The following is a 72,089-nucleotide window of genomic DNA, read 5'->3' on the forward strand; positions in this document are numbered from 1 at the left end:
GATGGTACAGAAGTAATGTAATTTGAGACATGAAAGCAAACTGTAGCCTGTAAGCAACACAGCCATGGGCCTAACCATTACTTTTCTTACATAACCATTCATAACCACTCCCTTTGATCATGTTACATTTTTTTTATTTTGGAAAAGTTGTATAATTACATTTCCTTTAAAACAGCTCATATATTTTTTTGTACATCATTTTATACACATAAAAACGTCATAAAAGCATAAAACACAGCATACGAATATTACATTTAAATGTGTTAAAAAGTACATGTTTAAACCAATAGAAACAACCGTAAATAAAATTAATTTTCTTTATAAATACATCAAATCTGTAAAAGCCATTTAAAATGTGTACAAATGATTTAACAAAAGTAAAACATTTTTAAGACACGAAAACATCTAAAAAAAGTAACTTTGTTAAAAAGCTGTCTTCGGTCCTTTGTAACGTAACAGGGTCCTTAACAAACTCGCCTCCTCCTGCTCTTCCGAATCAATCACTGTCCCGTCCTTCGGGGCCCAGAGGATATCCCTCCCCTAGATGCATCGTCCTAGGCGCCGCGGCACTGTCTGGACGTGAACGCCGTGTTGTGAGGGACTCTGGGGGGTTTGATCATGTTAATACTTAACTTCAACGGTTAGTTTTGAGTAACATTTGGTTGAGATGTCAAATGACGTTAAATCAACGTGTCACCATGTCATCAGATATATATTTGTTGTTTAAATGACGCGGAAACAACGCTGATGTAACCACGTGTTGCCCACTGGGAGGCGACACAGGCAATTTCTATTTCCGTGGGTTTCTCGGCTGGGGAACTCAGTCAAAAAGAAACAAACGGTAGTGTGTTTGGTGAAACTGCATTGTCAAATACCCCCTTGTCAAATACCCCCTGTGCTCCCATGTTCTCTATTTGCAAACAATATGTGCCCGCGAGTTGGCTACAGCTTCCGCGCTACCCACTAACGTTAATTACAGCGACACACACTCTCCCTTCCTCAATATCTCACCCCCCCCCCTGCTCATGAAAACTTGTTGCAATTCTGAATGTACTTTTTCTCACTGACACCAGGGCACATTTTGGGATAGGATTTAGGAGAGTTCTCATTTGTCATAAAAAGGATTATCAAAGAAGTCTTCGAATTGGATTCTTGGGAGTGTTTCACAATGGGTCGCAGTGGAGTTGGAGCTAAACTTCACTGGACAGTTGGTTTTACTTGGTGAGACGCCAGCGATGGAGCGAGGACAGCGGCGAGGCGCCGGGACACTCTACGGACATTATTACCGGGAAGTTAGCTACTCCGTCAGGTTCGTCTGCATACGTTATCTTTCTGTTTCGTCTTCTCTCTGTTAATAAATTGATCCTTTATTATCGAGAGACGGAATCATAGACCATAACACCGAAACTAGTTGCTAATATGTGTGATTGTGCTATTGCAAAAATACCCACCCGATGTATCTATTTTTTTATCAAATAAAGTTTGAAGATGTGCGTTAGAATCATAGCTTTTGAAATGGAATGTGATTTTAAATGAGATTTTCATGAAAACCTATATGATAAACCAGTGCAGGAAAGTATGCCATTCATTGAGTTGGTGGTAGACTTTTGAGGTTGAAAATTAGGATTTGAACCCTGTACGTTTTTTTAAAAATTAAAGGCCCAGTGCAGTAAAAACGTGAAATTCTGTGTTTTATATATATTTCCACTCTATTCGGGTTGGAATAATACTGTGAAATTCCAGTAATGCCTGTCCTACTAGATTCATTCATTTATATTAATTCAATTTTAAAAATGTATCAGCAAATTAAAAGAGAACAAATATCCAGGGAATGATGGCCTTGTTAGTGAATTCTATAAATATTTTCAGGAGGATATTGTTTAATTTGTATTTAATGTTTTTAAGGAGGCAATTGATTTTTATGACACAAGGACTCATTTCTGTAATACCCAAACCAAACAAAGATCCTATGATAGAAAATTGGAGACCAATCACATTAATGAACAATGATGGAAAGCTACTTGCATCCATCTTTACAGAAAGACTTAAAAAGGTCTTGGCCAAATCATTGATGATACCCAGTCTGGTTTTATGAAGGGGAGACATATATGTAATAATATTCAACTAGTACAGGACTTGATAGACTACAATGGAAGATAGCTTTATTTTATTTGTAGACTTTTGATACAGTTGAACATTATTTTATTTTTGAGACTCTTCAATTTTTTTGGTTTTGGTCAATATTGTAATTAAGACATTTTACAATAATAGTAACAGCTCTGTTAAATTATCCCATGGAACTTCGCATTAGACACGGAATTAAAGAAGGATGCCCAATTTCTCCTTTCTTATTTCTATTGTTTACACAAGTTATGGCACTTCATATAAATAAGGATTGTTTTAGGGGTAATCAGATACAAGATAAAGAGAGAAAATGTTCACAATTGTTTTTGAAAGATCATAATGAAGTCAGGAAAGCTATTGAGGGTATTACAATTTTTCTCAGTCGCTTTGGTGCATTTTTCACATCATCACTAACAAAATAATAAGTGCATTTCTCAGAACAATTTATACAAACTGCAATATACAATAGATATGCTTCTAAAGCTAGTCAGTCACTAAAAATCCTTAGTACATCTCTCAAAAGTAAATATTCATGCCAATGATCATGTCAGTGTCATCAGAATGATAAGTCATTGAGTCATTGTTCACTAACAAGGTCGTCAAAATGTTTAGGCATGTTGTCAATGTAACTGTACTTTGACAGTATTACCTGATGTAAACTTAGGCTACAGTTTGGATGACAGTCACTGTATTGAAAATGCACAAGGCTGCACTTCTATGGGCTACATGTGGGTGATTGGAAAGAGATGACAGTCACTGCTATTGAAAATGCACAAGGCTGCACTTCTATGGCATATATCAATTTCAACAGTACTATTTACATATGACTGTATGTGGGTTATTGATTGAAAGAGACTGGACAACCCAAGGGGCACAAAGGAAATAAAACAAAATTAGAAAGAAACACAGGAAACCACCCCCAAGGCACAACTTTGCCCGCTGCACTGTTGTGCTGTCTCTACACATCCAGACGTTCCTGTCTGTCGACCCACACATTCTCATCCATATCACACCAGATATTTTCCGTTCCAATGCAATGTGGAAAGAATATTTTGGAATCCCTTATCCATCCTCTGCATGCTCCATGCTGCATCCATTGCAGCCAGCAGGGTCATCTGTGTGTGTGGCTGACGATCGTACACCTTCCACCTCCATGCTGAAAATAACTCCTCAATTGGGTTAAGGAATGGTGAATAAGGTGGGAGGAATTCTATGAGCATCCTCGGGTGGGTCACAAACCATTGCCTTATGATGTTTGATCAATGGAAACTCACATTATCACAAATGAACACATACTTTGGCAAATCCTCTCTAAACAGACCCCTCTCATCATCAGGGATGAGAGTCTCTAAAAAGTTGAGTAGATGCTGGGTGTTGTATGGCCCTATAAGGGGGATATGAGTTAGGACACCATGCTCCGAAATAGCAGCACACATGGTGATATTTCCTCCCCGTTGGCCTGGCAAATCCACAGTAGCTCTGTGACCGATGATATTCCGACCCCGCCTTCTGCATTTGTTCAGGTTGAAGCCAGCCTCATCCACGTATACAAAGTTGTGAGAGGGTTAACTTGATTCCAACTCCATTATACGCTATATCCCAGAACACAGTTGAATTTGTTTTGGTAAGGAAGAGTGACATAAAATGTACATATATTACATGTTCCTTCCACAGCAATGGAAATGTGTGCAGTTTATGCTTACTGTACTATGTATCACTATAAAATGTTGCTGTAAAGTAGTTACATAGATATATGTTTTACCTGTACATACTGGTACCGTAGCTCCTTAACTCTGTCCTCATTCCTTTGGAATGGTACACGGTACAGCTGTTTCATACTCATCTGGTTTCTATGCAGCACCCTGTCGATGGTTGAGATGCTAACCGTATGGATGTTTTCAAAGACATCGTTGTCTTCTATAATGGTCCTTTGTATTTCCCTGAGTCTCATGGCATTGTTTGCTCGGACCATGGTGCAAATAGCCTCCTCCTGTTGAGGTGTGAAAAGGCGTCCTCTGCCACTGGTTTGAGGTAATCTTGCAGTCCTATGTGGGGAAAAATGCAGTGATGCATCGCACACTTTCACATAGACAAAAACTATGCAAACACACATTTTACTGTAAAACATACAGGTGGGTGCATGTAAGGTGCAGTATGTATCTGTATAGAGTATATTTCTGTATGCTGTGAAATACAAGTGGACTACTGTAATATGAAGCATTGTAGGAAGTATACAGTATACTGCTTATATACAGTAACAGTGCACTGTACATTGGTGGACATACCTGTTCTCTCTTCGAAACGTTTGAACTATTGAGGACACGGTTGATCTCCCAATATTCGGCTGCACCCTTCAACCCGCCTCAGCCATTGTAAGGCCAAGATTGATAACATGGTCTACAATAGTGGCCCTTATGTCCTCTTCTGCCTCTTCCTCTGTTTTGCTTTCCACCACACATCCTTGCTCCTCTTCTTCCTCCTCTTGGCTGTTGACCCTGTTCGTTTCCTGGTCCATCCATTATTGGAAAATTGCAACTCTGTGTTGTGGTCTGTCTATATATGCTTGCCAATTGATTATTCATGAGATGCACCTTTGAGCAATTTAGACAACTGGTTGATTGTTGGTTGAACTAACACTTTACATTCCTTCATGAGTGAGGGTCAATTTCACCTGCACGATTCATCAATTCACGTTTTTGTACAAAAGGTCTAATAGAAATGTGTAAAACTATGCTTGACACTTTATGACAAATAGTTCAACAATTTTGCATGTAATGGCTTATGCAAGGAACTAATGCCTAGATGTTTTGAGGGGTAAGACTATTCAACAGAGAACCATCTACTATATTTGGATCAACATGACATAAGCAATTGATAATGTGGAAAAAAGCTGACACTTGTACATTATCAATTGCAATTTGTTCAAAGGAATAAGAAATTGCTTTAATGATGTGCACAAGTGACTAGATGATTTGGAATTTGTACAAGTAGTATCAAGAATTGCACTTTTGATCTAAGAAATGCACCAAAGCGACTGAGAAAAACTGTAATGCCTCTTCATGTGTCTTGTTTATCTCTGTATATTAGGAAATGTGACTTAAACTCAGTATGTAATATCCCTGTAAAAAATGTGATCACATATCTTGCTATTAATGTACGCAAAGATCAGAAAGAAAGGGCCAACTTAAATGTCTCTCCTATTGTAGAGAAAATTGTAAAGAGATTTAACTCCTGGTTATTAAGAGATCTTCATCTGGACGTGTACTTATCACAATCTGAAGGTCCAGATTAGTTTTATACCTCCCTTGCCTTGGATGTTCCTCTGTCAGTAACTAAAATGGTTGATACCAAACCTCATTATTTAATAAAAGTGGTAATATGTAGCACCCAAAGTGAGGGAGGGTTGAATGCTCTGGATTTTAAAACCTCTAATATAATCTTTAAGATCAAATGGATAAAACACTATTTAAGAAATAAGGATTACATTTGGCATATAATCCCTAATTTAATATTCCAACAGTTTTGGGGTCTAGAATTCTTACTCAAATGCAACTTTGATGTGGGTAAAATCCCTATTAATCTTGCTAACTTTCATAAACAAGTACTTCTAACTTGGAACCTCATGTACAAACATAATTTTTTATCCACATAGATATACAATTTGGAATAATAAAGACATAAAATATAAAAACAAGTCTTTTTTTCCAGAACTGGTTTGACAACAGCATTATCTCGGTTAAACAATTATTGAATAATGGACAACTATATGATTATCCAGAATTCAGGAGAACACACAATGTTACATTCTCTCCTGAGGAGTATCAAGTTGTTGTTAGAGCTGTCCCTAAAGGTGCTATTCTTCTTTTAGGAGAATATAACATTACTCCAAGTGCAACTGTTGAGGATTTTGTAGCCTCAATACAGCTAGAAGGAATTGACATTTTAAACTATAAATGTAATAACATGTATATAAGAAACTATGTCAAGATTTTACTATTCCCTCTGCTAGAATATACTGGAATGCAGCCCTAGGATAAGTGAATTGGAACAAAGTGTCGTTGTTGTCTAGCAAATATTGTATATCTAATAACTTGAAAGAAGTATCATACAAACTCATTCATAGAATCCAATCCACCCTGTGAAGACCTTTATTATAAACAGATTCAAAATAGCTTTTGATAATAAATGTGTATTTTGTGGTTGTGACCCAGAAACTCTTGACCATTTATTTTGGGATTGTTATGTCATAAGATTTTGGAGTGAGTTAAACTATTTTATCTTAAAAGAAACAACTATTAATGTTAATCTGAGAGACTCTGATATTCTGTTTTATTTTGAACCAAATGATATGGACTCTGATTTAGCTTTTATAAATACAAAAATGATACAATTATACAATTATCTGCTGCAAAGGATACGTTAATTAGAGTTACCAGCCTCAGAAATTTCAACCAAAACAAATCCTTCACGGAGTTCAAGTAACAGACACATCTCAACATCAACTGTTCAGAGGAGACCTTCATGGTTAAATTGCTGCAAGGAAACCACTACTAAAGGACACCAATAATAAGAAAAAAATTGCTTTGGCCAAGAAACATGAGCAATGGACATTAAACTGGTGGAAATATGTCCTTTTGTCTGATAAGTCCAAATTTGAGATTTTTGGTTCACACCCCTATGTCTTTGTGAGACGCAGAGTAGGTGAACAGATGATTTCTGAATGTGTGGTTCCCACCGTGAAGCATGGAGGAGGAGGTGTGATGGTGTGGGGTTGCTTTGCTGGTGACATTGTCAGTGATTTATTTATTCAAGGCACACTTAACCAGCATGGCTACCACAGCATTCTGCAGCGATATGACACCCCATCTGGTTTGCGCTATATGGGACTATCTTTTGTTTTTCAACAGGACAATGACCCAAAACACACCTCCAGGCTGTGTAAGGGCTATTTGACCAAAGAGAGTGATGGAGTGCTGCATCAGATGACCTGGCTTCCATAATCACTTGACCTCAACCCAATTGAGATGGTTTGGGATGAGTTGGACCGCAGAGTAAAGGAAAAGCAGCCAACAAGTGCTCATCATATGTGGGAACTCCTTCAATACTGTTTGAAAAGCATTCCTCATGAAGCTGATTGAGAGATTGCCATGAGTGTGCAAAGCTGTCATCAAGGCAAAGGTTGGCTACTTTGAAGAATCTCAAATATAATTCTTATTTTTTTGGTTACTACATGATTCCATATGTGTTATTTCATAGTTTTAAAGTCTTCAATATTATTTTAGAATGTAGAAAATAGTAAAAATAAAGAAATACCCATGAATGAGTAGGTGTGTCCTAACTTTTGACTGGTACTACTGTACATATTATTCAATATTTTCATCCAAACTGCTCGCGGGGTCTGCATAGCTGTCACGCCTGCTGCCTCTCTCCCTCTCAGGTGCTTGAGGGCGCCAGGTTGCATTTCATTACGCACACCTGTCACCATCATTACGCACTTCTGCGCTCATTGGACTCAGCTGGACTCCTTCACGTTTTAATTGCCTTCCCTATCTGTCTGTTTCCTCTGTTTCATCCCCGTGTCAGCATTATTGTCGTTTCTGTTTCCCCTACCAGACACTGTCTATATTCTGTTCCTGTCCGTGGTGATTACATGTTCACTCCCTGTACCTGCTTCTCGTCTCCAGCGTCCATCCTTACAACAGCCAGGCGCTAAAATAGAACTTGGTTCTAGTTTAGATACTTAACTTGCTGAAAGTCTCATCCTCCCTTCTACTCATTGATTTTTACAAGCATATACCCACGTGGGTGATTACAAGATGTGAGAGCTGAGCGAGGTTAAAGTTGGTTGCCAACCACCATAGAAATCCACAGAAGAGAAGAAGAAGAAAGAAAGATGATTGAGGAGAGATTCATCAAGTTTATCATGTTTATCTCACAGGACAAATTAGCTAGCAACAGCAAGCTAGCTAAATGTCCAAGAATGCTTCATGTGTGTTTCGACCTGTCCCCAAATGAATATAGTTGGTTTTGGTATTTTAACCTGTGTGTCATGAACGCGTCTGGTGGGGATAAACTAAATCTAAATGCGCACAATGGCAGATTCATGCGCGGAGACTGTTCGATCAGCATGTAAGAGCTGTTTGAAAAGACTGCCTGTAATTTCAGCCTGTTTTGGTGACATCACCAGGCAGTAAATTAGTTAATAAACCAATAAGAGAGTTCCAAACCTCTCTGCCAATAACAGCTATTTTTCATTTTTCCCCTCCCAACTCAGACCACTCCCAGAGAGTTCTGCCAACATTTTTGCTTGCGAAATTGCTCTTTATTAAGAAGCCATTTGTGTTTATTTTTGACCATTTTATCACAGTAAGGTTACCCAGAAATGATTTTATATTGAGATAAAAAAAAAGGCTGCATTGAACATTTAATTGTTTTAATTTGAGATTTTCATATTATTCACTCATTTTATTTTCTCAAATATTTTTTATCAGAGGATTATAAGACAAAGCAGACTGTTTGAAACATGCTTATTTTCAAGCTGTTTAAAGTAAAACACATTCTGGAATTAATTTAATGTTTATGGGTATGGGAGACCAGGGATGAAGTTAACACTTTCAATATCTACAAGCAGAGATAAGCTAGACTAACTCTGCACCAGCTATGATCTAAGCCCACATCATGTAGAGAAGGTGCTAAACCAAGGTAGGATGATTTTATTAGAAAAAATGTGTTTTCGAAGAGGGAAAGCAGAAAACCTAAACAAAAATTATCATATCTATACATTTTCACCCCGTTGGCTTTAAGCAAGGGCAAGCAATGCCAATAACTGCATTCTTACACTTGATCATCTTTAGAATAAATTGCTAAATGGATTACAGCGGGAGGTGGATGGTTTCAATATTGCCCCTCAGAACACTGGTTGCGCTTTGTCCAGCCGTGCTGACCGCATGAAGTTCACCCGCTGCTCCCGCGCCACCCGTCTTAAATGGAGAGAGGGGATTGGGTCAGGCAAACTGACAGGGACAATAAATGGATTAAACATAATTTCTCTATTTAAAGGGTGGACAATAGTAGAAACATAGCCACCTATCACTGACAGTCCTACTGGCCATTGATCTCTGACTATACATCATCTAACAGGTGAACATAATGGATGTAGCCGAGTGAGGTGACTAGTGAAAGTTTTCACGAGGCTAACTATAAGCTCTTACAGTAAAGTTGTCTTCTCCGCCCGAGACCAGGACAAATGTAGACAGAAACACACCTTATAACCATTATGCAGTGTACTGTCAAAACATGTCCGTCACCTTGCAGCCGGGGCTGGAATCGGGTTTCATGTGCGTTGCTCATGCTGAACTCCGTGTTAGGTGTTAACTGACCTTTGTTGACCTCGTCAAGGTGGCATACTTTTCAACGTGGTTGAAACTGATGGAGAGGATTTTGAAAAACTGGTGGAAAGCCTCTTTGGCCCGGTTGTGTCTGCAGGAATGTCCAACGCTGTGATCTAAACTGGGAAAATTATGAAAGAATACAAGGAAGGAAACTACAGGCAATTCCCAGACCCCCAGAAAAGAAACGGAAGAAGTCATTATTCATTGGACAAGACAACTACAATTCATGTCATCTTAATCGGCCTAATTACGACTTATACCATATGCTGTCTGATATATGGCATGGTTGTTTGTATGCTTACAGGCTTTGGTGGCATTATAGTAACTTGTGTCTTTTAACTGGTAGTTGTTGAGGGTTGTTGGCCAGAGAGGAATCATGTACATTCTGATGATCCTTGTTTTAGTCGATAACTTATTTACCCACTGAAATTGAAAAACAATCCTGGCACTAGACCTCTGATTAGGCACTGAGCAGGCACTGAGCAGGCACTTTTAAAAAACCTCAATTTTAAATCATTTCTGAGTAACAATGAAGTACCTTATTGTGATTGTTTAGAATTAAAATGGTCAAAAATTAACAAAAATAGCTTCTTAGCAAAGAGCAATTTCTCAATCAAGAATTTTGCTAGGACTGTTTGGGAGGGGTCTGAGTGGGGGGAACTGAAAAGTAGCTGTTATTGGCAGAGAGGTTTGGAACTCTCTTTTGTATTGGTCTAGTAACCCCTATACTCGTGGGAATTGGCCTATATGGATCGGGATAAGTTGAAATGTTTTTTACAGAAGAAATATGGAAAGTATACAGTATGCATAACCATGGAAGCAATTAAAGGGAACAGTTTGGAGATTATGGGAATTTTTTAAAACTAAAGGTGAGAACACAACAGTTTACCTGACACACGACTGAATCCAAACGTTACACTGTTCATGTTATGTGCATTTTACATTTACTGTACTTTTTGACACATTTGTTGATAACGCAGTCTGAAAATACTCTGGAGACATTCACTAACATGAGAATATTCCTGGAGAATGTGGGGTAGGTACAACATAAGACAAACAAATAACAAAGGTTTGAGTAAGAGGCCTAGTTTCACGCTTTTAATGTCACATGCACAAAGTACAGTGAAATGCCTTTCTTGTAAACTCAAAATCCAACCATGCAGTAATCAATAACAATGTAATACTAAAAATAACAAGGTAGAACAAAAACACGAGAAATAAAAATAAGAAGAACATGATAAAGTAAGTAAGCATACTATCTATATACAGGGTCAGTCAGTTTCAGTATTTACAATGGTCAGGGATACTGGAGTGGTAGAGGTAGATATGTATATGGGAAACGTGACTAGGCATCAGGATATATAATAAACAGAGTAGCAGCAGCGTATATGATGATTGTATGTGAGTGGGCGTATAAATGTATGTGTAAGGAAATGATGTGAGTGAGTGTTTGTGTGTGTGTTGGATTGTCAGTGTGCTTGAGTGTATACAGCCCTCTGAGTGTGCATAGAGACCGTGCAAAAATGTATTACAAGGGTCAACTCAGATAGTCTGTGTAGCCATTTTGTTATCTATTTAGCAGTCTTATGGCTTGGGGGTAGAAGCTGTTCATGAGCCTGTTGGTGTCAGACTTGGTGCACCGGTACCGCTTTCCATGCAGAACGAGAGAGAACGGTCTATGTCTTGGGTGGCTGGAGTCTTTAATGATTTTTCCGGGCCGTCCTTTCACACCGCCTGATATAATGGGCTGCTTGCACCACCCTCTGTAGCGCCATGCGATAGAGGGCGGTGCTATTGCCATACCAAGCAGTGATGCAGCCAGTCAAGATGCTCTCATTGGTACAGTTGTAGAACTTTTTGAGGATTTCAGGGCCCATGTCAGATCTTCTCAACCTCCTGAGGGGGAAGAGGTGCAGTTCCACCTTCTTCATGACTGTTGATGTGTGTGGACCTTTAAGTCCTTTGTGATTTGGACACCGAGGAACTTGAAGCTCTCTACCCGCTCTACTGCAACACCGTTGATGTGGATGGGGGACTGGCCCGCCCCCCCGTTTCCTGTAGTCCACGAACAGCTACTTGGTCTCACTGACATTGAGGGAGAGGTTGTTGTTCCGGCATCACACTGCCGTCCTCCCTGTAGGCTGTCTCATAGTCGCCGGTGTCCAGGCCTACCTCCGTCGTGTCATCAGAGAACTTGATGATGGTGTTGGAGTCGTACGTGGCCATGCAGTCGTAGGTGAACAGGGAGTACAGGGGAGGACTAAGCACACCAGTCCAATGGGTCAGTGGCGGCCCTCACACCCATTATGATGTTGTTATTGTCGAAGCCTGCATAAAATGCATTGAGTTTCATCTGGTAGAGAGGCGTTGTTGGGCAGATCGTGTCTGGGTTTTCCTTTGTAATCCGTATTGGACTGTAGCCCCTGCCACATGCGGCGGGCGTATGATATGGGAATCTGAAGTGCACATTTGGACACACAGGTGTTTGGCTTGCTTGTATGAGATCAAAGCAGTATTTATTATAATCCTCAATGGCTTGTCTTTCAAAATACATAGAGTGCTCGTAATTTACAGCATTTCCCTCACTCAGACACCAAACATTTAGTAAAAGTTGCCCAGTGATGGGGACAACTTCTTGTCACACGCAATGCTCAAGTTCAGAACGGCTGTCAGTCAAAACCCATACAGAGCTATGAAGCGCAAACTCCATCACACCTAGACAGGCATAAATGTCATGCATCTTTTCAAACAGCTTTAAACTTAAAGGACATTATCATAATTTTCACAATTTCACAGTATTATTGCAACCTCATAATGTGGAAATGTACACTCAGTCGCCAGTTTATTAGTTACACCATCCTGTTCACGAAAATGGTTTGCTCCTACAGACAGTGAGTCACGTGGCCGTGAGCAGACTCACTGTCTGCTCAGTGCTCACTGTCTGCTCAGCTGGCTCGTCGGGCTCCTACACCTCAGCCGGCTCATCGGGCTCCCAGGCTCCCATGCCTCAGCTGGTTAGCCAGGCTCTCATGCCTCAACTGGTTAGCCAGGCTCCCATGCCTCACCAGGATTGTCAGGCTCCCATGCCTCAGCTGGTTAGCCAGGCTCCCATGCCTCAGCTTGTTAGCCAGGCTCCCATGCCTCACCAGGATCGTCAGGCTCTCATGCCTCAGCTGGTTAGCCAGGCTCCCATGCCTCAGCTGGTTAGCCAGGCTCCCATGCCTCAGCTGGTTAGCCAGGCTCCCATGCCTCACCATGATCATCAGGCTCCCATGCCTCAGCTGGTTAGCCAGGCTCCCATGCCTCAGCAGGTTAGCCAGGCTCCCATGCCTCAGCTGTTTAGCCAGGCTCCCATGCCTCAGCTGGTTAGCCAAGCTCCCATGCCTCAGCTGGTTAGCCAGGCTCCCACGTCTCTGCCGGTTCGTCGGGCTTCTACGCCTCAGCTAGCTTGTCCTGCGCCCATGCCTCAGCTAGCTTGTCCGGCGCCCATGCCTCAGCTAGCTTGTCCAGTGCCCATGCCTCAGCTAGCTTGTTCTGCGCCCATGCCTCAGCTAGCTTGTCCAGCGCCCATGCCTCAGCTAGCTTGTCCGGCACCCATGCCTCAGCTAGCTTGTCCAGTGCCCATGCCTCAGCTAGCTTGTCTAGCGCCCATGCCTCAGCTATCTTGTCCAGCGCCCATGCCTCAGCTAGCTTGTCCAGCGCCCATGCCTCAGCTAGCTTGTCCTGCGCCCATGCCTCGGCCGGCACGTCAGGCTTGCCCAGGTGGCATGCCAGGTGGCGCCCCTAGAGGGTGTGGTACTATCACGCCTGCTCCCGCTCCCCCTCCCCCTCTCTGGCGATCGAGGGTGCCAGGCTGCCCTTCATTACGCACACCTGTCTCCGTCATTACGCACAGCTGCGTAATATTGGTCTCACCGGGACTCGATTACTTTGTTAATTGCCCTTCTTTATCTGTCTGTTCCTCAGTTGGTTCCCCCGTGTCAGCATTATTTTTGTATTGTCGTTATATTCCCCGTCCAGACGCTGTTCTTGTTTTGGTTTGATGTCCGTTTTCCCAGTAAATGTTCACTCCCTGTACTTACTTCTTGTCTCCAGCGTTGATCCTTACAGCTTGCTGTATAAAAAGGCATTATTACTCTTCGACTGAACATTAGAATAGGCAAAACGAGTGACCTACTCTGCTTTGCGCATGGTATGATCGTCGGTGCCAGGCACGCCGGTTCCATTATCTCAGAAACAGCCAGCCTCCTGGGCTTTTCACGCACAACAGTCTCTAGGATTTGCCAAAATTGGTGCCAAAAACAAAAAACATCCAGTCAGCGGCAGTCCTGTGGGTGAAAACAACTCGTTGATGAGAGGTCGAAGGAGAAGGGCAAGAATCGTGCAAGTTAACAGGCAGACCACAAACAGGCATATAACAGCGCAGTACAACAGTGGTGTGCAGAAAGGCATCTCGGAAAGCACAATTTGTTGGTCCTTGTCACAAATGGGCTATTGCAGCAGACGACCACACCGGGTTCCACTCCTATCAGCTAAAAACAAGAAGAAGTGGCTCCAGTGGGCACGCGATCACCAACACTGGACAATTCAGGAGTGGAAAAACATTGCCTGGTCCGACAAATCACTTTTCCTGTTGCGTCATGCTGATAGCAGGCAGAATTTGGCATAAGCAGCATGAGTCAATGATCCCATCCTGCCTGGTGTCAATGGTACAGGCTGGTGGCGGTGGTGTAATGGTGTGGGGAATGCTTTCCTGTCACACGTTAGGTCCCTTGATACCAATTGAGCAACATTTGAACGCTACAGCATCTCTAAACATTGTTGCTGACCAGGTGCATCCCTTCAAGTCTACAAGGGGATCTGACCCGGTACTAGATGGGTGTACCTAAAAAAAACGGGCCACTGAGTGTATCTCATTTTTTGACTGCACTAGACCTGTGAGTAAAACAATGTAAGTCACACAGCATAGTGAGAGTAGCCTACCCTGTCATCAGCCTGCGACTCTATCGATACTGAGAGACAGTTACAGCCCTGGGGATGTCTTAGTCAGCACACAGACAGTGACACATAAAGCACACACACACAATTGTCAGTTAGGACACACATAAACACATTAATCTAGACTCAGTTACAGACAGATACACACACACACACACTCACGCATATATGCACATACACACAACTATAAACTATAAACATAAAGATAGATGTACACAAACGACATGTGGCCCATGAGTCAGTGTGGTTGTTGAAGGGGTACTGTAGAAGACAGATCGAAACATTGTATGATGTCATGTTCCATTGTACATAATTATATCAGTGACATGTCAGTGTAACCCAGGTGTAACCTCATAAAACACCTAAGATAATCCTATGGTTCTTCTAGCTGCTGCTTGTTCTGGTTTATGGATGGATCTGTTGTTTATTTGTCATGGACCAGAACACTCACTTATATGCGGGACCACTGTCTTGCATTGTAAGTTACCTGTCAAGCTCAATAACATCTGTGGTTTTTGGGTAATCACATAGAACAGTATGATATTACAGTGAAACTAGTGCACAATAAATACACTCTCACATACATGCATCTAACTGTGGTCATATATTATGTCATTCAGCTCTGTGTTGTTTTGTGGAGACTAAGGACAAGCAGAAGCATGCAATCTTCCTCTCCAATTGGCCAAATCCTGTGCTCTTAGTCGGGTTTGGTCAGACCTCGCTGTGGCCTTTTAAGCATTGCCTTTCCCAGTAGCTTTCCTGAAGTTTCTGTGGTAATTGTCTGTCCAATCTACCCTTATTCACAAAGCTGTGTAATTTTTACTGTCACATTAATTTAACATTTACATTTGAGTAATTTAGTAGACACTCTTATCCAGAGTGACAGGAGCAATTAGGGTTAAGTGCCTTGCTCAAGGGGCAGAGGCAGATTTTTAATCTAGTCGGCTCAGGGATTCAACCAGAGACCTTTCAGTTACTAGCTCAATGCCCTTAACCGCTAGGCTACCTTCCGCACACTCCATTCTGCCTACCTACCACACACTCCTATATGAATCTAGTGTTTCAAAGTTCACTGTCAGTGTGTTTCCCCTTAGACTACTCTACACTTCCCATGAGCAGTGTGACTGGCTGCTGCTAACACCATTCCTGTCCTGTTAGATTGGGACCTTTGTAATGGCTCCATTCCTGTCCTGTTAGATTGGGACCTTTGTAATGGCTCCATTCCTGTCCTGTTAGATTGGGACCTTTGTAATGGCTCCATTCCTGTCCTGTTAGATTGGGACCTTTGTAAGGGCTCCACCCTGTGGTGAGCATTGAGCAGTGCGCTTCATTTATTTATGTATTTATTTAACCTTTATTTAACTAGGCAAGTCAGTTAAGACAAATTCTTATTTACTATGACGGCCTACCAAAAGGCAAAAGGCCTCCTGCAGGGACGGGGGCTGGGATTAAAGATCTAAATAAACAAAATAAAATAAATCTTAATCAAAATAAATAGTAGTAGGAGACTTGGGTATAGTTTTTTTTAAATCTAGCATTACTTCTGCACTCTTGTGTTTTGTGAAACTCAATATTTCTACCCTGGTGGGAGACTGGGAAGAGAGAATAGGAGTTTGTGTGTTATTAAACACACGTAAGAACGGTATTAAATATGTGTTTGTGTCTCTCCTCTCAGTTTACCTGTGTCTGTATGTAGTATTGTAGTGTGTTGAAACAGTTAATGACAGCTGTGTGTTGTTCTTCAGGATGTGTGTGTGAGGGCTGCCAGACTGGGTCCAGCCATGGAATCAGAGCAGAACTGCAGCTCTTACTGTGACTCCAGACTCTGCCTCATCCACCCTGGAGTCAATACACAAAAGGGCCTGGAGATACTGCAGAGACTATGTACCCTCAGCACGGTAAACACACGCACATGCACACACACACACAAACACTTGCCTTTGTATTGACCTCTGTGCCCATTGCCCAAAGTGTCCACCCTTCTAAATGATCTCTTTTCAATTTAATGAGCTAAACTAATAAAATATAATGTGAACATTGTGATATTTTTCTGGAATAATTGTATTACAACAGTGAAAAAGTATGTATGTAGAGAGTTCACCCATATAAAAAGTTATCTGCTCCTTTAAGAGATGGAAAAGGAAGCTCAATGTATTTCAATGTGGTGTCAGGAGGAGCCTGGTGCTGAAATGGAACTGAACAGCAGAGCTGAATGTTGAGTGTCCGAACACACTTTCTCCTTATACATTTCTTTGAGCACTTGCACTAAGTCTCCTGCACTCAGAGTCCTCAGGATTCAAGAGAAAAAAAAGATCCGCCAACAACACCCATCATCTCAGGTAAGAACCCACTGGGCACTGACTTCAATTCAACGTCTCTTCCACGTTGGTTCAACCTAACCAGTGTGTGCCCATTGGGAAGAGAAAGAACAAATCTTCTCATTTTCTCATGTATCATAGCTTCTTTTGTTTGCTCTGTGTTTAAAATTCCAGCTTTATTGTTCATTTAATTAATTAAATAAGTGAGAAGGAAATACATACAGTAAGTGTACTTATTTTGTAAATGGCAAAATAACACAGATTGCTGACTCGTTCAGGAAAATTGATTTCACTTTGTGTTTATTCACAGGCATGGCATCATTTAGCACTGTACTGTCTGAAGATCAGTTCCATTCTGTCTGTCGGAATGTTTTCAAGAATCCAGTCACAACCCCATGCGATCACAACTTCTGCGTGGCTTGTATCAACGAATACTGGAGAACCAATGTCATGTGCCAGTGTCCACTGTGTAAGCACACATTCCCCAAAAGACCTGAGCCAAAGGGCAATACTTTCATTTCTGAACTGGTTGATCGCTTCTGGGCACCAGGTCAAGGGAATGACACCAACCACTTGGAGCAAGCGGCAGCCAAACCTGGAGCTGGAGAACTGAACTGCGACTTCTGCATTGGAGGGAAGGTCAAGGCCTTGAAGTCTTGTCTAAATTGTCAGGCTTCACACTGTGAGACTCACCTGGAGACTCATAAGAATGTCCCAGCTTTAAAGAAACACAAGCTGATCAACCCTGTGGGGAATCTTGAAGAACGATTGTGTAAGAGGCATGATAGACCTCTGGAGCAGTTCTGTAAGACTGACCAGACATATGTGTGTCAGTTCTGCACAGAGACTTGACCACAATGCCCACAACATCGTCTCTCTAGTGGACGAAAGCAGGGACATGAAAGCTCAGCTGGAAAAGATGGACGTTGATGTGAAGCAAATAATTCAGGGTCGACTGCAGAAAGTTAAGGAGATTAAAGGAACAGCACAGTCCAATAAAATAAATGCAGAGAAAGAGATAAAGCAAAGTTTGCAGATCTTTACAGAATGAATGCGCTCTATAGAGAGTAGCCAGGCTGAGCTTATTGAGGCGGTTGAGGAGAAGCAGAAAGCAGCAGAGAGGCAGGCTGAGCTTATTGAGGCGGTTGAGGAGAAGCAGAAAGCAGCGGAGAGGCAGGCTGAGCTTATTGGGGCGGTTGAGGAGAAGCAGAAAGCAGCAGAGAGCCAGGCTGAGCTTATTGGGGCGGTTGAGGAGAAGCAGAAAGCAGCAGAGAGCCAGGCTGAGCTTATTGAGGCGGTTGAGGAGAAGCAGAAAGCAGCAGAGAGCCAGGCTGAGCTTATTGAGGCGGTTGAGGAGAAGCAGAAAGCAGCAGAGAGCCAGGCTGAGCTTATTGAGGCGGTTGAGGAGAAGCAGAAAGCAGCGGAGAGGCAGGCTGAGCTTATTGAGGCGGTTGAGGAGAAGCAGAAAGCAGCGGAGAGCCAGGCTGAGCTTATTGGGGCGGTTGAGGAGAAGCAGAAAGCAGCGGAGAGGCAGGCTGAGCTTATTGAGGCGGTTGAGGAGAAGCAGAAAGCAGCAGAGAGCCAGGCTGAGCTTATTGAGGCGGTTGAGGAGAAGCAGAAAGCAGCGGAGAGGCAGGCTGAGCTTATTGGGGCGGTTGAGGAGAAGCAGAAAGCAGCAGAGAGCCAGGCTGAGCTTATTGGGGCGGTTGAGGAGAAGCAGAAAGCAGCAGAGAGCCAGGCTGAGCTTATTGAGGCGGTTGAGGAGAAGCAGAAAGCAGCGGAGAGGCAGGCTGAGCTTATTGAGGCGGTTGAGGAGAAGCAGAAAGCAGCAGAGAGCCAGGCTGAGCTTATTGAGGCGGTTGAGGAGAAGCAGAAAGCAGCAGAGAGCCAGGCTGAGCTTATTGAGGCGGTTGAGGAGAAGCAGAAAGCAGCGGAGAGGCAGGCTGAGCTTATTGGGGCGGTTGAGGAGAAGCAGAAAGCAGCGGAGAGCCAGGCTGAGCTTATTGAGGCGGTTGAGGAGAAGCAGAAAGCAGCAGAGAGGCAGGCTGAGCTTATTGGGGCGGTTGAGGAGAAGCAGAAAGCAGCAGAGAGCCAGGCTGAGCTTATTGAGGCGGTTGAGGAGAAGCAGAAAGCAGCAGAGAGCCAGGCTGAGCTTATTGAGGCGGTTGAGGAGAAGCAGAAAGCAGCGGAGAGCCAGGCTGAGCTTATTGAGGCGGTTGAGGAGAAGCAGAAAGCAGCAGAGAGCCAGGCTGAGCTTATTGAGGCGGTTGAGGAGAAGCAGAAAGCAGCAGAGAGCCAGGCTGAGCTTATTGGGGCGGTTGAGGAGAAGCAGAAAGCAGCGGAGAGCCAGGCTGAGCTTATTGAGGCGGTTGAGGAGAAGCAGAAAGCAGCGGAGAGGCAGGCTGAGCTTATTGGGGCGGTTGAGGAGAAGCAGAAAGCAGCAGAGAGCCAGGCTGAGCTTATTGAGGCGGTTGAGGAGAAGCAGAAAGCAGCGGAGAGGCAGGCTGAGCTTATTGAGGCGGTTGAGGAGAAGCAGAAAGCAGCGGAGAGGCAGGCTGAGCTTATTGGGGCGGTTGAGGAGAAGCAGAAAGCAGCAGAGAGCCAGGCTGAGCTTATTGAGGCGGTTGAGGAGAAGCAGAAAGCAGCAGAGAGCCAGGCTGAGCTTATTGAGGCGGTTGAGGAGAAGCAGAAAGCAGCGGAGAGGCAGGCTGAGCTTATTGGGGCGGTTGAGGAGAAGCAGAAAGCAGCGGAGAGCCAGGCTGAGCTTATTGAGGCGGTTGAGGAGAAGCAGAAAGCAGCGGAGAGGCAGGCTGAGCTTATTGGGGCGGTTGAGGAGAAGCAGAAAGCGGCGGAGAGGCAGGCTGAAGGGCTCATTAAAGAGCTGGAGACGGAAATCACTGAGCTCTAAGATAGAGCATCTCTCACACACCAGGGACTACTTTCACCCCCTCCAGAGCTTCCCATCCCTGAGCAACACTAACCACCAAGGACTGATCGGAGATCAGGAGTCAAGAGTGTTGAGTATATTGGGACGGTGAAGAACGCTGTGAGGAGAGCTGGCTCTCAGTTTGAAGAGACACCGAACAAGGAAGTGAAGAGGTTATGTGATTCTGAGCTGAAGATGATACAGCAGTGGTCAGTAGATGTAACTCTGGACCTTGATACTGCCCACCCAAATCTTCTCCTCTCTGAAGATATGAAACAAGCAAGACATGCGGGTAGAAGACAAAACCTCCCTGGCAACCCAGAAATGTTTTCCACATTTCCAGCATCCTGGGAAAGGAGGGCTTCTCCTCAGGGAGATTCTACTACGAGGTGCAGGTGAAGGGAAATACTCTCTGGAGTGAAGGAGTGGCCAGAGTGTCCATCAACATAAAGGTTATTGCAGAAAAGCCTGAGAATGGACTCTGGACTATCCAGCTGGGAAAAGGGAATGTCTACCAGGCCTGCACCACAGACTCTACCCCCCTCTCCCTGAGTAAGAAGCCCCAGACGATAGGGTCTATGTGGATTATGAAGAGGGTGAGGTCTCCTTGTACGATGCTCATACCAGTTCTCGTATCAACTTGTTTACTGGTTGTACCTTCACTGACACACTTTACCCATACTTCAACCTTGGGTTTTGTGGCATTGATAAAATGTCAGCACCATTGATCATCTCTCTGGGAGACAATCTGATTGAGATTTCACTCATGTGTCGTTGACATCCTAAAGAACAGGACTTTCCATACATTGATTTATTTTCAATCACTAGAGAGGTATATATTTTGTTGTTGTTGAGGGGTTACAGGTATAATATTTAAATTCAAATCAATTCATTTTCTCAATTCATTATTTCACACCCCCAACCTCTCATCTCATCCCATTTCCCCAACCACACCCAGCCAACATGTATCCATCCAACCCCGGTTGTACGTACTGCCAAATCCTCTAAAACAACGTTGGGAGGAAGCTTATGATAGAGAAATGAACATTCAATTCTCTGGCAACAGCTCAGGTGGACATTCCTGCAGTTAGCATGCCAATTGCATGCTCCCTCAAAACATGAGACATCTGTGGAATTGTGTTGTGTGACAAAACTGCACATTTAGAGTGGCCTTTTATTGTCCCCAGCACAAGGTGCACCTGTGTAATGATCATACTGTTTAATGAACTTAATATGCCACCCCTGTCAGGTGGATGGATCATCTTGGCAAAGTAGAAATGCTCACTAACAGGGATGTAAAATTTAGTGCACAAAATTTGAGAGAAATAAGCATTTTATGCGTATGGAACATTTCTGGGATCTTTTCTTTCAGCCAATGAAATATGGGACCAACAATTCACATGTTGCGTTAATATGTTTGTTCAGTGTAGATATATAGATTGTATCTTGCTCAGAAATCTGGAATCGCATTTTCTGGAGTCTATTGTGATGTCTTTTACGATTGTATGATGACAAAGTGAACATGTAGCTCCTTACTAATCCTGCCCCCTGTATCTGAAAAATGGTGTGTGAAAATATTACATTTAATCATCTTTGCATGAATAAAATTATCTGCAATGGGCACACTGCTTTTCGATATCTTTGTTATTTGGTCAAATCCTCAGTAAATCTTCTGTGGCTACAACAAAAACAGCGTTATGAACTCCTACATAATATGAACAGAAAGTGTGAAGGTATTGGATAAATGGCAACCATAAAGATACATGGTTCAGCTGACAGTCATGTTAAGGGTTAATTCATCCATGTACTTTACCTTTGAGAGAAGCTGCAGTGCAGCCTAGCAGTAAGAGACAGGGACAAGCCATGGTAAATGGCACTCTAAAATGAGAACTTTATGCTTAGGCATAGCAAAATTCCCTCACAGATCGCTCTACAAGATTGAGTACAAAATATACTGACTTTGACATGGCTGCACTTTCTGAATACACACACAGAGGTGAGTAGAAGTTTGTGAAAACAGCTAGCTGGAGCTTGTCTGAGCAGTCAGCTGTGAATGCCCTCACCCGCTAGTAAATATTTCTGTTTGTTAAGATTCTGACTCGCTACAGGCAGATATGTCCATATCTAGAGTTTTATTGGCTCTTGTTCACCAGCACACACAAACACATAGAAGTTGTCTTTGTGATACATATGAAGGAATGGACTTGTGGTTTTAATGGATGCACGCAAATCTTCCTCAAGAATACAAATCTTTGTATTCTTGACTTCAGAACGTTCCCGTGAATAAACATTTAACTGTGGTAGACTGGGCCTCTGTCTGTTTTCATTTCAATCAGTATCTTACAAATCCTGACATAGCATACTGAGTAATCACAATTAAATTGGGTTATGAACCCGAAGAACAAAATTCTCTTATCAATTTCCTTGTCCCATCACACTCTAGTGACTCCTTGTGGCAGGGCGGGCACATGCAAGCTGACACTGGTTGCCAGCTGGACGGTGTTTCCTCTGACACATTGGCGTGTCTAGAAGCAGTGCGGCTTGGCAGGGTCATGTTTCGGGGGACGCAGGGCTCTTGACCTTCGCCTCTTATGAGTCCGTAGGGGAGTTGCAGCGATGGGACAAGACTGTAACTACTAATTGGATGTCACGAAATTGGGGAGAAAAAAGGGGTAAAGGTACAAACAAACAAAAATATGTCCCAAGCACAATCGAGCAAACACCCCCTCTTCCTTCTTAATCTAACCTCTGAATCTTGGTCCACCGATCTTTCTTTGGAGGGCATATAAATGCAGGCCCTTGGGAACTTGCGTCTTCATCTGCCGACAGCGATGGCCACTCTGACCTGGAGTGGGAGGGGTCACAGTCCAAATGTGCATTTGGGCACTCTGATTAGTGGAAACCAGAAGGTTGTGATAGACAGCTGAGAAGGGGAGAAATCACCCTAATGAGTCTGTGGGGAAAGTCACGTGCAAAGGCATGGGCTTTTTTACAGGTTATTTAATTTGTGCTGCATTGCGTCTGTAGTATGTTATGTTTAGGGCCTTGTGTCTTGCACAATCATGTGACATGCCTGGATTTTAACCTATGTTCAAAGATTTTTCATCAAACTGTCCCCATTTCGTTTTATATCAGATGGTCAAGCACCATCCTCAGAGAATTGCTTAAATATTTGTTGTAATTCTCATTTATGGATAACTCTTTTAAATGCAGGATAAAAGCTTGCTATGTCACGTGATTGCTCAGAACACAGGGCCTTAGTTATGTTGCGGTTTAATCAAGCTTCAACACCTGTCACAGCCCAGTTCTAAATATGGTGAAGGGGATAAATACAGTTCAATTGAGTTTTGTATTACATTACACTTCACTGTGTTATGCTGATTGACACATTGAACAAGTGTCAATCAGTGCCCTTTCTTGTTTTTATCTCTTAATACATATTTGTTCCTGAACACCATAATTCTGAATAAAATCTAAAACCATAATGATACGTTAGTACCACTGTTTACATGTATTGCGAAAGCTAGTTGGGCATAACTGCGTAAAGTGGTTGTCTACAACCGTACACTAGAGAAAAAATGACAGTAAAAATCCTGGTGTCAAGAGCCAAGAGATTTCATAAAGTCCCATGTGGTTTTGTTGGATGTCTTCCCAGACCCAGACATGGCTTCCACCAGCAGCCTGCTGTCTCAGGAACAGTTCCTGTGCCCCATCTGTCTATACGTGTTCACTATCCCAACCCCATGTGGACACAACAAGGACTGCATACATGGGTCCTGGCATACCACCAGCCCGTGTCAGTGTCCCATGTGTAAGCAGAAATTCAGCAGAGCACCTGATCTCAAAGTCAATACTTCCATATCTGAAATGGCCAATCAGGTCAGTTGAAACGAGTGCGACTGCTACTTTTTACCCAGGACCAACCGCTGGACCAAGACCAACCCTAAGCTGCCCAATGTGGAGAAGTACCCTGTCTGCACTGGGAGGAAATGCAAGGCCTTGAAGTCCTGCCTGGAGTGTCGGGCCTCTTACTGTGAGATTCACTTCGTACTCACCACCTACTGACCAACTTCAAGAAACACAACCTGATCAAGCCTGTGATGAACATGGAGGACAGAGTGTGTAAGAGGTAGCAGAAGCTTCTTGAGCTGTTCTGTAGAAGTAACCAGACATACATGTGTCAGGTATGCACTGAGAAAAGACACAAGAAACACAACACTGTCCCATTGGGAGAAAAAAAGGAGGCTTCATCTAGCGAACATGGAAGATGTCATGCAGCAGATGATTCAAGGTCGACTGCAGAAAGTGAAGGACATCAAAGACACAGTACAATCAGGCAGAATAAATTCAGAGAGAGATATTAAGGAGAGCTTGGAGGTCTTTACTGCTCTGGTGCGCTCCATTCAGAGAAGCCAGGCTGAGCTCATTGAGGTGATTGGGGAGGAGCAGAAAGGAGCAGAGGCAGGCTGAAGGAGAGACACTGAGCTGGAGCAGCTCAGGACCACCTTCACCTCATCCATAGCTTCCCATCCCTGTGCACCCCTCCTCTCACCAAGAACTGGTCTGAGATCATTGGTCAAAGTGTTGTGTACGTAAGAACAGTAAGGAGAGCTGTGAGTAGAGCTCGGTCACAGTTTGAGAAGTCCATGAAGGTGAAGTGAAAAGATTGTGTGACACAGAACTTACAAGAATTAAGCAGTGTGCCGTGGATGTGACCCTTGACCTTGATACAGCTCCCCCAAAGTTATCCTCTCTGACAACGGTAAGCAAGTGGCCCACGGCAAAACAGCGCTGAACCTCCCTGACAACCCTGAGAGGTTTTACCCTGGTATCAGTGTTCTGAGGAAGGAGGGCTTTTCCTCAGGGAGGTTCTACTACGAGGTGCAGGTGAAGGGGAAGACCGAGTGGGACATAGGAGTAGGGAGAGAGTCTGTCAACAAGAAAGGAGGGAATAGCCTAAACCCTGAGCGTGGCTACTGGACAGTCAGCCTGAGGAACAGGACTAAGTACTGGGCTCTGCAGACCCCCCTGTCCCACTGCCACTGGTCGAGAAGCACCAGAGGGTGGGCGTGTATGTAGACTGGGAAGGGGGGCATGATGTGGAGTCCAGGTCTCATATCTACTCATTCACAGTTACATCTTCGCAGAGAGACTCTGTCCATACTTCAACCCCTGAAAGAGTAACGGTGGGGTCAGCGCCATTGGTGATCTCTCCCGTCAGTGACCTCATCTCCTCACCTTAAACTTCCACCTCTACTTAGAAGAGGACACTGAGGCCTTTTCTCATTTGCATTTGCGCAACTCCTGCATCCTCTGTACTCTCTCTCCTCTGTCCTCTCTCTCCTCTGTACTCTCTCTCCTCTGTCCTCTCTCTCCTCTGTCCTCTCTCTCCTCTGTCCTCTCTCTCCTCTGTCCTCTCTCCTCTGTACTCTCTCTCCTCTGTCCTCTCTCCTCTGTACTCTCTCTCCTCTGTCCTCTCTCTGTCCTCTGTCCTCTCTCCTCTGTCCTCTCTCTCCTCTGTGCTCTCTCTCCTCTGTCCTCTCTCCTCTGTCCTCTCTCCTCTGTCCTCTCTCCTCTGTCCTCTCTCCTCTGTCCTCTCTCCCCTGTCCTCTCTCCCCTGTCCTCTCTCCCCTGTCCTCTCTCCCCTGTCCTCTCTCCTCTGTTCTCTCTCCCCTGTCCTCTCTCCCCTGTCCTCTCTCCTCTGTCCTCTCTCCTCTGTACTCTCTCTCCTCTGTACTCTCTCTCCTCTGTACTCTCTCTCCTCTGTACTCTCTCCTCTGTACTCTCTCTCCTCTGTCCTATCTCCTCTGTCCTCTGTCCTCTCTCCTCTGTCCTCTCTCTCCTCTGTCCTCTCTCCTCTGTCCTCTCTTCTCTGTCCTCTCTTCTCTGTCCTCTCCTCTGTCCTCTCTCCTCTGTCCTCTCTCCTCTGTCCTCTCTCCTCTGTCCTCTCTCCTCTGTCCTCTCTCCTCTGTCCTCTCTCATCTGTCCTCTCTCATCTGTCCTCTCTCCCCTGTCCTCTCTCCTCTGTTCTCTCTCCCCTGTCTCTTTTTGAAAAATGTCAAAGGTAATGAAGGAGAGGCGGCGAGGAGAGGGAAAGTGGACAAAAATGAGCTTGCATGAAATCGCTCATCATCAGGCAAATTATTTTATTCCAAGCCTATGGAATAAAAGTGGCTCATCTAATTTATGCTGATACATTTTTTTAAATAATCCATAGGCCTAATGGACACAAGCTCAAACTCGCACACTTTTGATAGACTTAAAGGGGCAATCTGTAGTTGATACATCCATTTTTGGACATTAATAAATGTAATTTAAAGATAACATTTAATCGTATTATTATATGTAGTAAAAAGCGATGGGTTAGAAGAAGCCAACATAACCAACCCATAAAGTCAAATGAATCATCCATATATGGCCAGCTATATGAAGTTTAACATTGATTTATCCTGCAATAATGTCATTCAATTGGTAACATACATTTTATTCTTCTTCTAATGCCCCTTAAGGGGAAAGTAATCTAAAAGTAACTGAATGTAATCAGATTACGTTACTAAGTTTGGGTAATCCCAAAATTACGTTACTTATTACAATTTTGGACAGGTAACTGTAACGGATTACATTTAGAAAGTAACCTACCCAACCTTGCCAACCACTTGGTTTCCAGGTCACGGAGGAGAGAGGAGGGAGGGTGGAGGATGGCCTTTTGCCCAATTGAGAAAAGGCCTGAGTGTTGTGTCAGTTTTATTTGTTATAGAAGCTTTTGCAGTATGATATATTTTCTCGACCTTATGTAATGTGTAGTTGATTTAAAAAATATATTTTGAAAGTAGTCTTTTTTCTGTGCATTCGGCTTGCAAAGTTCTATGCAATAAATGTTTTAGGTGATGAAAATAAACACTATACAGGTTGAAGGTTTTGGGCATACTCCAATCATTCCAAAAAGCAAATAATAGCATCAAAAACACATATAATACTTTTAACACATTAAAAACATACACAAACACACACACATACCAAAGGTTTTGGTAATTACTCATGTTTCTTATTTGCGACGAACTCCTAATTGAAATGTGATTGATATCTACTGTAGATGGAAGGGGAGCTGCAGAGGCGGTCTCTCTCCCCAGTGCTCTGTGCAGTTGTCTGGACCATGCTCTTCTGTGGCATTTTGCTGGCTTTCTGCTTCCTGCTCTTCACCCTGCGCTTCAAGAACAACAGGTACATGCACACACACATACACAAACCCACGTTTAAAAGCATATGCACTTGCTCAAATCGATAGACAGGCGTGAACAGTTTTACCTTTATTTTGTTGATATGTGTGTGTATTTCTCTCTGTCTCAGGATAGTGAAGATGTCCAGTCCTAACCTTAATGTGTTGACTCTGTGTGGAAGTATCCTCACCTACAGCAGTGGCTTCCTATTTGCTTTTGAGGAACGCACCCACCTACAAGGGGGAGGAGCCAGAGCAATGCTCCAGGTAAGACACACCCACTACCCTGCTACACTCTTCCCCTCCGCCCCTCTCCACTCTCAAAACGACACATTCTGTGTAGCGGGTAGAACGTCACATTGACGCAACGCTGATGGCAAAGCAACACAACACTTATAGTGGAGCTGAAGTATCACACAGACACACACAGACATACACATTATTCTGATGATGCCATATTGGGTGATATTATGGGGTGTTACTGTGTTGTATCCTAGGCCAGGATCTGGACATTGTGTATTGGCAGCACTCTGGTATTTGTGCCCATCCTGGGGAAAACATGGCGGCTCTACAGATTATTCACCCAACGTGTTCCTGACAAGAGAGTGGTAAGCAGGCTGCTCCTCTCACTCTGTCTCTCTGGTCGAAGTGTGTGTTGTGGTGTTGTAACTCGTCACTCCTCCTTTGTGTACGTGTGTTTAGAGGGGGAGGGTGGAGGGTAAAGGCTTGTACTTCTTAGGGCTGCAATCCCGTTAACGGGATCGATATGACAACAGCCAGTGAAAGTGCAGGGCGCCAAATTCAAAACAACAGAAATCTCATAATTCAAATTCCTCAAACATACATGTATTTTATACCGTTTTAAAGGTAATCTTGTTGTTAATCCCACCACAGTGTCCGATTTCAAATAGGCTTTACAGCGAAAGCACCACAAACGATTATGTTAGGTGACCACCAATTCACAGAAAAACAGCCATTTTTCCAGCCAAAGAGAGTCACAAAAAGCACAAATAGAGATAAAATGAATCACTAACCTTTGATGATCTTCATCAGATGACACTCATAGGACTTCATGTTACATGTATTGTGTATGTTTTGTTTGATAAAGTTCATATTTATATAAAAAAAATCTCAGTATAGATTTTTACGTTCACTAGTTCCAAAAACATCCGGTGATATTGCAAAGAGCCACATAATTTTACAGAAATACTCATTATAAATGTCGATAAATACAATTCTTAGACATGGAAATATAGACATACCTCTCCTTAATGCAACCGCTGTGTCAGATTTTTTTTTTACTTGACGGAAAAAGCAAACCATGCAATAATCTGAGACGGCGCTCAGAAAATAAATACAATTATCCACCATGTTGGAATCAACAGAAATCAGAAATCACATTATACATTTTCCCTTACCTTTGATGATCTTCATCAGAATGCACTCCCAGTTCCTAGTTCCACAATAAATGCTTGATTTGTCCATTATTTATGTCCAAGTAGCTACTTTTGTTAGCGCGTTTAGTACACAAATCCAAACGCATGTGCAGGTCCATCCGAATGTCGGACGAAAACTTCAAAAAGTTATATTACAGGTCGAAGAAACTTGTCAAACTAAGTATAGAATCAATCTTTAGGATGTTATCATAAATTGTCAATAAAGTTCCAACCGGAGAATTCCTCTGTCTGTAGAGAAGCCATGGAACGCAGGTTGCTATCATGTGAAATGCGTGTGACCAGGACCTGGCTCTCTGCCAGACCACTGACTCAAGCTCCCATCTGGCTCCACAACACAGTAGAAGCCTCATTCAAGTTTCTAAAGACAGTTGACATCTAGTGGAAGCTCTAGGAAGTGCAACTTTATCCATATCCCACTGTGTATTCAATAGGGGCTGGGTTGAAAATCGACCAACCTCAGATTTCCCACTTCCAGTTTGGATTTCTTCTCAGGTTTTTGCCTGCCATATGAGTTCTGTTATACTCACAGACATCATTCAAACAGTTTTAGAAACTTCAGAGTGTTTTCTATCCAATACTAATAATAATATGCATATATTAGCAACTGGGACTGAGGAGCAGGCAGTTGACTCTGGGCACCTTTCATCCAAGCTACTCAATACTGCCCCCCAGCCATAAGAAGTTTAATGATCTGTGTGTCACAGAGTGTATGTGTTGCATGGTGTATTACTGAACTCTGTGTTTCAGATCATCAGAGACATCCAGTTGATGGGCTTGGTATCTCTGTTGATTCTGCTGGACCTGCTGGTTCTCACCGCCTGGAGTCTAACCGACCCGGTCAAATGTGCTCGGTCCATTGGGGCTGTGGTCAAGGTGGTGGAGAGGGACATGTCCTACTCTCTGTCTCAGCTGGACTCCTGCTCCTCTCTCTACTCAGACCTGTGGCATATCCTCCTCGCCGTGATGAAGGTAAAGCATACAACTGGGAGAAATACTCAGATAAACATAAGAGAGCAAATAGTTTGTGTTGGTTTGTCATGGTAAACATGTCATGAACATAATGTGGTTGTGTTGCGGTCCCTCCAGGGTAGCCTGCTCCTATATGGGACCTACCTGGCTGGTCTCACCAGCAACGTCAGCCTCCCTCCGGTCAACCAGTCCCCCACCATCATGACTGCGGTCAGCCTGGTCACCCTGTCTACGGCAGTGGGGGTCCCGGTGTCACGGTTCCTGCAGGCCTGGCCCAATGTGGTCTATAGTATGGTGGCTGGGGCCATCTTCATCTGTACCCTCGCCACCAACTGTATGCTGTTTGTACCTCAGGTGAGAGAGACAGTTAGCGCACATCACTAGGGGTATGCCGAGTACTCTGACAAAACGAGTATTGTAACGGATATGGAGAATATTCTGAATATCTAATGATCCGTGATCGGAAAACAGTTATTTTCAGCTGCCAGCACACATTTCTCTTTCACTAAAATAGTGTGAAGCGCTGTGTGCTCTAAACAACTATTGTCTATTTTTTCTGTCTGTAAAGTACCGGTTGAGCCTGCGACAACAATTGGATTAGAACAAGCCGTATAACAAGCCCATGCTTTCTTGCTATTATTATTTATTCTGGACCAGACATGTTTACAGAGTGACGGATTATTAGAAAATAAAATGACAAGTGTAGATTGTTTATTTTGATTGTACAAATGTTGTGGCATAAGTGTCAGGGGAGAAGTTTTGCTCCTCTGTAAAGTTAAACAGTACATGGGGCAAGTGAATTAGCCTATCTTAGAATAAATGCAGGCAGTAGTAGCCAGCCATGTATTAGGCATGTTTTTTTGCCTATTTTGTTTATAATTGAATAGGACTAAGTAAGAAAATCGTGCATTTTCATCTGTCGGGGTCGTATAACAATGTGTGTGAATGAGTGAAGGAACATAACAAAGCACTCTGAGTGATAGCACAGTAATGAAGGAACATAACAATGTACTCTGAGTGATAGCACAGTAATGAAGGAACTGAGTGATAGCACAGTAATGAAGGAACATAACAATGTACTCTGAGTGATAGCACAGTAATGAAGGAACATAACAATGTACTCTGAGTGATAGCACAGTAATGAAGGAACTGAGTGATAGCACAGTAATGAAGGAACATAACAATGTACTCAGTGATAGCACAGTAATGAAGGAACATAACAATGTACTCTGAGTGATAGCACAGTAATGAAGGAACATAACAAAGCACTCTGAGTGATAGCACAGTAATGAAAGAACATAACAATGTACTCTGAGTGATAGCACAGTAATGAAGGAACATAACAATGTACTCTGAGTGATAGGACAGTAATGAAGGAACATAACAATGTACTCTGAGTGATAGCACAGTAATGAAGGAACATAACAATGTACTCTGAGTGATAGCACAGTAATGAAGGAACATAACAATGTACTCTGAGTGATAGCACAGTAATGTGCACTTGATGTATAGGCTTTACCGGCATTTAAACAACTAGCTCTCAGTCTCACTTCAGAATTAGACATCCATGTTTCTCAAACGTCACATTTCGAAATGTTCAAGGTTAAGTTTAGGCATTAACTCTGAATGGTTAAGGTAAGGGTTAAGGTTCTGGATAGTCTTAAAACAAACATTTAAAAAACACAACTTTCTATCACTGGATTTGAACTTGCAACCTTTGGCATCAGAGGCAGATGCTTGTGCCCATCCACCATCCCCGTCCACAATACCCTGAAACCTATTTGAAGGTAACAGTGCCCACGGTTGCCCCTAGTGGTCAGTTTCCACGTCATCTCCCAACGTCCTCAGACATGGATGGACGTTCAATTCTGACTTGTATCATGGGTGACCTGGCTGCATTTGAAGTGTACTTCCGGTTTTCCAATCATGAGGAAAATCAAGTGTGAAAAAACAGTTAATATTACAAATACGAGTATGACGCGATCGACGTGCCCCTACACATCACAGACAGACAGACAGACAGAAACCCCCAGGCCCAATTTGAGTGGCAATGTGAGTGTTTCCCATACCTTGTCATAGTGTGTGTGTCCCTCTGTGTGTGTGCGTGTGCGTGTGTGTGTGTCTGTGTGTGTGTCTGTGTGTTAACACTGGAGTGTGACTCATGCAAACACACATTGGATCTCCATGAGTCAACATGGTGCAGCCTGCCCCAACACATTAATGACTCCCCAAGTAGCTGGTGGTCAGCTGATGCAATGATACAGGAATGCATCCTGGACGGAAAGTAAGTGCCCCACCCCTGGAGATTCCAAGGGTGTGGCACACTTGTCTGACAGTTATCCGACTATCCATCATAATCCCCCTCTTTCTCTACCTTGGCATCCCTTTCTTCCCTCCCTCTTTCTCCCCTCTTTCCAGTTGACCCAGTGGCGTCGGTTTGAGGAGGAGCACAACAATCCTAGTCAAATGGCGAAGTACTTCAGCAGCCCCAGTAAGAGTGTCCAGTCTGTCTACAGCCAGGATGAGATCTACTACCTCCTGGGGGATAACAACTCCATGAAGAGGCTCCTCAATGAGGTAGTCAGTGTGTAGGCGATGTAGTATTTTATCCCTCACTTGCCCTCTAATATAGAAGGTGGTGAATAAAAAGGTCCCTACATGGTCCTGTATTCAACATAATCTCTGTGACTCCTCAACACTAGAATACATACCTACCTAAACTCATTTGCTTTGTATTCTGAGTACTCTTCTATTCATCACTAACTTCCCATATAACCTTTAATCTTTAACTTTTCACCCAACTCTTTAGGTCCCAGATTGTTGTTGATAATGTTTTTTGTATTGAAGGGGATTTTAAAGCTTGTTGTTGTCATTTTGCAGAAGAATGCTGTGATTGACAGTCTGCAGGAGCAGGTGAACAATGCCAAAGACAAGCTACTGTGCCTCATGTCCAGTAGCCACCCCCACGAGGACCAGGAAATTGACTCTTCCACCACCAACCTCCACTCCTCATTCACCCAGACCATAGTTGTGCAGTCCGACTGCCTTCCAACTCCCCTGCCACACAGGGACATAGCAGAACCTCCCCTCTCTTCTCCTACCTTTTCTGCACCTCCTATGTCTGCTCCTCCCACTACTTCTGCTATCTATACACCTTCTTCTGATTCTCCCTCTGCTCCTCTCTCTACTCCTCCACCTGACCTCTATCCTCCCCCAGGGGATGGTGTGAATGTTAAACAGTGGAGTGTAGAATTTGGTCAAGACATCCAGGGTGCAGGGATGGAGACTGAGACAGGGTGGTGTAAGGTTGAGGGGACTGGGTCCCAGCAGCAGTGTGGAGGGGTGAGGTCTAACCTCCCAGTCTCCCCTAAGCCCTCTGTCTTCTCCAGGACAGGAGTCAGGACACCAGGGAAGAGGGCAGGGACAAAAACCACACCCTCCTGTCAGTCAAACTATGTCACTACTTCTTCCCATCTCTTTCCGGTGGGAAAGTCAGAACCCTCAGATTGCCATGGCCATCCCGTGTTGCCAAGGGTGACAAGCGTCAGGCCGGCAGGGTTTGTGAGCAGTGAGCATCTGCAGGAGATCCTCCAGGAACTGAGTGTGGTCCCTGTCATGGAAACAGCCCTCCGCTCACCCAATCACAGCAGGGGGATCAGGAGACCCACTCTGCCCTCCTCGACCGACCGCTCAGTCCGCTCTCCTCTCTCCCTCCATGCCCCTCGCACCCATCATCCACCTCTCTTCTTCCGCTACCCCAGTATCTCCCCCTACGTGATGAGGAAACGCAGACCTCCATTCCATCAACCCAGAGGGGGGCCTCCGCCCTGTTACTACCCAGGGTCAGAGACTCCTCGCTGGGGAAGGAGGAGGGATGCTGGATCCTTACAACTAGATAAGCACCCCTCAAAAATACAACCCCAGCTTGAGCCTGTTGGCCCAGAGACCAGTCCCCTCCGCCCTGAAGACAGTGATTCAGAAGAATGGGAAGAGGCAGGGCATAGAGCAACAAATAGGTGTGGGAGGCATGGCTCGAGGTGGGAGCACCGGCTACCACCCCCTCAAAAATGCTCCATCACCCCCTTCTCAGGACACACCCACCCAGGCCCTTCAAACGGGGAGGGGGGCGGTGAGGGAGGGCTAGACCGAGACCGTGGCAGGGACTCTTATGGTTACTGGGACTCAGACTCCAGCAGCTCGGCTGACTACTGCTACTACCACCGACCCTACTGCGATGCCTGCCTGCCACACGGCTACCACCCCTCCAGCGACAGCTCCTCCTCATACTCCTCGGACAGTGAGTACGGCGGCGTCGCCGGCCTCTGCCGCTCCACACACCCTGTGGTCAACTTCAAGGAAGACCTCAATCCCACCTTCGTATGAGCCTGTCTGGAGCCTCATTTGAATGGGTGCTGCGGAAGAATCATTCAAGTCAAATTGTGTTGTAATTTACTTTCAATAGCCATTTCACGGCAGAACAATTGAGTTTACGCACTGTTGTAACGCTATTGAGAAGTAGTAAATTGAGTGTGAACTGATGTAAATGCTTTCCTTGTAGGCCTACCCATCCAACATGGCTATTTAGAAGGCAAAACATCTGACTTTGCATTCATGGTAATGTTCTTCCTTATCTACATGAGGAGTATCCTTGCAACACATTACCTCACAACAATCACCTTAGAAACTCTTTCATTTGGTTGCAAGTGTTTTAGAAATGGGACCAAGTTGGGGTGTGTTGTTCAATGGATTGAGATTGCTGTATGATGTCTGGGATCTGCTTTTAATTGATTGACTTTGTCTTTCATTTATTGCTCTAACTGCCAATGTCTCTAGGTGATGTTATAGAAAATGTATATTTGTAGCTAAATATGATACAGTATTTATAGTAGATCATATAGATTGTTACATGTTACAAAAAAATGACTTTTATTTATCTGTTACCACATACAGTGAACTCCAAAAGTATTGGGACAGAGACACATGTTTAGTTCTTTTGGATATATACTCCAGCACTTTTAAATTGAAATTATATAATGACTAGGATGTTAAAGTGCAGAATGTCAGTTTTAATTTCAGGGGATTTTCATCCATATCGAGTAAACCATTTAGAAATTACAGCAATTTTGTACATAGTCCCCATATTTTAGGGGACCAAAGGTATAGAGACATTCCAGGTGAAGCTGGTTGAGAGAATGCCAAGAGTTTGCAACCCTGTCATCAAGGCAAAGGCCTTGCTGCTTTGAAGAATCTCAAATATAAAATATATTTTAATTTGTTTAATACTCTTTTTGGTTACTACATGATTCCATATGTGTTATGTCATAGATTTTATATCTTCACTATTATTCTACAATGTAGAAAATAGTAAAAATAAAGAAATACCCTTGAATTAGTAGGTGTGTCCAAACGTTTGACTGGTATTGTATGTATTAAAGTAGTCCAATGATTACAGCAAGCTTGTGACTCTACAAACTTTTGCTTTTTGTTTTTCTTGTGTTTCAGATTATTTTGTGCCCAATAGAAATGAATGGTAAATAATGTATTGTGTCATTTTGGAGTCACTTGTAAATATGAGTAGAATGCGTCTAAACACTTCTACATTAATGTGGATGCTACCATGATTGTGGATAGTCCTGAATAAATCATGAGTGAGAAAGTTATAGACACACACATATCATACCCCCAAGACATTCTAACCTCTCACCATTACAATGACATGGTAGGGTAGCATTTTTTGTGGGGTTTGATATTCATGCAACTGTAACGTTCTCATTCATCATTCTTCACGACACATTCAGGACTGTCTGTAATCATGGTAGTATCCACATTAATGTGGAAGTGTTTAGAAACCTATTCTATTCTTATTTACAATAAAAGTGACTCCAAATGACACAATATATTATTTACCATTTATTTATATTGGGAACAAAATAATCTGAAACACGACCAAAATAAACAGCAAATGCATCCACCAAGTTTGTAGAGTCACAACCTTGATGTAATCATTGCATGCTAGGAATGTGGGACCAACACTAAACTTTTGAGTACTTTAATACACATAAGTTAATTTGTCCCAGTACATTTGGTGTCCTAAAATGGGGGGGACTATGTACAAAAAGTGCTGTAATTTCCCAACGGTTCACCCAATATGGATGAAAATACACTCATTGTATCATTTCAAATCCAAAGTGCTGGAGTACAGAGGCAAAACAACAACAAAAATTGTCACGGCCCCAATACTTTTGGAGCTCATTGTACATACCACAGGTGGCCTGTATCACATTAATTGGGGAGGAGGGGACCATAATAATGGCTGGAACAGAATTCATGGAATGGTATCAAACACATTAAACACATAGTTTCCATGTGTTTGATAGCATTCCATTAACTCCATTCCAGACATTATTATGAGCCATTCTCCCCTCAGAAGCCTCCTGTCAATACATATGGTAAATAATATGTAGGCCCATTGTAACCATTTTGACTGAGTTGTAATGACTTTTACGCTTTTGTTTACCTTTTCAAACATCAAAATCCCTCAATGAAGTACTGTATGTTGGTATTTTTATTGATTTGACTGTTTGTGTGCATGCGTGCAAGTGCACAATGTACTGAATGTATTGCATTTTAATTGGAGGCTCTGCCTCCAAAAACAATCAATTGTAATTCTCCGTGAGCTGATTGATTATCTGTATAACCTATTGGCCTGCCCCCTTCACCCAGTATGCCTGAGGTTTGCTTCTCTTTCCCACAACCGGCTGCCAATGCTTCTCAATAAGAGGATGCAACTTCATTGATGTTCAGAATGAATGAGTTTATGTAAATTGGTTATTTTGCTGCCGTTAATGATACAGAAACTGCACAGTATTTAAAGCTGATATGATGCTACTGTGTGTGCTGTGCCTTATAGACTTTGATAAATTCTCTAAACTCAAAGTCTACTACTAAACACGGAAAATGACGCCATAAAACTGTTCCCTGTTGGATTAATTGTAACTGAACTAGTTAATTAGACCATTAAGAATACATGAATAACATACTTCATGTTTCATAATTCCCTCATAGCACAAAAATAGACATAATTCCCTCATAGACAAAAGAAGAGCAAGACATTGAGAAGCACTTCCCTTTTAATCAGTCAACTTCGGTACAAGACTGTTTTACGTTGCGCTGTTCTCATAAGTTTTCTACTCACAAATAATTTGTTATTCTTCAATTTGCTGGTGCAATGAGTAAGATGACTAAGAAAACGACTGAGACAAAGATGGCTAAACCGGGTTCGGGGTCAAGATCATCCCCTCAGTCATACGGTTATAAAATTTCTCTGAAAGATACTCACCATCTCCATCTGTATTTAGTTTGTCTCGGAGCACGTTAAGGCAGCCCTCGCTCAAACCATGTACTGCATACAAACTCCCTGGAAAGACGTGTAGCATGTTTGAGGAATCTTGAAATTGCGATGGCGATTTTCCTTTCTTGGATGCCGGTACCTCGGCTGGGACCGTGGTGCAGGAAGCAGAGATGGATTGGGTGGTCAAATATCTTGTTTGTCTGGGCATGGGGTATGCGGTGGCTGCCTGCGCCCAACCCGGCTCCTGTGTGCTCTGTCACCTGTTACGGGAGATCAGCCAGGTACCCCCAGCTGCATGTGTCTGCCTCAGTCAAGCACTGCTTGCCTCTCTTCCCAGACTTGTTGATAAAGGGTCCAGTCCCACTTCGGTGATCCGGTCCTATGTGGATTTTCAAGACCGGACTAGCTAAACGAGCGCTGCATAGTGTGCTAGCCAGGTTGGCTAACTCACTGAGGCGAGCTAACTATTACTAGCTATTCCTGCCTCCCCACTGTAGAGTTGCTGGGGTAGCTCTCTTGTTTAGTATATGTAGTGTTAAGTCTCTTGGTTATTCTAAATGGACTGTCCTGCTGTCAAAGAGGCTGCTAGCATAGCTTATGCTAAAAAAGCTTCCTGGCTAACGTTGGCTAGCATGATTAACTTCTGGCGAGTAAAACTTACTAGCGTTCCCTCGGCGTTATGGCAACCCCATTCGTATTTTCAGTTCCTGGATTTGGAGGGAGAAGGTTACAGGTTTTGCGTGCACCTCCAATGAAGAAGGAGCCCCCCGGAGCAAGGGGACTTTAAACGGGTCTGAGTGACCAGTGCGCCCCTCACCAAAAGCATTACTGTGACAACAGTAATGTTTGGCAAACTTGGTATTACGTCAGCCATTGCCAGAGCCCCCTGTTCCCGTAAAGGGGCCGGGCTTCATGAAGGCTATAAAGTCTCACGTAAGTACAACATATGTTGGAAGTTTATCTATGTTTAATCCTGCTCCCTCTGCTACCCCGCGTTCCACAGTGTTCACAGGGTTCAAGGGTTATATCAATCTCCCCAGGGTGAGAGTGACAAGTTGGGTCACTGTCCACAAAAGGGCACCCCTCCCCCAAAGATGGCTCATTACTGGGATTCATTGCTGATTCCTACCTGTAGCTCACTAGTCCCAATGAGATTTCTAGTGATACAGGTTATATGCTTTGTAGGCGATTAGTTATTGGTAATGGGGTCGAGGAAACGGCCATGGTTGGACACAACCACGCAACTATCCCACACTCAGTCTCTGTGGTTCATTTGAGCCCCCAAATTAGCAGTCTGTTTTTCATAGCTGTTCCATTCCCAGCTAGGTTTCAAGGCACTTGGTCACCAGTACCTATGACTGGTCGATAGGGTATCCTCCATGATAAAGTTTTTATTTTTAATGTGTGCAGTCCAATGCTGGGTGCTAGCCAGTTACCGGAATTCATCTTACCGCCTAAACCGAGTGTAGTTGTGACAACTGTACCCCCAAGTTCATAGCTGAAATTCCAAAGATCTGGAAATCAGCATTTGTCCTACCACTTTTAAAAGGGGGAGATCGAACTCTTTTAAATAATTATAGGCCAATCTCAAAGCTGTCACCCCTGGTGAAAATACTTGAAACCCTTGTAAGTGAACAACTAAAAGAGTTTTTATTTACTAACTCTATTTTATCAATGTACCCATCGGGCTTCAGGAAATAGCATAGCACAGTTACAGCAGCCATGAAGGTTTTAAATTATATCACTGAAGCCCTTGACAAAAAACAGCACGGTGTCTCACTTTTTATTGATATCTCTAAGGCTTTTGATACAGTTGATCATGCTATACTAAGGCAGAGATTGTCAAGTGTAGGTCTTTCGGAGCATGCAGTTGCATGGTTTGCTAACTATCTGTCTGATAGAACTCAGTGCACTCAATTTTATGGGCTTATATCTGTTGAATTGTCTGTCTTGAATGGTGTGCCCCAGGCTCTGCCCCAGGCTCTGTACTTGGTCCTCTCTTATTCACTATATATATATATATATATATATATATATATATATATATATATATATATATATATAAATTATTTAGACAAAAATGTCCAAAATGCACAACTTCATTTTTATGCTGATGATACTGTTATTTACTGTTGTGCCTCGTCTCTTACAAAAGCTTTCCAGAACATGCAAACTGCTTTTTATTTTCATACCTTGTGTCAATTGAAGCTTATCCTCAATACTGACAAGACTAAACTAATGCTGCTCCCAGTACAGCACACAATGTAATACCCAGACACATATTTTATATATGAATGCTTCCGCTCAGTGTTTGAGATCAATTGACACCCTTTACCATGGCACTTTGAGATTATTTTAAAATGCAAAACCTTTACGCACCACTGCACTTTGTATACCAGGGTTGGCTGGCCTTCTCTAGTCACTCGTAGGCTCAGTCACTGGTATACTTTTATTTACAAAGCCATTTTGGGTTTACTACCTTTTTATTGTTCAGAAATGTGGTGGATACTCTCTTCGTTCACTGGACTTTATCCTGCTAACTGTTCCAAATGTCCGAACTGAATTTGGTAAAAGGGCTTTTATGTACTCTGCGCCATCGTCTTGGAACACCTTACAAAATACTTTTAAACTGGAAGAACTTGTCCCGATTGGTGTTTTTAAATCACTGATGAAGGATTTTAAGGCTGATTCCCTGACCTGTCAATGTTTATAATTTGCTGTTTTATAATTCAATGGTTTTTACTAGATTACTTGTAGTTTCATGTCTGTCTGTAATTTTTTTGTAATGACTTGGTGCTGCCTATATTGGCCAGGGCGCTCTTGAAAAAGAGATTTTAATCTCAATGAGCCCTTCCTGGTTAAATAAAGGTTAAATAAAATAAATAAAAGTGGCAAGGCCAATCGGGGTACGTCACTATCACTAGAGCCCAGGTACCCAGTGTGGGCTGAGCTTTAGGCAAACCTTGGCACATAAACATCGTTTTTTCAACTGAGTTTCACGGTGTTCACGGGTGTTAAAAGTGACACAGGTTGTCAAGAGTGTTGGAAATGGAAGAAGAACCAATCTCTCCCAGTCCAAAAGGTGGTGTTCAGATGGCACTTCACGGGAGCCTCACTGTGACGCCACGATACAGGCTACAATTTGATGAACATCCCCCATGTGCTTGTTTTGAGGGAGGAAATATTCTCCGTCTCCAGAAGCAGGCAATCCGAGTGGTTCCAATGTCAAAGATCCTGTCACGAATCGTCAATAGGAACTGACCAAGGCGCATAGTGAGTTGAGTTCCACAATCTTCATTACACCGTGAAACTACCAAAAACAACAAACGCCGTAGTGCACAAAACACTAACATAAACAATATCCCACAAAACAGGTGGGAACAAAGGACAATTTAAGTATGATCCCCAATTAGAGACAACGATAATCAGCTGCCTCTAATTGGGAACCACACTAAAACACCAACATAGAAATATAAGGACTAGAACACCCCTGAGTCACGCCCTGACCTAAAGCACCATAGAGAACCCCGGGGACTCTCTATGGACAGGGCGTGACAGATCCGGGACTGCTGGTGCAGCCGGTGTTCCTGGTTACAAAAAAGGGACGGGACTTTGCGCCCCATTCTAGACATACGTGCCCTCAGAAATAGCCGCGATTGGCTGGTGGGGGGCAAGCACTGTTACACACATCCATGCTGATGGAGTCGAGGGGGCAAGCACTGTTACACACATCCATGCTAATGGAGTCGAGGGGGCGAGGACTGTTACACACATCCATGCTAATGGAGTCGAGGGGGCGACTGGGGGCAAGCACTGTTACACACATCCATGCTAATGGAGTCGAGGGGGCAAGCACTGGGGGCAAGCACTGTTACACACATCCATGCTAATGAAGTCGAGGGAGCAAGCACTGTTACACACATCCATGCTAATGGAGTCGAGGGAGCAAGCACTGTTACATACAACCATGCTCATGGAGTCGAGGGGGCAAGCACTGTTACACACATCCATGCTAATGGAGTCGGGGGGGCAAGCACTGTTACACACATCCATGCTAATGGAGTCGAGGGGGCAAGCACTGTTATACACATCCATGCTAATGGAGTCGAGGGGGCAAGCACTGTTACACACATTCCATGCTAATGGAGTCGAGGGGGCAAGCACTGGGGGCAAGCACTGTTACACACATCCATGCTAATGGAGTCGAGGGGGCAAGCACTGTTACACACATTCCATGCTAATGGAGTCGAGGGGGCAAGCACTGGGGGCAAGCACTGTTACACACATCCATGCTAATGGAGTCGAGGGGGCAAGCACTGTTACACACATTCCATGCTAATGGAGTCGAGGGGGCAAGCACTGGGGGCAAGCACTGTTACACATCCATGCTAATGGAGTCGAGGGGCAAGCACTGTTACACACATCCATGCTAATGGAGTCGAGGGGGCAAGCACTGTTACACACATTCCATGCTAATGGAGTCGAGGGGGCAAGCACTGGGGGCAAGCACTGTTACACACATCCATGCTAATGGAGTTGAGGGGGCAAGCACTGTTACACACATCCATGCTAATGGAGTCGAGGGGGCAAGCACTGTTACACACATCCATGCTAATGGAGTCGAGGGGGCAAGCACTGTTACACACATCCATGCTACTGTCCCGTATTCAGTCTCTAGGCTTCATAAGAAACCAGAAAATTAGCTGACTGACTCCATCTCAGCACATTCTGTTTCTGGGTCTCACGCTAGACTCCAGTATCATGCTTTTCTATCCCCATGTAGGTGTCCAGGTTCCGGCTCTGCTTAGCCACATTTCGGATTGTGTCACACATTGCGTTTTTACCCATGCCTATTCCTACCTGGGATGATGGCTTCTGTGATGGAAGTCTATCCCGTGGGGCTAGCCACTCACCTGGACACATCTCACAACCAAATCCGGTTGCTTCGGGTGTCCCTGTCAGGCCTATGGGCCTCTATCCAGTGTAAGGACCCTCTGCTATTATCAGGGGGCTCCCATGGGCTGAGTTGTGTCCCGCAAGGTGATCACGACAGATGTATCCCTCCAAGGGTGGGGTGTGCTATATGAAGGCAACTCAATTTGGAAGGTATGGAATGTGTTGCAGAGCGCACTGCATGTCAATTAGCCAGAGTATCTGGCGCTCAAGCGCCTTTCCCTGTTTTTAATGGGCCGGCTTGTACTGGACAGAAACAACAATATGTCAGTGGTGGCATGCATCAACAGATGGGGAGAGACTCTTTTATCCAGGTGGGACACTCTCTCAATGTTACTTCGGCAGGGCTGATGTAGATCTTTACGCATTGCAAGAAAACGTGCAGTGTCGTCTATTTTTCTCGATGATGGACCCAAGTGCTGCTCTGGCACACCAGTGTTCTCGGGTCCTCCTTTACGTGTTTCCTGCCAGCGGTTCTTATTCAGCACACATTGGAGTGGGTGTGGTGCGAGGGCTTACCATGGATTCTTGTGGCTCCTCGTTGGCCCAGGCAGCCTTGGTCCACCGAGATCATTTGCCTTTAAGCTGGGACCCATGGAAACTGCTGTTGCACAGGGACCTGTTATCTCAGGCTCAGGTGTAGGCCAGAGATTTGGTAAATAATGCCAATTTAATAATGTTTACATATCTTACATTACTCATATCATATGTACATACTGTATTCTATACCATCTATTGCACCTTGCCTATGACGCTCGGCCATCGCTCATCCATATATTTATATGTCCATATTCTCATTCACCCATTTTAGTTTTGTGTGTATTAGGTAGTTGTTGGGGTTTGTTAGATTACTTGTTAGATATTACTGCACTGTCGGAACTAGAAGCACAAGCATTTCGCTACACTCGCATTAACATCTGCTAACCATGTGTATGTGACCAATATAATTTGATTTGATTTGATGGACCTGGCCCCTAAGAGGGCTAATCTGATGGATAGAGGTTTACCTACAAAGTTATTACTACCATTCAGTCTGCAAGGGTGCCCTCCACGAGAGGGCTGTATGCGTATAAGTGGCAAGCGTTTGAGCTCTGATGCCAAGATTATGTTCCTACAGGAGCTTTTAAAGCATAATCCACTTTAAAAGTGTACATGGCCGCTGTCTCGTCGTGTGGGAATTGACGGAACCTCACCCGGGGCTCACCCCCTGGTGGTGCGGTTCCTGAAAGGTGTACGTCGTCACATACCAGTCTCTAAACCCATTGTGTGTGGCCCCCTTTGAGCCTCTGGAATTGGTGGATCTGAAGATCCTCTCCTACAAAACCTTCCTGGACATGGCTTTATCTCCCTGGCATATAGCAGCAAAGGGCAAGGGTTACATAGAGGTGTATGCGCCCACTCCACCAGGAGTCTGGCAGCATCTTGGCCTTTGTTTAATGGGTTGACTATAGGAGATATTTGTGCTGCGGAGAGTTGGTAATCACCACACATTTTTGTGAGGTTTTATCACTTGGATGTCACTGCTCCCAGTACAGCACACAATGTAATACCCAGACTGCAGCATCTGGCAGGGCCAGGTCTGGGTGGTCTGCCACATGCTGTTTCATTTCGTATCTGTTGGGGTTGGCTTGAGCGTGATTATATTTCCCCATAGTATGGTGTACAGAAGTTGACTGATTGAAGGGAATTTAACATTATGACTATAACTACTGTTCTCTGAAGGAGGGAAACAAGATCTCTCGCTGTGTGTGTGTGTGTGTTTGTGTGTGTGTGTGTGTGTGTGTGTGTCTGTGTGTGTGTGTGTGTGTGTGTCTGTGTGTCTGTGTGTGTGTGTGTGTGTGTGTGTGTGTCTGTGTGTCTGTGTGTGTGTGTGTGTGTGTGTGTGTGTGTGTGTGTGTGTGTGTACAGTGGGAAGTGTTAAGTGCTTAAAGAGAAAACAGCAACTCCTTTTTATCCTGCATCCGTCATCACCACTGAAAGACCACTTTGATACGGCATCCTCAGATCAACATAAAATACAGAAAAGAGTCAAAATAAACAGCATAAAAGAACCATTAACTTCTTAGACTGCAGATGACTTGAGTAGAGCAACCAGCATGGTTGACTCATTTCTATTCTTTAAGATGGTTTTATTTTTAAGATCATTAATGCACATTGTGTGTGATAGTGGTGTCAGTCTTTAGTGGTGTCAGTCTTTTCCCCACATATACAGTATGAATAACATTGTGTTTATTCACCTGGCATGAATGTGTTAATATTGTTTTGTATGCACACACACACACACACTACATTCTGGAATCTTTACTCATCCTTCTGCCAGGCTGCCATTTTGGCAGTGAAAGTGTCAGTGTCTGCATCCTCCCCAATCAATAATCTCCAATGTGGCCAACTCAGACCAGAGAGAGGCTGATTATTACAGAGCTGACGGCAGGGAGGGGAGAGGGAGAGGTAAAAGAAAGAGAGGGGTGGAAAAGTGGTAGAGAAAGGAAATCTTTAAAATCAGTTCAAGTCCGGCTATTACAAATTCACATTTCTGACATCTGGATAATTTGTGAAATTACCCATTTTACCCAACTTCTACCATCATCAAAAAACACAAAAACACAACTTTTGTCCTCAATTTACCCTTACAAATCTGTGTAGGAAATTGAATGTTAATATCAATGCATTCAGAGTGTTTGAACACAATAAGCATGATGTGGCTTTAAACAGAAGCTTTGGAGAGCATTTGGGTCTATTGTGTAGGCCTATAATAGTGTACCAACCAATCACGGTGAACTGGGCTCTGCTGCCTTAGTAATGAGCATAAGCATAATGACTTGGGTGTGTGTGTATGTGAGGTTGTGGCTTCTCATACTGTAGGCCTACAAATGTAACGTCATTGTAGTGACATAAGAATAGGCAATGATCATTAGGCCTACCCTCCAACCACAGCCTGAGTGAGATTTGGTTGGGGGGTCATCGTGGGCAAAACATTTGAATGGCCCCCCTCTTGACTGTGGAGAGAGAAATGTACATTTATAAGTTAATTTACTGCAATTTTACACCTTTTGCCATGGGGCAGAGAGAACATTTAGCAATGGTGTAACAAATGTCATGCAATTCTACTAATTTTGCCATGTGCAGGGAGAAATGTTTTTAAGTTTTACAGCTAATTTCCTGCAAGTCTACACATTTGCCATCAGTGGCAACTCCTCAGAGGAGGAAGGGGAGGACCATCCTCCTCAGAAATGTATATATATATTTTTTATAAAACTATACTAAATATATCCACCTCACCGAATAATAATTGATTGAAACACATTGTTTTGCAATGAAGATCTACAGTAGCCTCAACAGCGCTCTGTAGGGTAGCACCATGGAGTAGCTGGAGGACAGCTAGTTTCCATCCTCCTCTGGGTACATTGACTTCAATACAAAACCTTGGAGGCTCGTGGTTCTCACCCGCTTCCATAGACTTACACAGTAATTATGACATCTTCTGGAGGACGTCCTCCAACCCATAAGAGCTTTTGCAGCATGAACATATTGTATCCACCCAATCAAAGGAATCCGAGAATGGACCTAGTAATGAAGGCATGAGCTACAGCTAGCTAGCACTGCAGTGCATAAAATGTGGTGAGCAGTTGAAGTGAGTAGATAAAATGTGGTGAGTAGACTCAAGGAGAGAGACAGACAATAGTTGAATAACTTTTAACAAATGAATTTCTTCAAAAATGAAGGAAAAGCAAGAGAGAGAAAGAGCTAGCTATATTTAATATTTTTCTTCACTTTCCTTTTCACTTAATTAGCTAGCGAATGCAGCTAGCTAGTTTAGCCTACTCAAACAACCAGCTCAAACAGGGAGGGATGCTATGTTACCTAGCTGGCTTTGGCTATCCAACACTGGAACTCTTCCAAGTCAAGGTAAGCGTTTGGTTTTATTAATTTATTGGCACCCGGGCCCGCCGGTGTAACTGCTAAACTTCTTGCTAACTGTACACTGTACTGTATGATTGTAGTGGGCTCACTAACATGTTAGTTTTAGTAGCTATTTTGTTGACTTGACGTTAGCTAATTGGGTAACAACAATGTAGGCTGTGTGTAGCGGTTAGCGGTTATGATATGAAGGTTTGGCTTAGAAAGGTTTTTTCGCCTGGTCGCAGACAGCTGATGTGTTGTGCACTGAAGTCCGCAAGCGAAGGGAAAAGGTGAGAGGAGGAGAGTGCGTAGATGTGAGAAGGAATTGTGCAAGGAGTATTGAATGTGTCAATGTCTGTCACCTTGATAACAAAAATGTATCTCGACCTGTGCACCTACTTTGTACATTTTAATTCATGATGTGTATAAGGAAAATGTGAGTATCATGTAGTAAGTAGCCTACGCCTATCGATGTTACATTGAGCCGGGTGAATGGAATATGAATGACAGTCATCCAATATGCTGTAATAGAAGTAAAGCCATGCTAATAAATAAATACATTGTCCTCCCTCATTTTAAATGGCACCGACTGCTGTTATCTGAGTGAGAGTGACAAACAAAAGCAATGGGGGCCCCTGCATCCATAATTGCATTTGCATATTGGCATACAGTTGAGCAGGGGTGTTTTCAGGATTTCTACACATGGGGAAAAACATTTAGCAGGAAATGTGCCTTTTATTCATTTTTACATTTATTTTCACCCCAATTTTGTGATATCCAATTGGTAGTCTCGTCCCATCGCTGCAACTCCCCTACAGACTCAGGAAAGGGGAAGGTCAAGAGCCATGTGTCCCACGAAACACGACCCTGCCAAACCACACTGCTCGCTTAACCCAGAAGCCAGCCGCACCAATGTGTCTGATCAGTTGGTGACCAAAGTCAGCTTGTAGGCACCCAGCCTGCCACAAGGAGTCGCTAGAGTGCGATGGGACAAGGAAATCCCAGCCGGCCAAACCCTCCCCTAACCCGGACGACGCTGGGCCAATTGTGCACCGCCTCATGGGTCTCCATGTGCACCGCCTCCTGGGTTTGAACCCAGTTCTGTAGTGACACCTAAAGCACCTAAAGCACAAATGACCGAAATGAGTTGTTACTCTGACAAACTGAAAGCAATAAAAACAACCTGGTCTTGAATGCAAACAATAGCCCAGGCTATGAAGAGAGACACAGATTGTACACTATTAGGAGGAATATACAACGAGTGTACAAAACATTAAGAACACCTTCTCCCTTTTGCCCCCAGAACAGCTTTAATTTGTCGGGCACGGACTCTACAAGGTGTTGAAAGCGTTGCACGGGGATGCTGGCCCATGTAGACTCCAATGCTTCCCACAGTTGTGTAAAGTTGGCTGGATGTTCTTTGGGTGGTGTACCATTCTTGATACACACGCAAAACTGTTGAGTGTGAAAAGCCCAACAATGTTGCAGTTCTTGACAGAAAATGGTGCATCTGGCACACATACACAACCCATGTCTCAATTGTCTCAGGGCTTAAAAATCCTACTTTAACCTGTCTCCTCCCCTTCATCTACACTGATTTAAGTGTATTTAACAAGTGACATCAATAAGGGATCATAGCTTTCACCTGGATTCACTTGGTCAGTCTATGTCATGGTAAGTGCTGGTGTTCTTAATGTTTTGTACACTCAGTGTGTATATATACTGAACAAATATATAAACGCACATGGGCCTATTCCCCCACGGCACCACTCACTGCCCAGTCATTAGGACCTATTTTATTTCAACTGACTGATTTCTTATATGAATGCTAACTCAGTCAAATCTTAGAAATTGTTGCATGTTGCGTTTATATTTTTGTTCAGTAATATTTAGGCTACAATTTGAGAGTGTGTGATAAAGGGGTTGGAGATATGTTCATTTCGACATTACAAAGAATAAAAAGAATACAAACATGGCAACACTGCCATGTTGCACTGAGCTTTGCTGTTGGAAAACAACATAAATGTACGAATTTCAGGTGTCCCAGTTTGCACCTCCCCAACTTCACTCCTCGACTTTCGTCTGCAGTCGGTTGCTTCAGCCTTACTACTCAAACAAGCCCATTGATCTGTTAATTTGACTGTCACGGGTCGCCAGTAAAAAGTAGCATTAATTGCGCGCCTAATGCTATTGGGTAGATTACCGGTTGCAGCTTTTCAGCCATTGGTGCAAGTACCATTTTTCTCAGTTGGATTGGCTGAGACTGCTATCAATCTTTCTGACCCCCCCCCCCCCCCCCCCCCCCCCCCCGGTTAACGCCCATTGCCCCAGTCGCAATAACGCACGGACACGAGCTTCCGAACACCAGGGGCGGTGTCAAGCAAACTATGCCATGTGTTCTACAAGAACAGCGTCCTTATTGGTCTACAGTACGGGGCTCTCGGCCCATCGCCAAGGGATACGCTTCGGATTGGTTGAATCGGCTACCCCCCCAGATACCATTGCGCGTGCACTTTTCTCCGATTCTCGACAGTGGTTTATTGGCGTAACCCCGTCTCCACGCGCATCTGCCCATACAACCAAGCCTCACCATTTACGCAAATAGCGTTACAAAGGTTCGTAGTGAATAAAACAGCGAGCCCGAAACCGATTGTGAAGGAATAAAAAATAATACAAGAATCGTCGGGTCTGACTGGAACTGCCCTTTCCAGAGGAACGAAGTGCACAAGACCCGATAGCCAACTGGAATAACCGGATTTGACGGTCGCCGTGTGTGGAGTTGGGACGAGTTTGCAGGGCCGTGGAAATCGTTAATGTACAAATTGGGCAACTGACAGATTTTTCCGTTTGAATCGTCGGTAGGGTAGAAGAGCGAGGGAGCCGGCATGGCGGACGGATCGTTGAGTCTCCATCGGAATATAAAGAGGATCTGCATGGTCCTGGATCTATAGGAATACACAGCAACCATTCCCCATTAACGCATTATCTGATAGTTTCACTTGTGTAATTTTGTGCTCAACTGTGACCAAATTAAGGAAATCAAACCAGCAGTGGGTTCATTTAGGGGCCACAGGGCCAGATTCATGACTATTTAGTCGAAGACGCGTCTCCAAGGCCTATTATCAACTGAAGGAAAACGAGGAACCAAAGGAAGAAAGGATGCTTTGAACGAATATTGGGGGACGAGAAAGGGTAGATTGATAGGTCAAAATATCGACTGTGAAGGCTCGTGGAGAGGAGTTGATAGAAAAAAATCATATTGTAAATAATCTAACATTCAGATCAAGGAACTGTCATTCTTTGAATGCAAAGGTTTAGAAAGAAATCTACCAAGCCAGTCACGTAGCATACAGTATTTGATTCGAGGATTGGATCATGTCGGGGCGGCCCAGAACCACCTCCTTCGCGGAGAGCTGCAAACCAGTGCCGCAGCCCTCGGCTTTTGGCTCTATGAAAGTCAGCAGTAAGTCTACCATTTTTTTTATAATCAAACTAAGTTTGCCCAATTACCTGCCTTGCAAATGAAATCAATTAAACTAGTTTTGTCCTTGTTAAGCACGTTGACTCGACGCCAGGTCTGATAGCACAGGCAGGCTTGTCATTCTGTGTCACTGGCTGAGATTCTCAGGCGTAGTGTCACCCTGGTTTCTGCGGGAGGGACCGTTGTGACGTCCGACTCTAGGCTGGTCAGCGGACAGAGGTAGAGGGCCGCGCCGGGGGAGAGAGGGGCAGGGCTGGCAGCCACCCAAACCAACATCGTGGCGAGTGCCACGATCTGATTTGCCTTATCATTTACAGATTCTTCTAGGTGTCCATTCCATTAGATCACAACATGTATTTCAACCCATTACTGATCTCTAGTCGAATGGAGCGCCTGGTTTAGGGTCATGACTAGGCATACACTGTTATATTATTATTTCATGGGGATATTTTGTATATATTACTTATTTCTATGTAATTTTGCTAGCTTTGCGAGCAGTTTTCTCAGATAGTATTAATTTCTTACCAGCCAGATGCAGCAAGTGACAGGATCGGTCTATTACACAACTGTCAACAAGAAGGTGCGCCCATGCAGAATTTGACTGGGGGGGGACTTGATCTTTCAGGATAAAGGGCGGGTTTCTCGTTCGTGTAAACTGAGTTGTCGTGGAATTTGGGGTGTGTTCAGTTCGCATGAACGTTTGCTACATTGCGGAACGGTTTGTACCGAATGACACGTTTTCCTTAAACGTTATTGAACAGACTTTGAGATAGGTTTGTTCCATTGGGTGGGTGTGCCAGGATGTGGCTTGAAGCAATGAGTGACGTATTTAAAGTGCATCGGTGCATTTTGAACACACAACCCAACCCCTCCCTGTTTTTCAACTGATCGTTCAATACAGCAACGTTTCTGTTCAACTGAATGTTCCAAAATGTAAAAACGAGCACCAGCACACAAGCCAGATCGCCTACTCCACTGTCAAGACATCTATGTGCCACAACTAGAAGCACAAGCACTTCACTACACCTGCAATAACATCTGCTAAACACCTGTATGTGACCAATAACATTTGATTTGATTTGACAATGTATCAGACTGAAGTTGCTACAATATTGCCATCCTCAAGGCGCTCCTGGGCCAGGATATATGCTCCTGACAACTTTAATGGTGTTTTAAACGGTTGTGAAAATAAAATAATAAAGCCTATCCTTCTGATGCCTCAGCCTATAGTATATAAATAGCCTGTAATTGTATTTAGCCTATTCCTATGACACGTAGACAGTGGTGCAACTTTGGTTTTAGAAGTAGGGGTGAACATACATTTTCTTTTGTATATATATATTTTTCAAATCCAGCCGGATAAACACTCCAAATAGCATACCCGACCTCTCGGATGCGTCTGCATGGTCCTAAAGCACACCGTTGCCTCGTTTTGTATCACATTCCAATGATAAAACTTGGTGGGGACAAAAACGCTATGTCATAATGTGGTGGTGGTGGGGGGGACATGTCCCCCCCGTCCTCAGTGAAAGTTGCATCCCTGCACATACACATGCATCAGACATTTATACACCTGCTCCTCAGAGTTCAGATGTTGACATACTTCAACCCCAGCCTTGCTTTACATACAGTACCATTAGGCCTATCACCTTCTGCATTACTGTAAGTCTCTGTGTGGGCTACAGAGAGCAAGAGAGAGAGAGAGTTGTGGTAATGAATCTCAGATACTCTTTCACAATGCAATTGTCCCTTTCACTGACTAGACCTAAGCATACTGAAATGGACACTAAACAGTGTATGGAGATTGTATAGTTGAGTGTGTGTGTCTGTGTAGTATGTGTGTGCAGATGGGAGTTAGGAGTAGGAAGCAGTATGGCAATGGTGCATTTAGTACTTCGAGCATTGCAGTAGAATGCCTTTCTCTCCCACACCCTCATCTCTCTAGTAGCTATAATACAACAACAATTCATATATATATACAGTACCAGTCAAAGGTTTGGACACACCTACTCATTCAAAAGCTGTCATCAAGACAAAGGGTGGCTACTTTGAAAAATCTCAAATATAAAATATGTTTGATTTGTTTAACACTTTTTTGGTTATTACATGATTCCATATGTGTTATTTTATAGTTTTGATGTCTTCACTATTATTCTACAATGTAGAAAACAGTAATAACCAAGAAAAACCCTTGAATGAATAGGTGTGTCCAAACTTTTGACTGGTACTGTATATAAAACAAATAAATATCTAATACAAAAATGTAATAATGGTCAACGTTCAGAATCTAATCCATAACTACAAAAATATTATATTGGTGGTATTTATATTGTCTATATGCAATCATTATAATAAAATAGTACAATATAATTATATATATACTTTCTTCTACAATATAACTTTTTGTAACATTTTATGTTTCCTCCCTTAACTTTTAACAAGCTGTGACTTATTATGAGGCCAAATCTATCACAACATACCTTTCCCCCCCCCAAATATACACATTTTATCTTTGTTTGATTGTTTTGTAAAATGTGTAGACATTTTCATTGTGAATTTTGGGAAGGACTCGCTAAGTAATATATGTTTGTGGTAAACGATTAGAAAGTGTTCTTCACTTTCTATCTCTCCTGACCCAGAGTTATGACATAGTCTGTCTTCTCTAGCCAGCCATTTTTTTCAATGGCATCTTGTTTCAATTGCCAGACTATAATCGCCAGGCAATAGCCAGGCTCTCACACAGCCAGACACCAGGCCTCTCTCTCTCTCTCATAATTTGTTTGGGTCTAATTGTTTTCTTGTCCTGGGGCTCTGTGGGGTCTGATTGTGTTCGTGAACAGAACCCAAGGACCAGTCTGCTTAGGGGACACTTATCCAGGTTCGTCTCTCTGTAGGTGATGGCTTTGATATGGAAAGTTTAGTTTAACGCCTCTTTTCTGGATGTTGATAATTAGTGGGTATCGGCCTAATTTTGCTCTGAATGCATTATTTGGTGTTTTACGTTGTACACAGAGGATATTTTTGCAGAATTCTGCATGCAGAGTCACATTTTGTGAATTCTTGGTTGGTGAGTGGACCCCAGACCTCACAACCATAAATGGGAAATTGGTTCTATAACCGATTCAAGTATTTTTTAGCCAGATCCTAATTGTGTACATAGATTTTATAATGTTGTATGTTTTTTCCCCCCAACACCATTTTCCATCAATTTGTATAGCAGACCCTCATGCCAAATTGAGTCGATAGCGTTTTTGAAATCTACAAAGCACAAGAAGACTTTGCATTTGTTTTGATTTGTTTCTTTGTCAATTATGGTGTGCAGGATGAATACCTTTTCTTTCGTACGGTAATTTGGGAAAAAGCCAATTTGACATTTGCTCAGTACATTGTTTTCACTGAGGAAATGTACAAGTCTTCTGTTAATGATAATGCAGAGGATTTTCCCAAGGTGGCTGTTGACAAATATCCCACGGTAGTTATTGGGGTCAAATTTGTCTCTACTTTTGGGGATTTGGGTGATCAGTCCTTGGTTCCAAATATTGAGGAAGATGCCAGAGCTAAGGATGATGTTAAAGAGTTTAAGTATATCCAATTAGAATTTATGGTCTGTGTATTTTATTATTTCATTTAGGATGACATCAACACCACATGCCTTTTTGGGTTGGAGGGTTTGTATTTTGTTCTGTAGTTCATTCAAGGTATTTGGAGAATCCACTGGGTTCTGGTAGTCTTTAATAGTTGATTCTAAGATTTGTATTTGATTATGTATTTTTTTTTTGTTGCTGTTTTGTTCTTTGTTATAGAGACAAAAAGATTGGAGAAGTGGTTTATCCATACATTTCCATTTTGGATAGATAACTCTTTGTGTTGTTTGTTTAGTGTGATTCAATTTTCCCAGAAGTGTTTAGAGTCTATGGATTCTTCAATTACATTGAGCTGATTTCTGACTTGCTGTTCCTTCTTTTTCCGTAGTGTATTTTTCTGTATTTATTTAGTGATTCACCATAGTGAAGGCTCAGGTTTTCTGGGTCTCTATGTTTTTGGTTGGATAGAAATTGAGAAACCTTTCTTAGGTTTTTTAATTCTTCATCAAACCATATGTCATTGTTGTTAATTTTCTGAGGTTTTCTGCTTGACATTTGTAGATTTGATAGGGAAAGGTCAAATATACTGTTTAGGTTTTCTACTACCAAGTTTACACCTTCACTATTACAGTGAAACATTTTGTCCAGGAAGTTGTCTAGAAGGGATTGAATTTGTTGTTGCCTAATTGTTTTTGGTAGATTTCCACACCACTTTCCTTCCATCTATAGCATTTCTTATATTATTTAGTTCATTTGGCTTTGATGCCTCATGTTTGAGTATTGCTCTGTTCTAGTAGACTGTGATTTTGCTGTGGTCTGATAGGGGTGTCAGTGGGCTGACTGTGAACGCTCTGAGAGAGGTCAGTGAGGAAGTAGTCTACAGTACTACTGCCAAGAGATGAGCTATAGGTGTACCGACCCTAGGAGTTCCCTCGATGCCTACCTTTGACAATGTACATACCCAGCGTGCGACAGAGCATTTCCTTTTGAATTTCTAACCAAATGTACATTTTTCCTGTTTTGATTAATTTAATAGATTGACTTAGGTCTGCTCTATACCAAATTAGCATACCCCCTGAGTCCCTTCCCTGTTGCACACCTGGTAGTTTGGTGGGTGAGACTCCAGCTCTCTGTAATCTAGAGGGCAACCAGTGGGTCCATCTCCTCTATACCATGTTTCTTGTAGGATGACAATGTCTGTATTTCTGATTTCTTTGGTGAAGTCCAGGTTCCTTCTCTCTCTGTGTCTGTGTCTGTGTCTCTCTCGCACTCACCCACGCACGCACACGCACGCACGCACGCACACACACACACACACACACACACACACACACACACACACACACACACACACACACACACACACTAGTTTTGTTCTGGGCAGAGGCAGCTGGCCAAGAACAATCTTGTTTAGCATTTCAAAGCTCCCACTGTGTCTTTTTTCCCTCTATTTCCCTCGCCCTCAATGGAGATGGGAACAAAATTAACAAATTGAACATGATGTTAAATTTAAATTGCCGCTTTACGATTGAAAAAAAAGATACGAGCGAGCTGAACAAATTGAAGAACAAACAGAAAGAAACAGAGAGAGACAGACTGAGCGTCAGAGAGAGACAGAGTGAGAGACAGAGAGAGAGACGTCAGATATTGGGTCCAAGTTATTACTCTGTAATGTGGTAGTTATTACCTTATCTGCATGAACCCTAGTTTCCATAATTAATTTCCATAATTTTCATAATTTCCATAATGAATCAGCAATATACAAATTGGCTTAATTATTTATTTACTAACTAAATAATCACAGAAATACATCACAAACAGTAGATATGGGTTACTAACAATGATAGAAAAGTCTCTACTGGGCTAAACAGATATGACAAAAGGACAAAAGGAAACGGGTGAGGACTGAGAAAGAGCAGGAAAACAACATGGATTCACCTACATAGTCTAGAATTATGTTCATTGAAATGGTAATACTTTGCACATGAACGGCCGCTCATTCTGAAAGAAATTGGAATGTACATATTTACACCTGGATGTCGTTGTTGTCTCTCTGTTGAAAACACTCAATCGTCCAATAAAGTTCATCAGAGTCTCTAGTTAACTTTCCCAGAAGTCACAATATCTTTTGTGGTTGTCGGTGGTTAGAATGAATCCTTCAGAGTACCATTCGGAAATGTTTTCATAGAATAGATGATGCGGCGGTTGTCTTTATTCTCGTTCTAGGTTTACATAATTTCTAGCTGCAGACTAGTAATTTGTGTAATCTAGAATTGGCTCCTTCTGTAGTGATTGATAGTCTCAGAGTTGAACCATTTCCAGCTGTGTAGCCAAACTACAGCTATATTGTCTAATGGTCTATAGAATTGTAGCCATCCCAACGTGGGGACCTGTCCTGGCGTTCTCTGACTTCGTAACCATGCGAGACGTCCGGCTTACCGTGGGTCTCTTTGGCATGAAATGTACATTTTGTCACTGGTGATTTTATACACTTCAGAGAAAAGGCCGGTCCATGATGCCAAATGTGATGTCTGGGCTCACAGGGGTGTGTACACTGACTAGTTACTCTTTATATGAAAATCCATACACTCATTTAGAAGGTTAACATCACATTACATCTTTTCACAAATAGTTTCATGTTTAATCGCATATGTTTCACAATATTTAGATGTAAACCAGGCAGCTGGGAAATATACACTTTAACCTCTCTGGGATATGTGGGACGGTAGCGTCCCACCTCGCTAACAGCCAGTGAAAGTGCAGGGTGCCAAATTCAAAACAACAAAAATCTCATAATTAAAATTCCTCAAGCATACAAGTATTTTACACCATTTTAAAGATACAATTCTCATTAATCCAGCCACAGTGACTGATTTTAAAAATGCTTTACTGTGAAAGCACCACAAACGATTATGTTAGGTCACCACCAAGTCACAGAAAAACCTAGCCATTTTTCCAGCCACAGAGAGGAGTCACAAAAAGCACAAATAGAGATAAAATGAATCACTAACCTTTGATGATCTTCATCAGATGACACTCATAGGACTTCATGTTACACAATACATGTATGTTTTGTTCGCTAAAGTGCGTATTTATATAAAAAACATCTCATTTTACATTGGCGTGTTACGTTCAGTAGTTCTAAAACATGCGGTGATTGTGTAGAGAGCCACATCAATTTAGAGAAATACTCATCATAAATGTTGATGAAAATACAAGTGTTATACATGGAATTAGAGATATACTTCTCCTTAATGCAACCGCTGTGTCAGATTTCAAAAAAAGTTACGGAAAAAGCAAACCATGCAATAATCTGAGTACAGCGTTCAGACAGCAAAGCAGCCAAAAAGATATCCGCCATATTGTGTAGTTAACATTAGTCAGAAATAGCATTATAAATATTCACTTACCTTTGATGATCTTCATCAGAATGCACTCCCAGGAATCCCAGTTCCACAATAAATGTTTGATTTGTTCGATAAAGTTAATAATTTATGTCCAAATAGCTTATTTTGTTAGGGCGTTTGGTAAACAAATCCAAACGCGTGTTCAGTTCCAGCCAAACGTCGGACGAAAAGTTAAATAAGTTATATTCCTTGTCATAGAAACTTGTCAAACTAAGTATAGAATCAATCTTTAGGATGTTTTTATCATAAATCTTCAATAATGTTCCAACCGGAGAATTCCATTGTCTGTAGAAAAGCAATGGAACGAGAGCTAACTCTCTCGTGACCACGCCACACGAGCCTGTGGCACCGATTATGATTTTTTCAACACCGATACCGATTATTGGATGACCAAAAAAAGCCAATACCGATTAATCGGCCGATTTTTTAAAAATTAAAAAAAAAAAATTGTAATAATGACAATTACAACAATACTGAATGAACACTTATTTTAACTTAATATAATACATAAATAAAAATCAATTTAGCCTCAAGTAGATAATGAAACATGTTCAATTTGGTTTAAATAATGCAAAAACAAAGTGTTGGAGAAGTAAAAGTGCAATATGTGCCATGTAAATAAGCTAACGTTTGAGTTCCTTGCTATGAACATGAGAACATATGAAAGTTGGTGGTTCCTTTTAACATGAGACTTCAATAGGTAAGAGGTTTTAGGTTGTAGTTAATATAGTATTTGACTATTTCTCTCTATACCATTTGTATTTCATTAACCTTTGACTATTGGATGTTCTTATAGGCACTTTAGTATTGCCAGTGTAACAGTATAGCTTCCATCCCTCTCCTCGCCCCTACCTGGGCTCGAACCAGGAACACATCGACAACAGCCACACTCGAAGCAGCGTTACCCATCACTCCACAAAAGCCACGGCCCTTGCAGAGCAAGGAGCAATAACTACTCCAAGTCTCAGAGCGAGTGACGTTTGAAACGCTATTAGCGCGCACCCCATTAACTAGCTAGCCATTTCACTACGGTTAAACCAGTCATTAGGCTGATAGGCTTGAAGTCATAAACAGCGCTGTGCTTGCAAAGAGCTGCTGGCAAAACGCATGAAAGTGCTGTTTGAATGAATGCTTACGAGCCTGCTGCTGCCTACCATCGCTCAGTCAGACTGCTCTATCACATCATAGACTTAATTATAATATAATAACACACAAAAATACGAGCCTTAGGTCATTAATATGGTTGAATCCGGAAACTATCATCTCATAAAAACAAGACGTTTATTCTTTCAGTGAAATACGGAACCGTTCTGTATTTTATCTAACGGGTGGCATCCCTAAGTCTAAATATTCTTGTTACATTGTACAACCTTCAATGTTATGTCATAATTACGTAAAATTCTGGCAAATTAGTTCGCAATGAGCCAGGCGGCCCAAACTGTTGCATATACCTTGACTCTGCGTGCAATGAACGCAAGAGAAGTGACACAATTTCACCTGGTTAATGTTGCCTGCTAACCTGGATTTATTTAGCTAAATATGCAGGTTTAAAAATATATACTTCTGTGTATTGATTTTAAGAAAGGCATTGGTGTTTATGGTTAGTTACAGTCGTGCAAAGATTGTGCTTTTTTCGCAAATGCACTTTTGTTAAATCATCCCCCAGTGTTACATCGATTATATGCAACCCAGGACACACTAGATAAACTAGTAATATCATCAACTATGTGTAGTTAACTCATGATTATGATTGATTGATTGTTTTCTATAAGATAAGTTTAATGCTAGCTAGCAACTTACCTTGGCTTCTACTGCATTTGCGTAACAGGCAGGCTCCTCGTGGAGTGCAATGAGAGGCAGGTGGTTAGAGCATTGGACTAGTTAACCGTAAGGTTGCAAGATTGAATCCCAGAGCTGACAAGGTAAAAATCTGTCATTCTGCCCCTGAACAAGGAAGTTAACCCACCGTTTCTAATCCGTCATTGAAAATAAGTATGTGTTCTTAACTGACTTGCCTAGTTAAATAAAGGTGTAAAACAATTTGGGGGGCAAAATCAGCGTCCAAAAATACCAATTTCCGATTGTTATAAAAACTTGAAATCGCCCCTAATTAATCAGCCATTCCAATTAATCGGTCGACTTCTACTCACTACCCTCTGGAGAGCCTTACGGTTGTGGGCGGAGCAGTTGCCGTACCAGGTGGTGATACAGCCCGACAGGATGCTCTCGATTGTGCATCTGTAAATGTTTGTGAGTGTTTTTGGTTACAAGCCACATTTCTTGAGCCTCCTGAGGTTGAAGAGGCACTGTTGCGCCTTGTTCACCACGCTGTCTGTGTGGGTGGACCATTTCATTTTGTCTGTGATGTGTATGCCAAGGAACTTAAAACTTTCCACCTTCTCCACTACTGTCCTGTTGATGTGGATAGGGGTGTGCTCCCTCTGCTTTTTCCTGAAGTCCACGATCATCTCCTTTGTTTTGTTGACGTTGAGTGTGAGGTTATTTTCCTGACACCACACTCCGAGGGCCCTCACCTCCTCCCTGTAGGCCGTCTCGTTGTTGTTGGTAATCAAGCCTACCACTGTAGTGTCGTCTGCAAACTTGATGATTGAGTTGGAGGCATGCATGGCCACGCAGTCATGGGTGAACAGGGAGTACAGGAGAGGGCTGAGAACACACCCTTGTGGGGCCCCGATGTTGAGGATCAGCGGGGTGGAGATGTTGTTTCCTACCCTCACCACCTGGGGGCATCCCGTCAGGAAGTCCAGGACCCAGTTGCACAGGGCGGGGTCGAGACCCAGGGTCTTGAGCTTAATGACGAGTTTGGAGGGTACTATGGTGTTAAGCCCGCATGTTTTAGTAGCGGGTCCGTGACGGGGCTCGTTTTCTTTTTGAAGTGATTGACTTTAGACCCTGCCACATACCTCTCTTGTCTGAGCCGTTGAATTGCGACTGTACTTTGTCTCTATACTGATGCTTAGCTTGTTTGATTGCCTTGCGGAGGGAATAGCTACACTGTTTGTATTCGGTCATGTTTTCGGTCACCTTGCCATGATTAAAAGCAGTGGTTCGCACTAGATAACCTCCAACGAATGACAGAATATCTGCTATTTGACAAAATCTAGTTGATGATTATACAGATAGCAGATCAGCTCATGAATAGCGGGGAGATGTAGAGAAATTGTTTAAATATCAAGATATCGCAACGCGGACCAACTCTGTTACATCTTTCCTGTGTCTACTCTCATACCATTTGTTGATAACATATTCTTTACCGAAGCTCTCATATGGACAGCAATACGAGACAGCGCCGAAACAGGGGAAATGTTATAGCGGTATTTTGACGCATTGGCGAGACATGCTTTAAATATGCAACCTATGGATTAACAGTCAATTACCATGAGACCGGCAGTCTTTTGCATGACAATAACCTTTCATGACTGCCACAGCCCTAGTTGAAATGACTAGCACACAGCTAGAGGTCTCTTCACAGTCCCCAAGTCCAGAACAGACTATGGGAAACGTTTGATACTACATAGAGCTATGACTACATGGAACTCTATTCCATATCAAGTAATTCATGCAAGCAGAAAAATATGATTTGAAAAGCAGATAAACTACACCTTATGGACTGTGAAGAGACACAGGCACACATATGCATACACACACACATATGCTACCACACACACATATGCTACCACACACACTCTACACACACGTACATTGTAATATTGTTATATTGCTGTATTACGGATGTTGTATTGTAGATATGTTGTGGTAGCGTAGTGTGTAATAATGTGTTGTATTGTAGATATGTTGTGGTAGAGTAGTGTGTAATAATGTGTTGTATTGTAGATATGTTGTGGTAGCGTAGTGTGTAATAATGTGTTGTATTGTAGATATGTTGTGGTAGAGTAGTGTGTAATAATGTGTTGTATTGTAGATATGTTGTGGTAGTGTGTGATAATGTGTTGTATGTATGTTGGTAGTGTGTGATAATGTGTTGTATTGTAGATATGTTGTGGTAGTGTGTAATAATGTGTTATATTGTAGATATGTTGTGATACAGTAGTGTGTAATAATGTGTTGTATTGTAGATATGTTGTGGTAGTGTGTAATAATGTGTTGTATTGTAGATATGTTGGGGTAGAGTAGTGTGTAATAATGTGTTGTATTGTAGATATGTTGTGGTAGAGTAGTGTGTAATAATGTGTTGTGTGATGTACTGTTTTATTTTGAATTGATTGGATCCCAGGAAGAGTAGCCTTGGCAGCAGCTAATGGGGATCCCTAATAAAATACAAATACAATAGAGCATGCTGGGAAATATTATAATGATGGACATGGTTTTTGAGAGTGTGTGATGATTGTACCTTTTTAGATTCAAAATATCGGGAACAAAAATGTTGACTGGCGAACACCTAACTCTCGAAGTCCTCCTGACAGAGTCTGGAATGGCTCTTTGATGTTGTCTGCAAAATGTGTCTTATGAAGGGGGCTGTGCTTTTAGATGGTTGGCTCTCCTCTGTGTCTTTCTCAGTCAAACACCCACTTGAACAGCTACACACAACCCCCAAGGGCCACCCACTTCCATTACAACTTCTGGTTTCAATTTTCAAAAAACCCTCAAAAAAAACAAAAACATTCCCCTTGCACAATTTCTGAGGTACCGTACAGTACCATGTGAGATTATATGTGTACCTTTGAAGGTACATTATGTGTATTTTTATATTTTTGTACTCCTGGGAACAGTACTGTACCCTAAGCGTACCCTTTTTTCTGAAAGTGTAGATGATGACTTTGATTGACAAGGTGTTGTAATATCCAGATGTCAGGTGTCTCTGCCTCAGGCCACACCCATTGGACAGTACTGCTCCAGGGGTCCTCGATTGGCCCTCAACTCTAAGAGACAGAGGGAAGGAGGAGAGAGAAAAGGAGGGGGGAGAGAGGGATGGAGGGGGGAGAGAGAGGGAGGGGGAGAGAGAAGGAGGGGGTAGAGAGGGAGGGGGAGAGAGGGAGGAGGGGGGAGAGAGAGGGAGGGGAGAGAGGGAGGGGGAGAGAGGGAGGGGGAGAGAGAGAGGAAGGGGGAGAGAGAGAGGTGGGAGAGGGAAGGAGAGAGAGAGAGAGAGGGGGAGAGCGAGAGAGAGAGGGGGAGAGAGAGGGAGGGGAGAGAGAGGGAGGAGAGAGAGAGAGAGACGGAGGGGAGAGAGAGAGGGGGGAAAGAGAAAGGGAGGGGAGAGAGAGGGGGAGGGAGAGAGAGGGGGAGAGAGAGAGAGAGGGAGGGGAGAGAGAGAAAGGGGGAGAGAGATAACTGGTGGATAGATGTCTCGCTGTACATTCCAAAAACTACCCTGCTCCCCAACGTCAGCCATACACTGTAGACACTTGACCCGCTCACCCAGTTGTGTGTCTGTGAATGTGACTGTGTCTGTGACTTCATTTGTGTCTGCATGTACAGTCGTGGCAAAAGGTTTTGAGAATGATACAAATATTAATTTTCACAAAGTTTGCTGCTTCAGTGTCTTTAGATATTTTTGTCAAATGTTACTATGGAATACTGAAGTATAATTACAAGCATTTCATAAGTGTCAAAGGCTTTTATTGACAATTACATGAAGTTGATGCAAAGAGTCAATATTTGCATTGTTGACCCTTCTTTTTCAAGACCTCTGCAATCCACCCTTGTCACGACTTCCGCCGAAGTCGGTCCCTCTCCTTGTTCAGGCGGCATTCGGCGGTCGACGTCACCGGCCTTCTAGCCATCACCGATCCACTTTTCATTTTCCATTTGTTTTGTCTTTGTTTTCTACACAACTGGTTTCAATTCCCCCCATTACATGTTCATTATTTAACCCTCTGGTTTCCCCCATGTTTGTGTGCGTGTTTGTTTTATTGTAAGTCTGTATTAGACGGCTGGTATGATTGTTGCCGGGTTTTGTTGTTACGCCCGTTTTTATTGTGTTTGTACTTGTGTTTTCTTGAATTAAATACCTTGTCCACGCATCTCAGCTCTCCTGCACCTGACTCCTTTCACCAATTACCCACAGCCTTGACAACCCTGGCATGCTGTCAATTAACTTCTGGGCCACATCCTGACTGATGGCAGCCCATTCTTGCATAATCAATGCTTGGAGTTTGTCAGGATTTGTAGATTTTTGTTTGTCCACCCACCTCTTGATGATTGACTACACGTTCTCAATGGGATTAAGGTCTGGGGAGTTTCCTGGCCATGGACACAAAATATTGATGTTTTGTTCCCCGAGCCACTTAGTTATCACTTTTGCCTCATGGCAAGGTGCTCCATCATGTTAGAAAATACATTGTTCTTCACCAAACTGTTCCTGGATGCTTGGGAGAAGTTGCTCTTGGAGGATGTGTTGGTACCATACTTTATTCATGGCTGTGTTCTTAGGCAAAATTGTGAAAGTAAAGTAAGTAAACTCACAACAAGATAATTATTTTCCAGTTAATGGATAGCTAATGACAGAAAATAGCTTACGGTTGGTTATGAGTGTGATGAAATAAAAGCAGAGCATTCTACCGGAGAATTTAACTTTGGTGCAGGTCATGTTGTTCTTCACATTACCGTCTCTGGTAAACACACACTATATCAAATAGTGTGTATTTGTCACATGCACAGGTGTAAACGGTACAGGGAAATGGTTACTTGCATAGTGGAGTCTTTTGTTTAGATATGTTGCTAGCTAGCTAAACAACAATTAACCATAATCCCAACTCATAACGTTACTACCCTGCATAGCTAAAGCTAACCATCTAACTTCAAATGGGTTCAAAATAGGTTCAAATGTTAGCTAGCTAGCAAACTAACATTAGGCTATAACTAGCAATGCAAATGATTCTGAGATACAAATAATATTACTACACAGATTATACACGTAACGTTAGCTAGCGATCCAGCCAGCTAACATTAGCTAGCTAGCTTTTAACTTGCAATGACTTTCTTACAAAATTATAAAATATACAGTACCAGTCAAAAGTTTGGACACACCTACTCATTCAAGGGTTTTTCTTTATTTTTACTATTTTCTACATTGTGGAATAACAGTGAAGACATCAAACTATGAAATAACACATATGGAATCATGTAGTAACTAGAAAAGTGTTAAACAAATCAAAATATACTTGAGATTTGAGATTCTTCAAAGTAGCCACCCTTTGCCTTGATGACAGCTTTGCACACTTTTAGCAAGTAACAGACACATCTCAACATCAACTGTTCAGAGTAGACTGGTTGAATCAGGCCTTCATGGTCAAATTGCTGCAAATAAACCACTACTAAAGGACACCAATAAGAAGAAGAGACTTGGACATGGCCCAAGCAAGAGCAATGGACATTAGACCGGTGGAAATCTGTCCTTTGGTCTGATGAGTTAAAATTTGAGATTTTTGGTTCCAACTGCCGTGTCTTTGTGAGACAGAGAGTAGGGTAGGTGAACGGATGATCTCCGCATGTGGTTCCCACCCTGAAACATGGAGGAGGAGTTGTGATGGTGTAGGGGTGCTTTGTTATTAAGGCACATGCAAGTTCACATGTTACAGAAGGCTTTTCTGCCCCAAAAAATGCATTTTGATTAAAAAAAAAATGTTCACTTTCAAATGCCTCTCCTGTGAAGCAGTGACGTGCGACATACACCTAGTTTCCTGAAACAAGTCACATTTAGGGACAGGGTCAACAATGGACTAATGAAAGAAATACCAAAAAATTGTTTTCCTTTAACTTTAGGCTATTTACTATATTACAAACATAATATTGAATTGTGGTTGACAATGCAAACAAATATCAACATTTAAAGGTTATGTATTTACAGCTTAGGTAGTTCTATATGAGCCAGCGGCTTAATCCCATTCTTTAACAAAAAAAATCTGGGTTGAGTTGGAGACGCAAATCCAACAAATAATTTGTTGACTTTTCGACAAGTTAATAGGCTATTTATTGTATTTCAAAAGTGTTATTGAATTGTGTTTGGTGGTCAACGCAACCAACATTTGTAAGGAGATGTATCTTCTGCTTGGATAGTTCAATCTGTGCCACAGACTTAGTCTGGTTTTAATTCCAGTTTATCTACAATTCATAATTTAAATGTTGGATGGACGTCTCCATCTCAACCAAAAATGTAAGTAAAAAAATAGGACTAAATCAAATTAAACTTTAAATGCACTAAACATAAAGTTTTGATTTGATTTAGTCCTAATGTTTTAATTTAGATTTTTATTTGAGATGGAGATGTTAATTCTTATTTTGTAGACAAAATGGAATTAAAGCCAGACTAAGTTAGTGGCACCCTGTTAAATACTACTTGAGTAAAAGTCTAAAAGTATTTGGTTTTAAATATACAAAGAGGGCTGTGAAACAATTCATATTTTCTGGCAACAATTTTTTTACCTTTAATTTCAATTTTATAAAAGCTCGTAAACTCTGATTTTTTTTTCATATTGGCAAATGCTGTAGTTTAGATCTTATTTTACATAATAATTTTTTTGGGGTGTTGTGCTGCACGCCATAGGTTGAGACACAACATGCTTTTTAATTCATGACGCCATCACTTTTGGCAGAAATGCAGAAACAGGCGATGTGGAGGTAAGGGCTAAGGTTGTGTGTTTGCTTGTGTGTTTGCGTGTGGGTGTTTGTGGATGATGTGGAAGTTTGTTATGGTTTCAGGAAGTGAAGAGGCGTTCTTGAAACAATCCCGCTGGATGGTATAAGCAGAGGTCTATACCCGTCCAACCTCTCTCTCTCTCTCTCTCTCTCTCTCTCTTTCCCTCCCTCCTCTAGTTTCTTTCTTTTCTCCCTTTCTTGTTTGTGAAGTCTATTTTGGTCATTTTTGTGTCACAGAACCCCACTTCTTTTCCTGCACACCCAAGAGATTTTTATTTATTTTTTCACCTTTATTTAACCAGGTAAGCTAGTTGAGAACAACTTCTCATTTGCAACTGCGACCTGGCCAAGATAAAGCATAGCAGTTCGACACATACAACAACACAGAGTTACACATGGAATAAACAAAACATACAGTCAATAATACAGTAGAAAAAAAAGAAAACAAAGTCTATATACAGTCAGTGCAAATTAGGTCAAATAAGGGAGTTAAGGCAATAAATAGGCCATGGTGGCGAAGTAATTACAATACAGCAATTAAACACTGGAATGGTAGATGTGCAAAAGATGGATGTGCAAGTAGAGATACTGTGGTGCAAAGGGAGCAAAATAAATAAATACAGTATGGGGATGAGGTATATAGATGGGCTGTATACAGATGGACTATGAACAGGTGCAGTGATCTGTGAGCTGCTCTGACAGTTGCTTCTTAAAGCTAGTGAGGGAGATGGGAATCTCCAGCTTCAGTGATGCTGTGTGTGTGTGTGTGTGTGTGTGTGTGTGTGTGTGTGTGTGTGTGTGTGTGTGTGTGTGTGTGTGTGTGTGTGTGTGTGTGTGTGTGTGTGTGTGTGTGTGTGTGTGTGTGTGTGTGTGTGTGTGTGTGTGTGTGTGTGTGTGCGTGCGTGCGTTTCCGCAGGTGGCCCAGTCACATCCAGAGCAGGTCTAATTGCTGAGTGTGTGAGTGTTGTCTCTGATTGGGGTTAAAGACTGCACCACTGCAGGGCTGCTGGAGTAATACTGCTGCTTAACCTTTCCTCTGGCACACACACACACCATCAACCAAATGAATGTTTTCCTTTTCCGGTACAGCATTTATCCACTGTCTCATTTGGACAGGTTCAGAAGCTGTAAGTAGGCATTCAGTAGTAATATGTCTTGTTTCTTGGTGCTCAGTCAGTGTCAAGGCTTTAGCCCCAGTTCACTGTCTCCTCTGCATCGTGGCCATGGTGACTAGACTGGGTCAGGTTAGTGTTGACTCAGCAGCATTAATACACATCAGACTCATCCAGCTGAACTTCTCACTGCCTGCCCGCCTGTCAGCACTGCATCTACACTCACCACAGGAGCAGCTGCTACTGTGGTCTCACTGCAGTGCGTGTGTGTGCTGACAGTGGTCCATGTCCGTGATAGAACCACTCTGTGTACTATCTCAACACATTCAGGTTGGATGATATGGAATAAGGAAAGGAAGCCTTATATTGAAGATATTTATTTTATTTTTAGCTAATGTGAAATCTACTTTCCCTGGGTCTTGTGTAAGGGATGGATAATGTAAATGTGACTTGGCTGTCTGTGAGAACTTTAGACAGAGGTTTAGTATTTTAGCTGGCTAGGGAGAGTCTGAGTTTCTAGATTTGAGTGGGAGGGAGATCCAGTGTGTATAGATGTCAAGTGTGAGTGAGAGTTAGGCAGTATGGCCGCCAGAGCTGTCCATTTTTTTTTACATAGGCATTGACATTCATGGATGATTATAATATGAACAGATTTCATTCATAGCTTGATTTGCAGTTGGTGGTTGGGGTGGGTGCTGTGCAGTTTTGGGGTTGAGGTAGGTGTGGTAACAGGGCTGGGGCCTTGGCCCGGGGATGTATAGTGGTGGTATGGCTGCAGCATGCACCATGACATGCGACACACACGGTATGCTAGGCAGGTCTGGTTATCCTTTAACAAGAAGATAACAGAGACTTTAACCCTGACACACACGCACACGCACGCACACACACACACATGCACACACGCACGCACACACACACGCACACACGCACGCACGCACGCACGCACACACACTCTCTAGTGCACTTCAGTTTAAACCCACTTAAACAGGAGTAGGCGTTCTCATTAATCCTAAGGGAAAGGCATGCCGTGCAATTTACTGTAGAGGAAGGAACTAGAGGAGAGGGGGACATTTATAGGAGGAGGAGAAGAAAGCTTGTATGTGAAAATTATATTTCGTCTAGGTTGGCCAGGCTCTCAGATTTACATTTAACATTTTAGTAATTTAGCAGATGCTCTTATCCAGAGCAATTTACATGAGCAATTAGGGTTAAGTGCCTTGCTCATACTGCAGCATTATGGGTCTTGACTGAACTACAATCATGTGTTTAAAAATCTAAACCATGCAAGTTGCTGGCTGATATTCAAACCCAGTGCCATTAATGTTTAGTAAAGAATGACTGTTACAATGTGTATGATTGCGTAATATCATGCAAGTGTGTCAGGCTTCATAATATAACTCTAATTTTTTAAATTTTTATTTCACCTTTATTTAACCAGGTAAGCTAGTTGAGAACAAGTTCTCATTTACAACTGCGACCTGGCCAAGACAAAGCAAAGCAGTGCGACACAAACAACGATACAGAGTTATACATGGAATAAACAAGCGTACAGTCAATAACACAATAGAGAAAAAAATAAAGTATATATACAGTGTGTGCAAATGGCGTGAGGAGGTAAGGCAATAAATAGGCCATAGTAGCGAAGTAATTACAGTTTAGCAAATTAACACTGGAGTGATAGATGAGCAGATGGTGATGTGCAAGTAGAAATACTGGTGTTCAAAGAGGAGAAAAGTAAATAAAACAGTATGGGATGAGGTAGGTAGATTGGGTCGGCTATTTACAGATGGGCTATGTACTGCTGCAGCGATCGGTTAGCTGCTCTGATAGCTGAAGTTTAAAGTTAGTGAGGGAAATATAAGTCTCCAGCTCAGCGATTTTTGCAATTCGTTCCAGTCATTGGCAGCAGATAATTGGAAGGAAAGGCAGCCAAAGGAGGTGTTGGCTTTGGGGATGACCAGTGAGATATACCTGCTGGAGCGCGTGCTACGGGTGGGTGTTGTTATCATGACCATGAGCTGAGATAAGGCAGAGCTTTACCTAGCATAGACTTATAGATGACCTGGAGCCAGTGGGTCTGGCGACGAATATGTAGCGAGGTGCCAGCCGACTAGAGCATACAGGTCGCAGTGGTGGGTGGTATATGGGGCTTTGGTGACAAAACAGATGGCACTGTGATAAACTGCATCCAGTTTGCTGAGTAGAGTTTGGAAGCTATTTTGTAAATGACATCGCCGAAGTCAAGGATCGGTAGGATAGTCAGTTTTACGAGGTTATGTTTGGCGGCGTGAGTGAAGGATGCTTTGTTGCAAAAAAGGAAGCTGATTCTAGATGTAATTTTGGATGGGAGATGTTTAAAATGAATCTGGAAGGAGAGTTTACAGTCTAGCCAGACACCGGGGTATTTGTAGTTGTCCACATATTCTAAGTCAGAACCGTCCAGAGTTGTGATGCTAGTCGGGCGGGCGGGTGCGGGCAGTGAGCGGTTGAACAGCATGCATTTGGTTTTACTAGCGTTGAACCTTTCTAGCGCAGGCGTTCCGCTAGCGGAACCCCTCGACAATATTCAGCTGAAAAGGCAGCGAGCGAAATTCAAAAATATTTTTTAGAAATATGTAACTTTCACACATTAACAAGTCCAATACAGCAAATGAAAGATAAACGTCTTGTTAATTAATCTTCCCATCGTGTCCGATTTAAAAAATGCTTTACAGCGAAAGCACAACATATGATTATGTGAGCTCATAGCCAAGTAAAAAAATAAATAATAATTCCAGCCACAGATAGGAGTCACAAAAAGCAGAAATATAGATAAAATTAATCACTAACCTTTGATGATCTTCATCAGATGACACTCATAGGACATCATGTTACACAATACATGTATGTTTTGTTCGATAATGTCCATATTTATATCCAAAAATCTCAGTTTACATTGGCGCATTACGTGCAGTAATGTTTTGATTCCAAAACATCCAGTGATTTTGCAGAAATACTCATAATAAACATTGATAAAAGATACAACTGTTATTCACAGAATTAAAAATAGACTTCTCCTTAATGCAACCGCTGTGTCAGATTTCAAAAAAACTTTACGGAAAAAGCATTATCTGAGAACGGCGCTCAGAGCCCAATCCAGCTGGAGAAATATCCGCCATTTTGGAGTCAAAAGAAGTTAGAATTAACACTATAAATATTCACTTACCTTTGTTCAGTTCGACAATAAATGACTGATTTGTTCCATAAAGTTCCATAAAGTCCATAATTTATGTCCAAATAGCCACTTGTTGTTAGCGTGTTCAGCCCAGTAATCCATCTTCATGAGGCGCGAGCACTTCGTCCAGACAAAAACTCAAAATGTTCCGTTACAGGTCGTAGAAACAAGTCAAACGATGTATGGAATCAATCTTTAGGATGTTTTTAACATAAAATATCAATATTGTTCCAACCGGAGAATTCCTATGTCTGAAGAAAAGCACTGGAAGGAGGGGTAACTCTGTCGGGAGCGCGCGGCACGAGCCTGAGACACTCTGCCAGACCACTGACTCGAACAGGTCTCATGAGCCCCTCCTTTATAGTAGAATCCTCAAACCAGTTTCTAAAGACGGTTGACATCTAGTGGAAGCCGTAGGAAGTGCAACTTGACTCCATAGACACTGTGTATTCGGTAGGCCAAGCTTTGAAAAACTACAAACCTCAATATACCACTTACTGGTTGGATTTTTCTCAGGTTTTCGCCTGCCATATGAGTTCTGTTATACTCACAGACATCATTCAAACAGTTTTAGAAACGTCAGAGTGTTTTCTATCCAATACTAATCATAATATGCATATATTAGCATCTGGGACAGAGTAGGAGGCAGTTCACTCTGGGCACGCTATTCATCCAAATGTGAAATTGCTGCCCCCTATCCCAAAAAGGTTAAGAGCAGTTGGAGGTCACGGAAGGAGTGTTGTATGGCATTGAAGCTTGTTCGGATGTTAGTTAACACAGTGTCCAAATAAGGGCCAGATGTATACAGAATGGTGTTGTCTGCGTTGATGTGGATCAGGGAATCACCCACAGCAAGAGCGACATCGTTGCTATATACAGAGAAAAGAGTCGGCCTGAGAATTGAACCCTGTGGTACCCCCATAGAGACTGCCAGAGGTCCGGACAACAGGCCCTCCGATTTGACACACTGAACTCTGTCTAAGAAGTAGTTGGTGAACCAGGCGAGGCAGTCGTTTGAGAACCCAAGACTGTTGAGTCTGCCGAAAATAATATGGTGATTGACAGAGTCGAAAGCCTTGGCCAGGTCGATGAATACAACTGCACAGTACTGTCTTTTATCAATGGCGGTTATGATATCGTTTAGTACCTTCAGCGTGGCTGAGGTGCATCCGTGACCAGCTTGTAAACCAGATTGCACAGCGGAGAAGGTATGGTGGGATTCGAAATGGTCAGTGATCTGTTTATTACCTTGGCTTTAGAAAGGCATGGCAGGATGGATATAGGTCTATAACAGTTTGGATCTAGAGTGTCACCCACTTTGAAGAGGGGGATGACTGTGGCAGCTTTCCAATCTTTAGGGATCTCAGACAAAATGAAAGAGAGGTTGAACAGACTGGTAATAGGGGTTGCAACAATGGCAGCAGATAATTTTAGAAAGAGATTGTCTAGCCCAGCTGATTTGTACGGGTCCAGGTTTTGCAGCTCTTTCAGATCTCGATTTGGGTGAAGGACAGGCTGGGGAGGCATGGGCAAGTACAGTGAGGCAGAAAAGTATTTAGTCAGCCACCAATTGTGCAAGTTCTCCCACTTAAAAAGATGAGAGAGGCCTGTAATTTTCATCATAGGTACACTTCCACTATGACAGACAAAATGAGAAAAAAAATCCAGAAAATCACATTGTATGATTCTTAATGAATTTATTTGCAAATTATGGTGGAAAATAAGTATTTAGTCACCTACAAACAAGCAAGATTTCTGATTTCTGGCTCTCACAACTTCTTCTTTAAGAGGCTCCTCTGTCCTCCACTCGTTACCTGTATTAATGGCACCTGTTTGAACTTGTTATCAGTATAAAAGACACCTGTCCACAAACTCAAACAGTCACACTCCAAACTCCACTATGGCCAAGACCAAAGAGCTGTCAAAGGACACCAAAAACAAAATTGTAGACCTGCACCAGGCTGGGAAGACTGAATCTGCAATAGGTAAGCAACTTGGTTTGAAGAAATCAACTGTTGGAGCAATTCTTAGGAAATAGAAGACATACAAGACCACTGATAATCTCCCTCGATCTGGGGCTCCATGCAAGACCTCACCCTGTGGGGTCAAAATGATCACAAGAACGGTGAGCAAAAATCCCAGAACCACACGGGGGGACCTAGTGAATGACCTGCAGAGAGCAGGGACCAAAGTAACAAAGCCTACCATCAGTAACACACTACGCCGCCAGGGACTCAAATCCTGCAATGCCAGACGTGTCCACCTGCTTAAGCCAGTACATGTCCAGGCCCGTCTGAAGTTTGCTAGAGAGCAGTTGGATGATCCAGAAGAAGATTGGGAGAATGTCATATGGTCAGATGAAACCAAAATATAACTTTTTGGTAAAAACTCAACTCGTCGTGTTTGGAGGACAAAGAATGCTGAGTTGCATCCAAAGAACACCAAACCTACTGGGAAGCATGGGGGTGGAAACGTCATGCTTTGGGGCTGTTTTTCTGCAAAGGGACCAGGACGACTGATCCGTGTAAAGGAAAGAATGAATGGGGCCATGTATCGTGAGATTTTGAGTGAAAACCTCCTTCCATCAGCAAGGGCATTGAAGATGAAACGTGGCTGGGTCTTTCAGCATGACAATGATCCGAAACACTCCGCCCGGGCAACGAAGGAAAACCCTGTGAAGACTTACAGAAAACGTTTGACCTCTGTCATTGCTAACAAAGGGTATATAACAAAGTATTGAGATAAACTTTTGTTATTGACCAAATACTTATTTTCCACCATTATTTGCAAATAAATTCATTACAAATCCTACAATGTGATTTTCTGGATTTTTTTTCTCATTTTGTCTGTCATAGTTGAAGTGTACCTATGATGACAATTACAGGCCTCTCTCATCTTTTTAAGTGGGAGAACTTGCACAATTGGTGGTTGACTAAATACTGTTTTGCCCCACTGTAGCTGCGGGGGGTGCAGAGCTCTTGGCCGGGTTTGGGGCAGCCAGGAGGAAAGCATGGCCAGCTGTAGAGAAAGGCTTATTGAAATTCTCGATTATCGTGGAATTATCGGTGG

General features: G+C 42.8%; 2 protein-coding genes and 1 pseudogene across 2 annotated transcripts in view; all 3 read left to right on the forward strand.

Moving 5' to 3' along the window:
- Positions 1-1,062: 1,062 nt before the first annotated feature.
- LOC139406135 (probable G-protein coupled receptor 156) lies at positions 1,063-35,945 on the forward strand. Its single transcript, XM_071148618.1, has 9 exons — positions 1,063-1,309; positions 16,259-16,411; positions 26,851-26,978; positions 27,105-27,240; positions 27,471-27,581; positions 29,178-29,399; positions 29,517-29,753; positions 31,818-31,976; positions 32,280-35,945. Exons 2-9 carry the CDS (start codon positions 16,295-16,297, stop codon positions 33,780-33,782), a joined length of 2,613 nt encoding a protein of 870 aa, XP_071004719.1. The 5' UTR covers positions 1,063-1,309; positions 16,259-16,294; the 3' UTR covers positions 33,783-35,945.
- Positions 23,421-25,000, forward strand: LOC139406134 (zinc finger protein RFP-like; annotated as a pseudogene).
- A 12,267-nt stretch (positions 35,946-48,212) lies between the features above and the next one.
- LOC139403842 (glycogen synthase kinase-3 beta-like) overlaps positions 48,213-72,089 on the forward strand; it is a 58,694-nt gene continuing 34,817 nt past the window's right edge. The window contains exon 1 of the mRNA XM_071146997.1: positions 48,213-49,066. Coding sequence (XP_071003098.1) covers positions 48,979-49,066 — 88 coding nt within the window. The 5' untranslated portion in view covers positions 48,213-48,978. The remainder of the gene's footprint in view (positions 49,067-72,089) is intronic.

This window comes from Oncorhynchus clarkii, chromosome 3 (assembly GCF_045791955.1).
Source record: "Oncorhynchus clarkii lewisi isolate Uvic-CL-2024 chromosome 3, UVic_Ocla_1.0, whole genome shotgun sequence".
NCBI lineage: Eukaryota > Metazoa > Chordata > Actinopteri > Salmoniformes > Salmonidae > Oncorhynchus > Oncorhynchus clarkii.

Coding starts and splice junctions, on each gene's coding strand:
- LOC139406135 (XM_071148618.1), top strand. CDS start 16,295: ATGGAATCAGAGCAGAACTGCAGCTCTTACTGTGACTCCAGACTCTGC. Junction 27,582..29,177: donor GTGTTCCTGACAAGAGAGTG/GTAAGCAGGCTG, acceptor TCTGTGTTTCAG/ATCATCAGAGACATCCAGTT. Junction 29,400..29,516: donor TCCTCCTCGCCGTGATGAAG/GTAAAGCATACA, acceptor CGGTCCCTCCAG/GGTAGCCTGCTCCTATATGG.